Here is a 72,089-nt window from a genome sequence, read left to right on the forward strand (position 1 = left end):
AAAGTGTCTATATCCTAAAGAGTTGCAGAATGAGGCAACTGAGACTCTGTCAGTGAACTCATTCAACTCTGTCTTATCTTGTTGATCTGTTTATCTCAACTGTAATCACTAATCAACTGATAGTAGCTCAGTAAAATACACAAAAGAGTTCTAACCTATTATAAGAAGCTCACTGACAGATTCTCAGTTAACTCATTCTGTAGCCAACAATACACAATGCTACAAAGATGAAACTTAATTACCAAAATCATTTTTAGACCAAAAAATAAAAAAAAAAGTGCCCCTGAAAGTGTCTATATCCTTTAAAGCTGAGTTGCAGGATGAGGCAACAGAGAATCTGTCAGTGAACTCATTCAACTCTGTCTTATCTTGTTGATCTGTTTTTCTCAACTGTAACCACAAATCAGCTGATAGTTTAGAACTCTTTTGTGTCTTTTACTGAGCTACTATCAGCTGATCAGATGGGTCCTTCCTCTATGAATGTCCCTGTGTTGTATATTCAATTTACGCTACCAAAATTAACCTAAAATGGCTGTTAAAGGGGACTTGTCACCTGGTCAAAAGTGACCTGTTTTTGCACTTATCTTATTCCCCCTGCTCCCATGAGTATTACGTTTTTTGTTTCTTTAAAATCTTCCATATGGTTCCAGAGATATGAGCCTTTCAATTTAGTGCTCATTTTTATAGTCTTTACTAAAGGGGTGTGGCTCACACAGAGCAGCCTAAAGACACGCCCCCGAGGATCCTGTGAGCACTGCTTTGTCAAAAACAAAATTAAATGGCCCGTATCTCTGGAACCGTATGGCAGATTTTAATCAAACGAAAAGCGAAATGTTCAGGAGAACAGCGAGAATAAAATACAAGCAAAAACAGGGCACTTCACCTGGTGACCGGTTTTCTTTAATGTATGTTTTTAAGTTGACATGTTCTTGCTTTGTTCATTTTTCTAAGCTCTGATGGTCGGGGACGTGAATATTTTTGTTTCTTTCTCCTATAGGGTAAGGGTTGCGATATTTATTTATTTATTTGTAGTATTGCAGACAAGGTCGTAGCTTTTATTTATAGATATTTATGATGCGTTTCACTAAGACGATGCTTCTCTTCTGTGCAAATAAAATACTTCATCACAAAAATGATGTCTCTCAGTATTTATTTACGGATATAAATGATCACAGGCATGACATGAAGTTTTTCGGTCTTGTGCAAAAATCTGTAACACGTCCTGCTGTGAAGAATGGAAGACGGCACCCTAGTGAGAGGCACTAAAGTCTCCAAATGGCTCTCACAGGGGGTAAAATTACAGTGTTCAGTGGCCAAAACACCACCCACCCAAACGAAATCCCACACACCTACCGGTTTCATTGGCTGGCAGCAGGAAGGCGGAGTGTCAAACAAGAGTGGGCAGGGTATCAGGTGCGGTAACTTCATCTTAAATGTATGTACACGGAACTAGTGATGAGCGGGCACTACCATGCTCAGGTGCTCAGTACTTGTAACTAGTGATGAGTGGGCACTACCATGCTCAGGTGCTCAGTACTTGTAACTAGTGATGAGTGGGCACTACCATGCTCAGGTGCTCAGTACTTGTAATTAATGATGAGTGGGCACTACCATGCTCGGGTGCTCTGTTCTCGTAACTAATGATGAGCGGGCACTACCATGCTCGGGTGCTCAGTACTCGTAACTAGTGATGAGCGGGCACTACCATGCTCGGGTGCTCGATACTCATAACTAGTGATGAGCGGGCACTACCATGCTCAGGTGCTTGGTATTCATAACTAGTGATGAGCGGCCACTACCATGCTCGGGTGCTCAGTACTCGTAACTAGTGATGAGTGCCCGCTCATCGCTAGTTACGAATACTGAGCACCCAAGCATGGTAGTGCCCGCTCATCACTAGTTACGAATACTGAGCACCTGAGCATGGTAGTGCCCGCTCATCACTAGTTACCAGTACTGAGCACCCGAGCATGGTAGTGCCCGCTCATCACTATTTACGATTACTGAGCACCCGAGCATGGTAATGCCCGCTCATCACTAGTTACCAGTACTGAGCACACGAGCATGGTAGTGCCCGCTCATCACTAGTTACCAGTACTGAGCACACAAGCATGGTAGTGCCCGCTCATCACTAGTTACGAATACTGAGCACCCGAGCATGGTAGTGCCCGCTCATCACTAGTTACGAATACTGAGCACCCGAGCATGGTAGTGCCCGCTCATCACTAGTTATGAGTACCGAGCACCTGAGCATGGTAGTGCCCGCTCATCACTAGTTACGAATACTGAGCACCCGAGCATGGTAGTACCCGCTCATCACTAGTTACGAGTACTGAGCACCCGAGCATGGTAGTGCCCGCTCATCACTAGTTACGAATACTGAGCACCTGAGCATGGTAGTGCCCGCTCATCACTAGTTACGAATACTGAGCACCCGAGCATGGTAGTGCCCGCTCATCACTAGTTACGAGTACTGAGCACCCGAGCATGGTAGTGCCCGCTCATCATTAGTTACGAATACTGAGCACCCGAGCATGGTAATGCCCGCTCATCATCACTAATGAGTGATCTATTACAGATTGTTTTAATAAGCAAACCAAAATAAACTGACATTTAAATGACTGTCGATCAATCACTGATCGTATATGCCGCACCTGGGAGGTGGATTATCTCCTCATAGGAGAAGTGATCAGTAAAACACAGATTTGAAAACAATATTTGAGATAAAAAGACCTTTGTGTCCATAGAAAAAGTCTTAGATCTTTGAGTTCAGGTTAACAAATGTTGCGTTTACATTTCTGCTCACTGTAGATAGATTTCCCTTTAGCAGGTGCTATCGCTGCGGATATTTTGCCCTCTTGTGGAAAATGACAGAATTACATTAAATTAATCAGATGAAACATATTGAAGTTAACTACACCGGTTTCATTCTGCACAAGATAATCGATGGAACTCCATTACAGCCATTATAACGATGATTTGTCTGATCTGAAGATATACAGATGATGCCATGTGGCATAAACAGCACCATTTAGTAAGGTTCTCATCCTTTGGACATAAAAAGTATATCACGAAAGTGAGTACACCCCTCACATTGGTGTAAATATTTTATATCTGTTGATCTGACCCTGTGATACAATGTGCAGTGTCAGTGTGCAGCTTGTATAACAGGGTAAATTTGGTGACCTTTAAATAACTCAACACACAGCCATTAATGTCTAAACCAATGGCAACAAAAGTGAGTACACCCCTAAGTGAAAATGGCTAAATTTTGCCCAAATTGTAAATATTTTGTTTGGCCGCCATTTTTTTTTTACAGCACGGCCTTTAATGGTCTTGGGTATGAAGGTCATTGGATCTTCACAGGAGCCGCTGGATCCTCTTCCATCCTCCATGACGACATCACGGAGCTGGTGGATGTTAGATACCTTGTGTTCCTCCACCTTCAGTTTGAGGAGGCCCCACAGGGTTTAGGTCTGGAGATGCTTGGCCAGTCCACCATCTCTACCCTCAGTTTCGTCTTGGAGGTGTGTTTGGGGTTGTTATGTTGGAATATGATCCGATGTGAGGGGTGTACTCACTTTTGCAATATATTGCATATACACTAGAGATCAGAATTAGAGAACAGTGTAAGATTACATTATTGTGAAAAAAGCAAGTGATCTACATCTACGTAGCACCATGCTACGAAACCAGTGTTTTTTAAAAGATCTAGCGTTTATCAGCATAAAACCTTTATGTCACGGGGTTCTTCTCCCATATCACACAATCAACAGAGCGAGAGATGGGTGAACAATCGAAAGATCCTTTATCCCATGCAAATCAGAAGATCCATAAAATAATCCACCACGCAGAGGGTAAAATAGTCCAGTAAGTGAAAAATGTCCAGGTCTCTCTGGGGAGCCTCAACTTCTCCCACAGAGGATAAACCTTCCTGCTTCTCTCTTATCCTTCTCAGACAGAGCAGTGAGTTTGGGTGGATTCCAGGCTCTCCCCCCTCCCCCACACCTAGGGACAGAAGCACTGCAGGGGGTTATTAACCTGCAGACAGGACAAATAATACATAGAATGGACAAAGCAAAAATCTAAAATACAAACCTACACAAAATTATACACAACCCACAATATCACACCATCACACTTTATTTTGCCCAAAATGTGATGATCATAATTATAGAACAGAAATGACTGTAGCACAGAGAGAGATTATCAGTAAATTTTCTGGAGGTAACACCAGTCACCAATCAGTAGGACGTGTCCCGGCCGTCGCTGTGAATGACTTCAGCACATCTGCGGCCACAGGACATCACTAGTCCCTCACACTGCTCTGGTGGGATTTTGGTCCACTCTTCTTCCAGTCTCTCCTACAGTTCTTTGACTGTTGTGGCTTTCTTGGCCATAACTTTGTCATCATCCAGAGGTTTTCTATAAGTTTTAGATCAGGCTGGCCATTAGTATTTCTTTAAGCTTTACAAACCTTACTCCTTTAAGAGGTAATAGATGTCACCGGTAGCTGCTGCGCATAAAGATAACATTTTACGCTAAGCTTTCTCAGAAGTCAGCAATCTCATTTATTCCTAGCTTCCTATTTTAATTTTTATTTTATTCCCGCCAATATAGTCCCTGCTCATGTTACCCGCTGTGTGCCATGTGCACCGCCCGGCCTTAGAAGAGGAACCCGTCATATAATCCAGTTATACCAAATATACTTCCTGTGAATATGTGCCAGGGACAAGGGCTTATTAATACTATGTCCATAATTATAGACGGCATCCAGGACACCCAGCTCTAATAGGCAGTATAGGGAACCACAACTATGTACAGCCTATAACAATAAATCAAGGAAAAAAACACTTTTGTGTCAGAGGCGGCCCAAAATTAAAGCGGTCCAACCACCAGGATTTTGCGATATGAAGGAAAGACACTGCCATACAGGCACTAACATGCTGAATCCGGGCATTCCTGCTGTAGAAATATCCAATGCTTGGTTGATGAAATATGTTTAATCAAAGTTGAAAAAATGCCATGTACGTCGATATTAGACGCGTTTCGAGTCTGACTAAATCTACAATAGGCATGGAAAGCCATGTGACGCCTTTGAGTCTGGCTGACAATCCACAATAGGAAAAATGTGACGGGTTTCGAGTCTGAATCTACAATAGACATGTAAAAATAACTGACGCGTTTTGAGTCTCGCTGACAATCTACAATAGACATGGAAAAATGTGACACATTACGAGTCTGGCTGACAATATACGAGATTTATCAATCCATTATAGAGCATTAAAAACAAAAAATGCTTTATTATGACCAGTAAAATAGTAGTATATGCATAGAAAAATAAGTTACGCATTTCGAGTCTGGCTAATTATCTTTAATGGGCATAAAACAATCTGAAGTGGTTCGAGTCTGACTGACAACGATAACTACGATAGGCATGGAAAACTGACGCGTTTCGAGTCTGGTTGATAATCAACGATGGGCATGGAAAAAGATAATGCATTTCGAATCTGACACTACGATAGGCATGGAAATGTGATGCTATTTGAGTCTGACTAAATCTACAATAGGCATGGAAAACCATGTGAGACGTTTCGAGTCTGGCTGTCAATCTATAATAGGCATGGAAAAATAATCGACACGTTTTGATTCAGACTGAATCTATGATAGGTTTGGAAAACCATGTGGTAAGTTTGGAGTCTGGCTGACAATCTACGATGGGCATGGAAAAATGTGCCGCGTTTCGAGTCTGACTGAATCTACGATAGGCATGGAAAACCATGCGACATGTTTTGAGTCTGACTGAATCTACAATAGGTTTGGAAAATCATGTGACAAGTTTCGAGTCTGGCTGACCATCTACAATAGGCATGTAAAATTATGTGATGCGTTTCGAGTCTGGCTGACAATCTACAGTACCATGGAAAAATAACTGATGAGCTTCAAGTCCAGTTGACTCTTAATTAACAATTCAGAGACAGCTAGACTCAAAACGCATCATGCCTATCGCAAACTAAGAGTCAACTAGACTCAAAACGCGTCAGTTTTTTCCATGCCTACACTACTATTTTAATAAAGTCAGAATAAAGAATTTTTTGCTTTAAATTGCCTCTATCCTTACTTTGAAAAACACTGCCTCCTGTCTGCCAAACTGCATGCAGCCATAACAGAGAGGAGAGCGGACAGGCAAACTATTGGACAATAGACAGGAACAAACCATGCTGTTATCTGAGGGAAAAGGAAGTTCCAGCACCTAGCGTGCTAGCAGAACACTGATGAAGAAGAACCATAGAAAAGAATGGATGGCAAGTAGAGCAGGAGAATCAGGAGAGATCCTATATATATTAGACTGGTATGTGCATTAAAAGCAGGTTTATATCTTCATATTTTGTGTGGAAAAAAAACAGGTACACTTTAAAGAAGGTTTCAAAGTTTTTATTAATTTTAATAAATTAATGATAATAAAAAAAAATGACTGAAAACCATGCAGTACAGTAAAATCAAAATCTCCATGAGAACTTTGGAAGTTGTGGTTATAGTCAATGACAGATTTCAGGTGGAGCCAATAGCCCGATACCACACACCAAGGCCCATCGGTCTAATCTACAGTATTCTGCATACAGGCTGCATACTAAGAACGACCAGTACTGACTAATACAATTCTACATATTCTTGGAATAGAATAAATAAGACAAACCCAATGATCAATCTCTATCAATTTCAGAACTGAAAGACTGACAACCAGAGGAGGTAATATGTTCACGTGTACAGTACCCTGACAACCCAAATCAGCATTACATAGGAAACCAACTCCATACATCTAAGAGGATGGAACAATTTATGCAACAAATCTGCGGCATGTATATGAAAATTAAAGGGGCCTTCTTCAGGGCAAAAAATCTGGCAAATGAGACTGAAACCTCAATACTGATTTTTAAACCATGTGCGGCATAATTTCTCAGTACTATATACATATATAATTTTGGCACAATGTGGTGCCTTTTTAGCCATACCCCTTTCTAATTATTTTTTCAAAATTGTCTAGTGAAGTCCCAAAACTGGCTGAAGTGCATAATAAATCTGAAGCAAATCGTGTATGCCAGATTATTTTTTTAACCAAATTAGCACTTTTAACTAAAAGAGGACCTGGAAATCAAAAGTGCCCAGGTTTCATTATTTTTCTATTCATTCTGCTCCCGAGTATTCGTTTTCTTTTAAATCTGACATATAGTTCCAGGAGATATGGGTCTTTATATTTAGTGACACTTTTTACAGTCTTTAAAAGGGAGAAAAGCTCACAGGATCCTCGGGGGCATGACTTTAGGCTGTTCTGTATTATTAACCAGTGAGACACACTCCCTTTGAAAAGGCTACGACTGCATAAAAATGGTCCATATTTCACAAGATCTTTGGGAGCCTGTCTTTAGGCTGCTCTGTACTATTAACACTAGAAGTCCCAGAAAGGGGTCATTTAACATTTCTACCATTGGAACCCTATGGAGCTCGAAATTCCTGGGATTTCTAGTGTTAACTCGTGAGACATGACCCCTTGGAAAAGACTACCACTGAATAAAAAGGTTCATATATCACAGGATCCTCGGGGGCGTGTATTTAGGCTGCTCTGTAGTATGCCATGTGTCACGCCCACATGGAAAAGACTAGCACTGAATAAAAAAAAAAAAAAAAAAAAAAGACCAAATTTCACAGGAGTCTCAGTGGCGTGTATTTAGGCTGCTCTGTATTATTAATCCGTGAGACACGCCCCCTTGTAAAAGACTAGCACTGAATAAAAAGGTCCATATATCACAGGATCCTCGGGGGTATGTCTTTAGGCTGCTCTGTATTATTATCCCATGAGTGTCCCCCACTTGGAAAAGACTAGCACTGAATAAAAAGGTCCATATATCACAGGATCCTCGGGGGTGTGTATTTAGGCCGCTCTGTATTATTATCCCATGAGTCACCCCCACTTGGAAAAGACTAGCACTGAATAAAAAGGTCCATATCTCTGAAAGTGTATGGCAGATTTAAAAAAAAATTAATTAAGGGAGCAGCAGGAATTAAATAAGTGCCTCTTTGACCTGGTGACAGGTCTTGTTCAATCTCCCGCTATGTCTATATTCAAGCACTCCAAATCCAGCTTTCCCTACTGTAAAAGCAAAGGTTCCATGGAATCAGAGTGCCATATTTTTTTCCCCTCACTGATTCACACATGGAAAATTAGTTCCCGCTGGTCAGTTTAGGGCATTTCTTATCAGCTCGTTTTCTGAAAACACATTAGGGTAGACGAAGACGACCCCTTTAAACAATTACTGGGCCAGGTATGACATGAGAAAAGTCGGTATAACATCAAGATACGTAAATTGAGGTACTGTAATCTTATCCTTGCTTATTGGGGACCGTTTTTGTGAATTTTGCCGTATTCTGTGCTGAGGTAACTGAAGGGACAGGAATAACCATCCAATATCCACCACATAGATAATGTTAAAGGGGTATTACGACAACTAAAATTTACAGCATATCCACAGATTAGGTCACTGAAATCTAATGAGTCCCTAAATTTTCGGTTTGGGTAAACCTACCCAGAATTTGATGTTCTGAGGGTGGAACTTAAAGGGGCTGACCACTACCATACTGTCACCGTTAAATCACAGTGGTATTCACTAGTGGTCATGTGACATAAACAATGTCAAGTGATCGATTCAGTCGGTGGGCTGTAGCCTTCTTTATTATGGCAAGTAAGCATTGAGCCCACCATGGGAATGACAACTTATTGTATTGTCTTCATATAGTTCACCAACCAGACATGTATGTAATACCCTATGGATAAGCCAATAAATATAATATGGGACGGAAGAAACATCCCTTATTATCCCTTTTAAGAAAAATGATAATCTTAATTAACTTATGACTTTGACAACAAATAAATGAGAGAAACGGTCTAAAAGAAAATCACTGTGTTGTCCATAGCAACCAATCACAGTGCAGCTCTCATTGTTCAAGAGCACAATTCAAAATGAAAGCTGAGTTGTGATTGGTTGCTATGGGCAACAGAGGCCTCTATACTCTCTTACATCCTCCACTAATTTGACGTAAAAAATGAGCCACAAATAGGGTGAAAATATTCCTTAAAAATAAATTATGTACATCTTTAGATTCTTACTGAGTCTAAATGGTAGAGGAAAAGGGTAATTTTTTGCTTTTTCCTCCCTTTAATCCAAGTCTCATGAGTTTGAAATTTTTTCCATCCCCACACCCATAAGAGGGCTACTTTTTTGAGGGGCAAGTAGTATTTTGTCATGTAATGTACTGGAAAAAAATGGCATGTGCAGTGAAATGTTAAATAAAAAAAAAAAAGAAATTTTGCCTTAGCTTTTGGGCTTTGTTTACATGGCGTACATTATGAGGTAAAAATGGCGCGATAACACCATTCTCTAGGTTGGTACGACTGCGGCGATACCAAACCTGTACAGTTTCTGTTAACTGATCTATATATAAATATATATATATATATATATATATATACACACTAACCGTAATAATAATGTATATATAAGGTAAATATTAATTTTACACACACCCACGCATTATTTTACTTTCAGCCAATCCACAAAAAAATGACAACACAAAAACTTTTTTCTTACAAAAAAAATCTATAGTAATAATAATAATAATAATAATAATAATAATAATAATAAAAACCTAATAAATAAATATATATATATATATATATATATATATAAAAATATATATACACATACATACATTATATATATATATATATATATATATATATATATATATGTAAGAAAAAAAAAAGACGTTTTTGTGTCGTCAATTTTTCTTTTTTTTTTATCAATATAGCTGTGCGAGGGCTTGTATTTTTTTGAGCTGTAGTTTTTCTGGTAGCATTTTGGGTTATATATAATGTTTTTATAACTTTTTATTGTTGTTTTTTTTTTTGTTTTTTTTTTTTTAAAGTGTGAGGGGGCGCAGTGCAGCAACCGATAAACAACTTTGGAGATTAAAGTTTTTGTTTTCTTTATAGTAAATTTATATTTTCAAAGATTCTGACTTTTACAGACATGGGCGATATCAAATATGATTTTTTAAATATTTTTATCTGGGGAAAATTGAGGGGATTCAATTTTAAATTTTTATTTTATTTTTTTATTTTTTAAAGGGAATCAGTCATTAGATTTTGGTCTTCTAAACTAAAGCTAGCACCTAAAGCAGCGCCTGTGCTGCATACCATGAAGGTGCACGTTTATCCATTGACCCCCTCTGTAGCCCCTAAAAATACCTTTACAAAATCTAATACCTGGTATGTAAATTATTCGGTCCAATGAGTGTCCTAACCTGCGCCTCCTGTCCTTCTTTTCACCGTCCACCTATGCTAATTGACATGGATGACAACTCGGACGTCATCCATGTAGGCAGGCAAAATCTCCATATTCCCGGCTCGTGCAGGTGCACAGAGCCAAAAAATAGGTGCGCCTGCGCAAACTTGCGAGTTCTCTGCACAAGAGCAAGATTTTGCCTGGCGATGTGAATGAAGAAAGTGACGTCATTCACATTGCCAAGCAAAATCTCGCGCCTGCACAGAGAACTCGCCACTTCACGCACCTATGTTTTGGACTCTGCCAGCAACAGGGCAGAGCAAAGTGCGCCTGCGCGAGCTCGGAATATGTTTGCTCAGGCGAGAGATTTTGACCGCCTACGTGGATGGCATCCGAGGCGTCATCCACGTAACTCAGTACAGAAGGATGATAAAAAGAGGGACAGGAGGCGCAGATTAGGACGCCCATCGGATCGGACCGGACATAATTTACATACTGGGTGGGAGATTTTATAAAGGTATTTTTGGGGTCTACAGGGGGGTCATGCACCTTTATAGAATGCAGCACAGGCGCTGCTTAATGTGCTAGTTTCAGTTTAGAAGGCCAAAATCTGGTGACAGGTTCCCTTTAAGGGAGCGTGAACCTGTGATCATTTATATTATATACTGAAATACCCAGTTGCTGGGCTTCACAGGAGTACCAAGATGGCAGTGACGAGGGACTTCTGCAGTCACCCAGATATCATAGGAACCCATTGGTACCTTGCAATCACAGCCAGGGGACGGCGATGGGCGCCCAAACAGACATGCCATGGGTATAACATGATTTAAATAACGCTCGTAGTGATTTACAGCAACGTTAAAGGGGTTAAATGGCATTTCTGATCACGGCTGTGTTATACAGCTGGTAACTCTCCTCCTGCACCACCATCCCCTCCATGACACATAAATATACGTCATGGCGCATGAAGGGGTTAAGCAAGATTTTCAACTTACAGCTCTACTTAAGACTCGAGAAATACTGTCAGGGTACTGTGCAAGATCTGAAGAAGGTGGAAATATCCTACTGTCCGTAAAGGACACTCTACAGCAAGGAAAAGCATAACGAAGATACCCATCTGGTGGCGGACTACAACTCCCAGCATGCCCCTACCAGCCTGGCACAAGGAGGAGAAGCGTTGGCAAATGTCATACAACATAATGGCTGGTGTCCGCATTGAGGTCCGCTAAGTGATCGTGGCGATTGATGCAGATGCAACGGATGGCGGGTTTCTTTATTTCTCCTGGAGTGAGGTTAATAATAAAATGGCTGATGCCCGTGTTGGGGCTGACGGACAGTTCTCGGGATTTCTTCAGGTCGGGCGGAAAGGTGAAGTGAAGATCTTCTACAAAGTACTTGATCCAGTTCCTCATGTAAGCTCCGTGGCTGACCAGCAGGATATTGGCGTCCAAGGTGAAGTCGCTGCTGTCCTGGAGGGCGCCTTGGTTTTCACTGCTGTGATTTATGAATGGGGAGAGGTCGACGGCCGTCACCTGCTCGCGCCCCGCAGCACCAAGGGAAGCCTGGTCATTGGCACTTGTTTCATCCATTACCAGCTGGCAAAGGAACTCAAAGAAGTCCTTGGCCCGAGCTCGAACCTTAAATACAAATTGTAATAAAAAAGAATGTAATGATCGTAATACCTGCCTCAGCTGCTGCAGAACTTCATAACAGACACCTCAAGAGTGCAGATCATCATAATACTCACCTCAGGTGCTGCAGAACCTCATAATACACACATCAGAAGCTGCAGAACCTCATAATACACACATCAGAAGCTGCAGAACCTCATAATACAAGCCTGAGCAAAACATCAGAATACTCATCACAGCTGCTGCAGAACCTCATAACATACAAATCAACAGCTGCAGATCATAATACACCTCAGCTGCTGCAGAACATCATAATACACACCTCAGCTGCTGCAGAACATTATAATACACACCTCAGCTGCTGCAGAACATCATAATACTCACCTCAGGTGCTGCAGAACCTCATAATACACACATCAGAAGCTGCAGAACCTCATAATACAAGCCTGAGCAAAACATCAGAATACTCATCACAGCTGCTGCAGAACCTCATAACATACAAATCAACAGCTGCAGATCATAATACACCTCAGCTGCTGCAGAACATCATAATACACACCTCAGCTGCTGCAGAACATTATAATACACACCTCAGCTGCTGCAGAACATTATAATACACACCTCAGCTGCTGCAGAACATCATAATACACACCTCAGCTGCTGCAGAACATCATAATACACACCTCAGCTGCTGCAGAACATCATAATACACACCTCAGCTGCTGCAGAACATCATAATACACACCTCAGCTGCTGCAGAACATCATAATACACACCTCAGCTGCTGCAGAACATCATAATACACCTCAGCTGCTGCAGAACATCATAATACACACCTCAGCTCCTTCATGATACACACCTCAGCTCCTTCAGAACCTTATAATACAAACCTCAGAGAATATCATAATACACACCTCCGCTGCTGCAGAACCTCATAACATACAATTCAACAGCTGCAGATCATAATACACCTCAGCTCCTGCAGAACCTTGTAATACTCACCTCAGCTGCTGCAGAACAACATAATACACACCTCAGCTCCCTCATAATACACACCTCAGCTCCTTCATAATACACACCCCAGCTCCTTCAGAACCTCATAATACAAGCCTCAGAATATTATAATACACACTTCAGCTGCTGCAGAACATCATAATACAAGCCTCAGAATGTCATAAAACTGTCAGCTGCTGCAGAACCTTATAATAACCAAGCTGCTGCAGAACATCAAAATACAAGCCTCAGCAGAACATCCTAAAACACACCTCAGCTGCTGCAGAACCTCACAATACACATCTCAGCTGTTGCAAAATATGATAATGCACACCTCAGCTGGTGCAGATCATCATAATATACACCTCAGCTACTGCAGAACATCATATTACACAACTCAGCTGCTGCCGAATCTCATAATACACAGTTCAGCTGCTGCAGAACCTCATAACACACACCTCAGCTGCTGCAGACCCAAATAATACACCTCAACTGCAGCAGAACATCATAATATACTGTTCAGCTGCTGCAGAACCTCACAATATACTGTTCAGCTGCTGCAGAACCTCACAATATACTGTTCAGCTGCTGCAGAACCTCACAATACACACCTCAGCTGTTGCGGAACATGATAATACACACCTCAGCTGCTATAAAACCTCATAATCCATATACATTACACAAACATATATATTACACATATACATATACACACATTATAATATATATATATATATATATATATATATATACACACATACACATATATATATATATATACACATACATACATACATACATACATATATATATATATATATAAATACACACATACATACATACATACATACATACATACATACATACATACACATATACACACACACACACACACACACACACGCATACAGTGCCTACAAGTAGTATTCAACCCCCTGCAGATTTAGCAGGTTTACACATTCGGAATTAACTTGGCATTGTGACATTTGGACTGTAGATCAGCCTGGAAGTGTGAAATGCACTGCAGCAAAAAAGAATGTTATTTCTTTTTTTTTTTTTAAATTGTGAAAAGTTTATTCAGAGGGTCATTTATTATTCAACCCCTCAATCTACCAGAATTCTGTTTGGTTCCCCTAAAGTATTAAGAAGTATTTCAGGCACAAAGAACAATGAGCTTCACATGTTTGGATTAATTATCTCTTTTTCCAGCCTTTTCTGACTAATTAAGACCCTCCCCAAATTTGTGAACAGCACTCATACTTTGTCAACATGGGAAAGACAAAAGGAGCATTCCAAGGCCATCAGAGACAAGATCGTGGAGGGTCACAAGGCTGGCAAGGGGTACAAAACCCTTTCCAAGGAGTTGGGCCTACCTGTCTCCACTGTTGGGAGCATCATCCGGAAGTGGAAGGCTTATGGAACTACTGTAAGCCTTCCACGGCCTGGACAGCCTTTGAAAGTTTCCACCCGTGCCGAGGCCAGGCTTGTCCGAAGAGTCAAGGCTAACCCAAGGACAACAAGGAAGGAGCTCCGGGAAGATCTCATGGCAGTGGGGACATTGGTTTCAGTCAATACCATAAGTAACGTACTCCACCGCAATGGTCTCCGTTTCAGACGAGCCCGTAAGGTACCTTTACTTTCAAAGCGTCATGTCAAGGCTCGTCTACAGTTTGCTCATGATCACTTGGAGGACTCTGAGACAGACTGGTTCAAGGTTCTCTGGTCTGATGAGACCAAGATCGAGATCTTTGGTGCCAACCACACACGTGACGTTTGGAGACTGGATGGCACTGCATACGACCCCAAGAATACCATCCCTACAGTCAAGCATGGTGGTGGCAGCATCATGCTGTGGGGCTGTTTCTCAGCCAAGGGGCCTGGCCATCTGGTCCGCATCCATGGGAAGATGGATAGCACGGCCTACCTGGAGATTTTGGCCAAGAACCTCCGCTCCTCCATCAAGGATCTTAAGATGGGTCGTCATTTCATCTTCCAACAAGACAACGACCCAAAGCACACAGCCAAGAAAACCAAGGCCTGGTTCAAGAGGGAAAAAATCAAGGTGCTGCAGTGGCCTAGTCAGTCTCCTGACCTTAACCCAATTGAAAACTTGTGGAAGGAGCTCAAGATTAAAGTCCACATGAGACACCCAAAGAACCTAGATAACTTGGAGAAGATCTGCATGGAGGAGTGGGCCAAGATAACTGCAGAGACCTGTGCCGGCCTGATCAGGTCTTATAAAAGACGATTATTAGCTGTAATTGCAAACAAGGGTTATTCCACAAAATATTAAGCCTAGGGGTTGAATAATAATTGGCCCACACTTTTATGTTGAAAATTTATTAAAATTTAACTGAGCAACAAAACTTGTTGGTTTGTAAGATTCATGCATCTGTTAATAAATCCTGCTCTTGTTTGAAGTTTGCAGGCTCTAACTTATTTGCATCTTATCAAACCTGCTAAATCTGCAGGGGGTTGAAGACTACTTTGTAGGCACTGTAGCCCCTCACACATTGTACCTGATCCAGGGTTTCTCCTCCAGGCGGAGTGTATGATGGACACTGCTCTCCTGATTTCTTGGCCATGATCTTCAGCTCGCTGAGCGGCTGCCCTTCCGCAACGCCATATTTCTACAAAATATCATTTTAATTGTTACAGTAAAATGCAATTCCAGTACACATAAATAAACCTGTAATACATTGTCAAGGAGAACTGATAGATGCCAAATTATCCAATGTTCTAGATTACTGGACAGTAATAGAAAAGACACAAAACCTGATCTATCACTGACACATAGATTTCTTAGAGACTGGCGCTCCCTCTGGTGACCAAACTGTGTTACTGCACCTCTATCAGTCCTGATCTGATCATATTTCTTTTGCAAATCTTCATATATTAACCCCATAATAACAAGCCAAATAGTTTCAGTATTAGGTTATGTGCGCACGTTGCGTACAGTCACTGCAGAAATTTCTGCAGCGATCTGAAGAGCACACGTGTGCTTCAAATCGCTGCAGAAAATGTCCGTAGTGAAAAAAAAAAAAAGCCGATTCCATGCGCTCTGCCTGCAGCTCCTGCCATAGACAGAGCGGGGGCTGCCGGCAAAGCGCACGGAAGAAGTGACATGTCACTTCTTAGAAAGCGCGCTCCGGGCAGCAGCCGAAGCGCTCCGCTCTAAGACGCCATGTGCGCACGGCCCCTGCACAATCTCCATAGATTGTGCAGGGGACGCAGGACGCATGCAGTTACGCTGCGCTGCAGAGCGCAGCGTAACTGCATGAATTACGCACACGTGCGCACATAGCCTTAGCCTCTTTGAATTTTAAAAACTATATCTTTTTTTGATCGATTTGATTGGTATTGCATCAGAAATGCTGATGATCTATGAATGGCGGCGCTCTACCAGCATTCACAGGAAGTAATTCAAGACAGCAATAGGGGGTCATCATCTGACCCCCCGCTTTTAAGATAAGTCATTTGGCGCCCCGTGATTGTGTTAAGGTGGCCCCCGATGGATGCGGGGAAGAGCCCGATCTCCACCGGAGCGCGTAAGATCACGCTGTTAGAGTTTGACTGCGAGATCTAAGGGGTTAAGAGGTGCGGGTGGATCGGTGCTTATAAGATTCTATGGAGGGGGAGGAGCTAGAAGGATGACACAGATATTACTGAGATAGGAGAGGACAGTTGGTGCTTATAAGGTTCTATGGAGAGGGGGAGGAGCTAGAGGCCGACACTGACATTACTGAGATAGGAGAGGACAGTTGGTGCTTATAAGATTCTATGGAGAGGGGGAGGAGCTAGAGGCCGACACTGACATTACTGAGATAGATGACAGATGGTGCTTATAAGATTCTATGGAGGAGGAGGAGGAGCTAGAGGCAGACACAGACATTACTGAGATAGATGACAGATGGTGCTTATAAGGTTCTATGGAGGAGGGAGGAGGTAGAGGAGGACACAGACATCACTGAGGTATGAGATGACAGTTGGTGCTTATAAGATTCTATGGAGAGGGGGAGGAGCTAGAGGCCGACACTGACATTACTGAGATAGGAGATGATAGTTGGTGCTTATAAGATTCTATGGAGAGGGGAGGAGAATGAGGCTGAAACATTCTGCTGAAAATTCTTCCAAAACGAAAGCTATACTTCACTCCTCTACTACAGATGCACCAAAAGACACCAACCATTGAGCCACGAAGCTGCCCAGTTACCACCAGTCTCGTCCCACAGCACTTACCCTCTCTCGCAGCCTGGCGTCATAGTTTATTTTAATCTCCTCACTGGGTTTGTTGTTCTTCATGATAGTACAAGCAGTCTACAGGGAAAGAGGAGAGTTGTTAACCTTTCTATTCAATTAACCAATCAACATTTACACATATATTGTAAGCCCTTGATAGAAATTGGCTAATTATTATTGTAAGGCTATACTTAACATCATTGGTTTTTCAAAGCCTGCAAAAATATGGCTTTGTTTCCACATGTGACAACTTTTTTTGGTGCACAAACCAGTCAAATTTATTCAGAAACCGTCCCAATTTTCTATAGCTCTATATTGGCATCCACTCTTCTTCAGTGGGTGGTTTCTCTTCATTTGCATTCTGCCAGCACTATAGGTGCTGGAATTAGCTCCATCCCCTGATTCTCAGCATTAGGGTTCGCTCACACCGGCGTATAACCCAGATGAGTGCAAGGTGAGAGAAAAAAAAGGTATGGCACTTGGACCAATGTTATTCAATGAGGCAGTGCAGATCTGCGCAATTTGCCGAGGGTTTTTTCCCCGCAATTTGCCGAAGTTTATAGATGCATTTTTTTTCAATGGTGCAAACAAAGGAAAAAAAAATGCAGAAAGAAAAAAAATGCAGGAAGAATTGACATGCTGCAAATTTTTCCGCAACTAAATCTGCAAGGAAAAAATCTTGAACACGTGCACAACACATCAGAGTTAGTATACTATGCAGAGGCGGTTTCTGCACCAAACTGTGCAATACCTTATAGCCGGGTTTATAGGTCAGCTTTAGTCCTCCTTATGGAAACAAATGGTCATCGGTGCACATAGACAGGGAAAAGAAAATGCAAAACAATGTCCAGGAAGCAGAAATCCACGGCAGACACGATCCAATTTTCCAAAGTGCTTTATTCCATCATCATGTGCAGTTAAAAGCAGCGGGGAGCGAACCGAGTGCAGGCCCCCTAATGGTCGATGGCCGTTTCGCATGTCCTTGTGCTGCTACGAGTCCCCCGATGGCCGTTTTGCACGTCCTTGTGCTTCTACGGGTCCCTGAGGGACCCGTAGAAGCACAAGGACATGTGAAACGGCAATCGTCCATTAGGGGGCCTGCACTCGGCTCTTTCCCAGCTACTTTTAACTGCACATGATGATGGAATAAAGCACTTTGGAAAATTAGATGGTGCCTGCCATGGATTTCTGCTTCCTGAACACTTCCGAATTCTCTTAGACCTTGCTCGCCTAAGAATATCCTTGCGGATTTGTGAAAATGTGCAAGAAAAAAAATGCGGCAAAAACGCACTTTGTGCACACAGCCTACATGTTCCAATAAATGACTGTTGAATAATAGCTGCTTAGAAAAAAACCAACACATTGCATACAGATGCCATACGGATATTAGGCGAAATAAAAAAAAACGCACACACTCGCATGACGTATGGCATACCAAATGGATTTGCCTAGTGCCACTTTTCTGGATGAATGGGACAGATATTTTATACGCCAGTGTGAGCGAAGCATTAGATTGCGCAACTATCGTCTAATAGCCTGCCTGCCCTGAATTGAAAATTCACTCCTTTGTTATACCTATATTCAATTTTACCAGTGGGAGAGCAGGAATAGAGACAAAGACTTGCCTCTACTTACTGTAGATACAAAGACCCACTCAAACTTCTTGAAGAAAATCAAAGACCATCCCTCCCTTCCTGTAGAACAACAAAGACCCACTCCAACTGCCAATACAGAGACAGATGCGTCTCCCCTTCCTATTGAAAGACATATTGCTCTCAGTTCCTGTAAAGACAAAGACCCTCCTCCACTTCCTGTAGGGACAAAGACCCTCCTCCACTTCCTGTAGGGACAAAGACCCTCCTCCACTTCCTGTAGGGACAAAGACCCTCCTCCACTTCCTGTAGGGACAAAGACCCTCCTCCACTTCCTGTAGGGACAAAGACCCTCCTCCACTTCCTGTAGGGACAAAGACCCTCCTCCACTTCCTGTAGGGACAAAGACCCTCCTCCACTTCCTGTAGGGACAAATCCTCTTCACTTCCTGTAGGGACAAAGACCCTCCTCCACTTCCTGTAGGGACAAAGACCCTCCTCCACTTCCTGTAGGGACAAAGACCCTCCTCCACTTCCTGTAGGGACAAAGACCCTCCTCCACTTCCTGTAGGGACAAAGACCCTCCTCCACTTCCTGTAGGGACAAAGACCCTCCTCCACTTCCTGTAGGGACAAAGACCCTCCTCCACTTCCTGTAGGGACAAAGACCCTCCTCCACTTCCTGTAGGGACAAAGACCCTCCTCCACTTCCTGTAGGGACAAAGACCCTACTCCACTTCCTGTAGGGACAAAGACCCTACTCCACTTCCTGTAGGGACAAAGACCTGCCCCACTTCCTGTAAAGACAAAAACCCTCCTTCACTTCCTGTAGGGACAAAGACCCTCCTCCACTTCCTGTAGGGACCAAGACCTGTCCCCACTTCCTGCAGAAAGACAAAAATCCGCCATACTTCCTGTAAAGACACAGACCTCCCCCACGTAATTAACCTTGGTGTCTTTACTGCTAGAGATGGAATACACTTGAGAGCAATATGGCACCACACTTACCTGTTTTGCGCGGATCAGGTCACTGGAGAACACATGGGTGAATCGGACATCGCTGAGGAACCTGCCGGCAGCTTCTGCCTGCATGAATCCTATTTCAGAAAGGGGTTCATCTATGCCTTGTCCTGTGGACAAATGATGCACTTGAGTCAGACAAACAGCAGAACACAGTACATTTTAGAAAGTTGCAATTGTGAGAGTCCATGCAAATTCAACAAAATTTCACATAACTCCCCCCACCCCCCCCTTAAATGGGCAGGACAAAATTGTTGGCACCTTTCCAAAACTATGGGTAAACAACTTTGTTTAAAGCATGTGATGCTCCTTTATAAACTCACCTGTGGCAAGTAACAAGTGTGGGCAATATGAAAACTATACCTGAAACCAGATAAAAAGGGAGAAGTCTCAATCTTTGCATTGTGTGTCTGTGTGTGCTACACTAAGCATGGAGAACAGAAAGAGGAGAAGAGAACTGTCTGAGGACTTGAGAACCAAAATTATTGAAAAATATTAACTATTTCAAGGTTATAAGTCTATGTCCAGAGATCTTGATGTTCTTTTGTCCACGACAACATAATTAATAAGTTTACAACCCATGGCACTGTAGATAATCTCACTGGATGTGGACTGGAGAGAAAAAATTGATGGAAGGTTACAACACAGGATAGTCTGGATGGTGGATAAGCAATCTCAATCAAATTCCAAACAATGTTAAGCTGTCCTGCAGGCTCAAGGGGCATCAGTGTCAGTGCGAACTATCCGTCCATATTTTGAATGAAGTGATATAGATTGGGGAAAGAAAAGGGCGCAGATAGGGTCTTACCAGATATATAAAAGGGCAATGTGTAGTGATATACACTCACCTATGTGGTTGTGAGGGTCACAACCACCAGAGATAGCATACAGATAATGGCGGCTGCCGCAGCTCCACGTGGATGAGTCTTCAAAGCAGGAGAGAAGGGGTTAAACGCCGCGCAGTTGCCAAAAAAGAATGTAGAATTGTTGATTAATAATTATTTTATTCCACAGGTCTACGCGTTTCGAGGTATAGGACCTCTTCCTCAGGACCACGAAATCAACAATACAATGCAACAATATAATTCTACATTTTTTTTGCGACTGCGTGGCGTTTAACCCCTTTTCCTCTCCTGCTTTGAAGACACAATTGAATGAAACGCTATGGAGGAGACACAGGAGGACCCCACTGCTGACACAGGGACATAAAAAAGCTAGACTGCAGTGTGCCAATGCACACGAGTAACCAAAATCCTTCTGAGAAAATATCTCACGGACAGATGAGACCAAGATAGAGCTTTTTGGTAAAACACATCATTCTACGGTTTACAGAAAATGGAATGAGGCCTACAGAGAAACGAACACAGGACCTACAGTCAAAGATGGTGGAGGTTGAATGTTTTGGAGTTATTTTCTTGTCTCTTGCACTGGGGGGCCTTGAGTGTGTGCAAGGCATAATGAAATCTGGAGATTATCAAAGGTGTTTGGGTGGCAATGTAGTGCTCAGTGTCAGAAAGCTGGGTTTGTGTCCTAGGTCATGGGTCTTCCAGCAGGAGAATGACCCCAAACATTCTTCAAGAAGCCCCAGAAATGGATGAAAACAAAGTGCTAGAGAGGAGGAGAAGAAGAGAGGAGGAGAAGAAGAGAGGAGGAGAAGAAGAGAGGAGGAGAAGAAGAGAGGAGGAGGAGAAGAAGAGAGGAGGAGGAGAAGAAGAGAGGAGGAGGAGAAGAAGAGAGGAGGAGGAGAAGAGAGGAGGAGGAGAAGAAGAGAGGAGGAGGACAAGAGAGGAGGAGGAGAAGAGAGGAGGAGGAGAAGAGAGGAGGAGAAGAAGAGAGGAGGAGAAGAAGAGAGGAGGAGAAGAAGAGAGGAGGAGAAGAAGAGAGGAGGAGAAGAAGAGAGGAGGAGAAGAAGAGAGGAGGAGAAGAAGAGAGGAGGAGAAGAAGAGAGGAGGAGAAGAAGAGAGGAGGAGAAGAAGAGAGGAGGAGAAGAAGAGAGGAGGAGAAGAAGAGAGGAGGAGAAGAAGAGAGGAGGAGAAGAGGAGGAGAAGAGGAGAAGAGGAGAAGAGGAGAAGAGGAGAAGAGGAGAAGAGGAGAAGAGGAGAAGAGGAGAAGAGGAGAAGAGGAGAAGAGGAGAAGAAGAAGAAGAAGAGAAGAAGAGGAGAAGAGGAAGAGAAGAAGAGAAGAAGAAGAGAAGAAGAGGAGAAGAAGAGAGGAGGAGAAGAGGAGAAGAAGAAGAACAGAAGAAGAGGAGAAGAAGAGGAGAAGAAGAGGAGAAGAAGAGGAGAAGAAGAGGAGAAGAAGAGGAGAAGAAGAGGAGAAGAAGAGGAGAAGAAGAGGAGAAGAAGAGGAGAAGAAGAGGAGAAGAAGAGGAGAAGAAGAGGAGAAGAAGAGGAGAAGAAGAGGAGAAGAAGAGGAGAAGAAGAGGAGAAGAAGAAGAGGAGAAGAAGAAGAGGAGAAGAAGAGGAGAAGAAGAGGAGAAGAAGAGGAGAAGAAGAGAGAAGAAGAGAGAAGAAGAGAGAAGAAGAGAAGAGACGAAGAGAAGAGACGAAGAGAAGAGACGAAGAGAAGGGGAGAAGAGAAGGAGAGAAGAGAAGGAGAGAAGAGAAGAGAAGAAGGAGAGAAGAGAAGGAGAGAAGAGAAGGAGAGAAGAGAAGAAGGAAAGAAGACGAGAGAAGAGAAGAGGAGAAAAGAAAAAGAAGAGAAGAGAAGAGGCCTTCAGATATGAGAGACCTGGAGCTGATTATAAAGAAGTGTCTGAAATTCCAGGGGAGAGGAGTAAGAAGCTTGTTGCTGGTTATAGGGAGCGACTGATTGCAGTTATTTATTCCTAAGGGTGTGCAACCAAATATTAAGTTGAGGGGACAACAATTGTGTCCGGCCCATTTTTGGGGTTTTGTGTGAAATTCTGTCCAATTTGTATTTTTCTCCTCAGTTTTTTTGTGTTGTTTCAATACCCACAAAGGAAATAAGCATGTGTATAACAAACACGTGTGTAACTGCAATGATTTTCTGGGAGAAACACTTAGTTCTCTGGAACAATTTCAAGGGTGCCGACACTGTATATGGGACCGGCTGATGGGAAATAGGGACACACGAGTTCCTTTTCCAGGGTTCTGTAGTTATTTTAGGGCACATTTTAGAATGAGAAGGGAAATGTAACTAATATATGGGGTGATGTATCTTTAAGACCATTTAACACCATTAGTCACAATCTCGTTGGGTCACTGACAGCCGATTGCAATGACGCTTGTATATCAGGAGGCAAAAACGCTGGCGCCGCACGGCTCTGACCTTTCCATGAGCCATCTCTGGCCGAGAGATCAGACTCCGCATGATGGGAATAACCTTACACCGCTCCTTATACACTCAGCAGAGAGAAATACATCAGAAACAACTATACTAATACAATTTATATACCATAAGGAGATATAAGGAGCTCGTCTGCCGCGTGATTGGATGCTCTGCGGTCATTTAGTCTAGGTCTGGATAGATGATGACAGTGGATACATGGGAGTAATCATCCACAGACATAAATTACACAAAGCCAAAAAAGCATCGTTTTTATTTATAGACTTGTCTGTTATCAGTCATTGTACAGGAGAAGGAGGAGGTGAGCTGTGACATCACCTATTGTGAATGGTGGATTCTGTGTTATTTACTGTATATACAGGTGTTATCAGTCATTGTACAGGAGGAGGTGAGCTGACATTTACTATTGTGAATGTGGATCCTATGTTATCTACTGTATATAGAAGTTATACCGGTCATTGTACAGGAGGAGGAGAAGGAGAGCTGTGACATCACTCATTGTAAGTAGGTAAATAGTGGATACTGTGTCATCTACAGTATATACAAGTAATAACTGTCATTGTATATGAGGAAGGGGAGTTGAGCTGTGATATCACCTATTATGAATGGTAGATCCAGTGTTATATACTGTATATAGAGATGTGATCAGTCATTGTGCAGGATTAGGAGGAGGTGAGCTGTGACATCACCTATTGTGAATGGTGGATCTTGTGTTATCTACTGTATACAGAGGTATTATCAGTCATTGTACAGGAGGAGGTGAGCTGTGACATCAACAATTATGGATCCTGTGTTATCTACTATATATAGAGATATTATGTTATCACTTATTGTATAGGAGGAGGAGGAGGTGAGCTGTGACATCACCTGTTGTGAATGGTGGATCTTGTGTTACCTACTGTATATAAAGATGTTATCAGTAATTGTACAGGAAGAGGAGGAGGTGAGCTGTGACATCTATAGTGAATGGTGGATCCTGTATTATCTACTGTATATAGAGGTGTTATCAGACATTGTACAGGAGGAGGCGAAGGAGAGCTGTGACATCACCTATTATGAATGGTGCATCCTGTCTTATCTAATGTATATAGAGGTGATACCTGTCATTTTACAGGAGGAGGAGGTGAGCTGTGACATCACCTATTATGAATGATGAATCCTGTGTTATCTACTGAATATAGAGGTGTTATCAGTCATTGTACAGGAAGTGGAGGAGGTGAGCTGTGACATCTATTGTGAATGATGCATCTTGTGTTATCTACTGTATATAGAGATATTATCATTCATTGTACAGGAGGAGGTGAGCTGTGACATTAACAATTGTGGATCCTGTGTTATCTACTGTATATAGAGATATTATGTTATCACTCATTGTATAGGAGGAGAAGGAGTTGAGCTGTGACATCACCTGTTGTGAATGGTGGATCTTGTGTTACCTACTGTATATAGAGATGTTATCAGTAATTGTACAGAAGGAGTGGGAGATGAGCTGTGACATCTATAGTGAATGGTGGATCCTGTATTATCTACTGTATATAGAGGTGTTATCAGACATTTGACAGGAGGAGGAGAGCTTTGACATCACCTATTATGAATGGTGCATCCTGTCTTATCTAATGTATATAGAGGTGATACCTGTCATTGTACAGGAGGAGGTGAGCTGTGACATCACCTATTATGAATGGTGAATCCTGTGTTATCTATTGTATATATATATATCAGTCATTGTACTGTATATAGTGGTGTTACCTGTCATTGTACAAGAGGTGGAGGAAGTGAGCTGTGACATCACCTATTATGAATGGTGAATCCTGTGTTATCTATTGTATATATAGATATCAGTCATTGTACTGTATATAGTGGTGTTACCTGTCATTGTACAAGAGGTGGAGGAAGTGAGCTGTGACATCACTTATTGTGAATGGTGCATCCGGTGTTATCTACTGTATATAGAGGTAGTACCTGTCATTGTACAAGAGGTGGAGGAAGTGAGCTGTGACATCACTTATTGTGAATGATGCATCCGGTGTTATCTACTGTATATAGAGGTAGTACCTGTCATTGTAGTGCTGCCCATGGTGACAACGAGAATGAATAGTCTTACAAACAAAACAGAGAATATAAGGGTGAGGCTCTGTATCCAGTGTCAATACAGAGATTTCAGTTTTTTTATTTTTAATTTTTATTGAATGGAAAAAAAAAAAAAAAAAAAAGAGTAAAGAAAAAATGCTTAATATCAAACTTGATTTAAATAATCATTCATTGTAAGACCAGGTAACTTTTAGCCATGAGAATGGACACGACATTTGGATTTTTTTACCTCCACATATCGAAAATAATGACTATTTTATCTTTGCAGGAGCGGGCGTACTGTCCTCATTTATTATTTGGGGATTCATATGTTTAATTTTAAAAATATTGGTTTTCTTAAACTTTTTATTATTTTTTTACAACACTTAATTTTATTCTTACAAAAAGATTTAAGATTTATTTTTTTTATATTACAATACACTGGCATAGAGCTGGTATGACAGCGTATAGTGCCTAATAAACCGGCTGTTGACATACTTCACGTCAGGATGTAGGAAAAGGTGTAAAGGCGGCCACTCACTTGTCATAAATACAGGGGGTGAGATAAGTATTGAACACATCGATTTTCTAAGTAAATGTGTTTCTAGAGGTTCTATTAAGATGAATTTATCACCAGATGTCGGTAACAATCCATCCAATCCACTCAGACAAAGAAATCAAACCATAGGTGTCCATAAAATTAGTATGTAATAATGAGAAATGTCACAGGATAAAAGTATTGAACACACTGAAATTTATTTAATACTTCGTACAGAAAGCCATTGATGCCTGCATTGCTCATGTGTGATTTTGGCCCATTCTTCCACACAAACACTCTTCATATCCTGAAGGTCCCGTCTCTTTCTATGAATTCTGAGCATTGGTTCCTTCCATACATTTTCTATAGGATTCAGGTCCGGTGATCGGCCCAGCCAGTCTAGCAGCTTTATTTTCTCTCTCTGAAACCAATTAAAGGGAACCTGTCACCTAAAATATGCGTTCTGAGCTATCAGCAGACGCATGTGTGCCCTAATTACACCTCCCTATCCATCCCTGTGTTATAAAATTGTATAATATTAAAGTAATAAAAAACGTTTTATTACCTTCATATTTCCTATGTAAATAGCAGGGAATATGGTCACAGGGGCGGTGCCTTGCCCTGCATCCTTTCCGTGGTATCACGCCCCTGTGGGCGTGATACCATGGAGTCACATGAGCAACGTCACTGTCGCTCATTCTATCCTGCGTGCATTGTGGCAGGCTTCGTTTCTGGGTGTTCACGCACCGGCTTCAGACGCGCACTGTGCATGCGCAGTGCGCATCTGAACCTGACAAGGAGAACCCGGAGGAGAAGCCTGCCGCAATAGTAAGTGTATGCGCGCGCAGGATAGAATGAGTGACGGGGACGTCGCTCATGTGACTCCACGGTATCACGCCCACAGGGGCGTGATACCACAGAAAGTATGCAGGGCAAGGTGCCACCCCAGTGACCATATTCCCTGCTATTTACGTAGGAAATATGAAGGTAATAAAACTTTTTATATTACTTTCATATTGTACAATTTTATAACACAGGGATGGATAGGGAGGTGTAATTAGGGCACACATGCGTCTGCTGATAGCACAGAACGCATATTTTAGGTGACAGGTTCCCTTTAAACATTTCCGCTTGGGACCATTGTCTTGCTGAAATGTCCGCCCTCGTTTCATCTTCATCATCCTGGTAGATGGCAGCAGATTTTCTCAATAACGTCTCTAGCCATTTGTCCATTCTTCCTTCTGTAAACTATATGAAGTTTGCCAGTGCCGTCTGCTGAAAAACAGCCCCACACCACGATGTTCCCACCTCCAAACTTCACTGTTCTTGGTGTTTTGGGGGTGATTTGCCTTTTGGCCTCCAAACAATGTGTGTATTATGGCCTCCAAAGAGTTCAATTTTGGTCTCACCTGACCGATTATATTCTTCCAGTATTTCACAGACTTGTCTAAATGTTGTTGAGAGAACTTTAAACGTTCTTGAACCTGCTTTTTGTTGAGCAATAGAGTATTGCATGATGAGTGTACATACAGGAGCGTGCATACAGGAGCGTGCATATAGGAGCGTGCATACAAGCCATGGAGCGGGAGTGCATTACTTATTGTTTTCTATGAAACAATTGTACCTGCTGATTCCAGGTCTTTCTGTAGCTCTCTACAGGTGGTTCTTGGCTCTTGGACAACTCTTATGATAATTGTTTTCACTCTCTCTCTGAAATCTTGAGAGGAGCACCTGGTTGTGGCCGGTTTATGGTGAAATTATGTTCTTTCCACTTCCAGATTATGGCCCCAACAGTGCTAACTAGATCCTTCAGTAGTTTAGAAATTCTTCTGAAACCAATGCCATCAGTATGTTTTGCAACAATAAAGTTTTGAAGGTCTTGAGACAGCTCACTGGTTTTACCCATCATGTGATGTTTCTTGTGTGCCACCTTGGTAATGAGACACCTTTTTATAGGCTATTAATTGATATTATTCTTCACTATGGGCAGGATTGTTTTCTAATTAGTTGGTGTCATAACTTTTCAGGACTTTTTGCACCTCTCTTTCTTCATGTGTTCAATACTTTATCCTGGGTCATTTCTCATTATTACACATAACTTCATTTATGGACAGCTATGGTTTAATTTGTTTGCCTTTATGGATTGGATGGGAAATTACCAACATCTAGTGAGAAATTCATGTCAATAGCACCTTTACAAATTTGGTGATGTGTTCAACACTTATTTCACCTACCCCACATATTTTTCTCATGTTATACATGCTGTTGTTCTCCTAAATCCGGCGTTGTATTTATTCCTGCCCCTCTCCATTCCTGAGATATGACTTCCATGCTTCCATGTATATAGGGTTAGCATTTTATAGCCAAGTGGGCATGGCATCCATGAAAACACCCACAGATAAGAGTTGGAGGCCACACCCCCTTGACTTAAGAGTAATGAAAAACACAACAAGGCTGGTCAGGAGCAGAGGATATTACTCTGCCAGTGTGAACACTGGGTATACAGTAACAGGATTGTGTAAGGACAGGCATTGGGGACCTCATTGTTATATGCCACCAATGTCCAATCTGATTGGTAGAACCAAATGATACCGGCTAAATTGGCAGCTTTGAACTGTAACGAGCCGATAGCCCCCGGCGGGCACCATAGGGAGTTTGTGTTCCCCTCCCCCACTGCTATTTTGCTCTAAATCGGATCAGTACTATTAATCTAGGGAGTGATAGTATGACAGGTGTGTGATAAAGAACTACTGATGATGCCAAAGAAGGAGGAGGTTACTGTCCCTTTAAATCCTAGATTTTATTACATTTATTGCTTACCTTGAAGTAATTTTTCTTTGTTGTATCGGGTCTCCCCACTGGACAGGAAAACAAAATGACAAAAGATATCATTAGGTGACAACTTGTAGCATGGTGGGGTCCCAGACAAGGGGGGGAGCAGGGCCTCCTGACCATGTGTGCCCGACCATGCGTGTCCATTTAACCTATATGGGAATCCCAGAAAAGGACAGCCCCATAAGGGAATCTGTCAGGTGATTTTGTAGTACAATACTAATGCTATCTTTAAATAGGGCTTAAGGAGACCTTTCAGGATCAGTAAGTTTTATTGCTCTACCTTATCCTGTTATCTTGTTGTAAACTCTGTAGAATTCAGTGTCTCTAAAGGCCCCGTCACACTAAGCAACATCGCTAGCAACATCGCTGGTAACGAACAACTTTTGTGACGTTGCTAGCGATGTTGCTGTGTGTGACATCCAGCAACAACCTGGCCCCTGCTGTGAGGTCGTTGGTTGTTGCTGAATGTCCTGGGCCATTTTTTAGTTGTTGCTGTCCCGCTGTGAAGTGCACATCGCTGTGTGTGACAGCGACAGAGCAACAACTAATGTGCAGTGAGCAGGGAGCCGGCTTCTGCTGAGGCTGGTAACTAATGTAAACATCGGGTAACCAAGAAGCCCTGTCCTTGGTTACCCGATATTTACCTTTGATACCAGCCTCCTCCGCTCTCACTGCCTGTGCTGCCGGCTCCTGCTCTGTGCACATGTAGCTGCAGCACACATCAGGTAATTAACCCGATGTGTGCTGTAACTAGGAGAGCAGGGAGCCAGCACTAAGCAGTGTGCGCTGCTCCCTGCTCTGTGCACATTTAGCTGCAGCACACATCGGGTTAATTAACCTGATGTGTGCTGTAACTAGGAGGCTGGGGGCTGGTCACTGGTTGCTGGTGAGCTCACCAGCAACTCGTGTAGCCACGCTCCAGCGATCCCTGCCAGGTCAGGTTGCTGGTGGGATCGCTGGAGCGTCGCAGTGTGACAGCTCACCAGCAACCTCCTAGCAACTTACCAGCGATCCCTATCGTTGTTGGGATCGCTGGTAAGGCTAAGTTCACATTTCCGCTAAAATCTATCAGTCACAATCCGCTGCTCTTGTAAACAGCGGAATCCGTTTAGCGGATTCCGCTGCTCCCATAGACTTGTATGAGCAGCGGATTGTGACTGATGATGCTGCGTTGCACCCTCCGCCCGACTGATCAGTCGTGGAACGACTGACCGCCGGGCGGGAGGAACGCAGCATGTAACGTTTTTTGAGCAGCGAGATCCGTCGGATTTCGCTGCGCATGCTCTCTGGCTCCCTGCACACGTCACCAGCTTTGGTTGGTTACCCGATATTTACCCTGGTTACGGTGCAAGGAGCCAGCGCTAAGCGGTGTAGGCCCGTAACCAAGGTAAATATCGGGTAACCAAGGTAAACATCGGGTGCTTTTCTGTTACCCGATATTTAGGCTGGTTACGTGTGCAGGGAGGCCGACACTTCCCCGCTCGGCCCCGCCCCCTCCCGCACTCCGCACATGTATGTACACACACACACCTGTCCCCAGCCATGCAGACAAGCACTGCCACTGACACCCTCGTCTGGCCCCGCCCCCTGCTCGGCTCCGCCCCCTCCCGCACTTTGCATGTGCACACACACACATACATACATACATACATGCACATACACACACTCACTCACACATACACTCACCTGTCCCCAGCCATGCAGACCGCAGCACTTCTACTGACATCCTCAGCGCCTGGCCCCGCCCCCGCTCGGCTCTGCCCCCTCCCGCACTTTGCATGTGCACACACATACATATATACATACATACATACATACATGCACATACACACACTCACTCACTCACAGATACACTCACCTGTCCCCAGCCATGCAGACCGCAGCACTTCCACTGACATCCTAAGCGCCTGGCCCCGCCCCCCGCTCGGCTCTGCCCCAGAACTCCGCCCCCCGCACACAACGGAATCCGACAAAGAATTCTGTTCTTTGTCATCCGTTGTACAGCGTTGAACAGCGCATCAGTCACATGCGTCAAGCGACGCATGTGACTGATACAAATCAACGGAAATGTGAACTTAGCCTTAGTTGCTTAATGTGACTGGACCTTTACACAATAGCCAAGTGTATGTAGATACAATTTGGATATTCACTGCTCCCCCCACCCACCTCCCAGTACATTCACTATCACTGCTGAGAGGTGGGAGGGAGTATGGGTGGAGGCAGCAGTGTAAATTCAGTTCAGATTTACTATCACTGATGCCAGCACTGAGCGGTGGGATGAGGGAGCAGGGCATATGCAGTTTGTATTTACATACACTTCACTAGTTACTACCTTGTGTTTCCATAAATAAGACCTCCCCCAAAAATAAGCCCTAAGAGGAATTTTCAACATTTTCGGAGCAAAGCCTTAATATAAGCCCTCCCCCGAAAATAAGCCCTAGCCACGGTTCAATAATGAAGTGTCCGTGCAGATAAAAAAAGTTACAGGCACCCCGCAATCACACTCATCAGACGCCGAGCAGGGGACCTGCAGTGGGATCGCACACCCACACACATCTGATCTCACACACACACAATCAGATCTCACACACATAGGATCACACACACAAACATCGGATAGCACACGCAATCAGATCACACACACAATCAGATTGCACACACAAACATTGAATCACACACACATCGGATCGCACACATACTCACCACATCCAGCGACACCGATTTCTTCTCGCTGGCAGAATCCTGAGAGGCTGCGCAGTGGAGCGCAAGGACCTGCCACAATGCTTGCTTACAGGACCTGCGGACACACGACTTCCTCCCATCTTTTAACGCTGGATGTGATGTGTGTGTGTGTGTGTGTGTGTGTGTGTGTGTGTGTGTGTGTGTGTGTGTGTGAGATCTGCGATCTGCTGTGTGTGAGTGTGTCAGTGATCGGCTGTGTGTTTGATCTGCTGTGTGTGAGTATGTCAGTCAGAAGCAGGGGAGGACAGCGTGCAGCACCCAGCGGAAATTACAGGGAGGACCTGGGAGCCACGGAGACATCCGGGTCTGGTAAGTATAAGTCTCCTGAGAAGTGTGTGTGTGTGTGTGTGTGTGTGTGTGTGTGTGTGTGTGTGTGTGTGTGGGGAGGGGTTACTTTTTTGGAGAGGTAAACTAATGTATTTCTTTCTTATGTATTTCTCCAAGAATACAACCTCCTCCAAAAATAAGCCCTAGTGCTTTTTTGGGGGGCAAAAAATATATAAGACATTGTCTTATTTTTGGAAAAACACGGTATGTCACATGGAATTCGATGGAGCTTACAACAAGATAACAGGATAACGTAGAGCAATAAAACTTACTGATCCTGAAAGGTCTCCTTAAGCCCTATTTGAAGATAACATTAGTATTGTACTAGAAAATCACCTGACAGATTCCCTTTAATGAATGGAGCTGCGGCTTCCGCCCTCCATACCGATGTTGTAGTTCAGAGCCCCATTCTTGGGATTAATGAGGTTCCCCCTTCCGATTCTAGCTTTTGTATAGTTGATAAATTTTCATTATGGAAATAACCATTTGCATTAAAGGGGTTGTCCGGTCTGATAAAAAGTCTGCAGTTTGTGTATGTAACTGCAAACTTCTCAATCCTGACAGTGTGTGGTGTGCACACTGTCAGGAGTGGTCGGAATTTACAATGAGAGCGGGCAGTCACCTGACTGCAAATATGCGATTTGCATAATTCTGGCAACAATTAATCATCATTTTCATATATGCAGTCTTGTGACAGCCCACTCTCCTTATCAATACGGACAAATCCTGACAGCGTGCACGCTGCGCACCGTCAGTATTCAGACTTATCAGAAGACCAAACAACCCCTTTACAATCAGCTGACCATGTCAATTTAGGCAGAATCATCTCTTCTACATGTATTGAGGGCCTCATCCTCCCCCCTCCTGACAAGTTGGGTAAAAGTAAGATTGGGCATGCTGAATATCTATGTCCCATCTTTTTGCTCTGGATATCTGGGATTGAAAACACCTGAATGCTCAACTAAACGAAGTATACCGTCATGTATTGTAGGATTGAAGGGCTAATGTAGCCAATAACTGGCCTCGAGGTGTGACCACTGAAACCAATGATTGGCGGCAGCGGTCAGTTGTCCATATGATGTCATTACTGACGTAAAGAGATATCAATGAGGAACACTGCAGTTTCAGATGTTTTAAAAGGAGTAGCCCCCAAAAATAAAGTAATTCCCTACCCACAGGGCAGGGGATTACTGGATGATTGCTGGGGGACCCCCAATGGCTCCGCTCCATTCATTGTCTATGGGGTGCCATTCACTGCGTTCAGCTATGTCCGGAACCCATAGAGAATCCTATAGGTCGCACCATAACCGTTCAGGGCTGTAGGGTGCTGCTCTCAGAATAGATGAGGACCCCAGCAGATGGACCCCCACTCTGGGGGGGTACGTATATATATATATATATATATATATATATATATATATATATATATATATATAATCTATGCCCAAAATGTAAAATTATCAGGTGTATTAACCCTATCTTTTTTGTTAATTTCATTATATATATTACACACATACATATTCCTTTTTATATCCCCCCCCCCCCTTCCTGGGCTCATATTCTGCCCATAATAGAGCAGACCCTGCTCTGCAGCCCCCCCTGTGTCGCCTGTGACCTTTCCCTGCAGATGGTATCAGCAGACCTCAGCCAGCAAACGGTTAAACCCTGCACTTACTGTCTGACGATGGTCAACGCGAACCCGGCCATGTCTAGAGGTCGGCGCCGGCCGCCGCTCAGCTCCGCATTGCAGGGCGACTCCGGCTCTGATACAATGTATCACCGGTTTCCAGAGCGCAGCCAATCACTGCGCCGCTCACAACAAACTGGCTGCAGCACACACGTAACGCGGATTCTGATTGGCTGGCGCACACAACGTGCACGGTGATTGGCGTCGGCGCCCCGCCTGCTATGGAAACTGAAGAGGCTGAATAGTTCTGTGCGGCGGAGACACGATGTCATGTGAGAGGTGAGGAGGGAGAAAGTGCTGCAGAGGAGAGGAGAAGGGACAAGTGCTGCAGAGGAGAGGAGAAGGGACAAGTGCTGCAGAGGAGAGGAGAAGGGACAAGTGCTGCAGAGGAGAGAGGAGAAGGGACAAGTGCTGCAGAGGAGAGGAGAGAAGGGACAAGTGCTGCAGAGGAGAGGAGAAGGGACAAGTGCTGCAGAGGAGAGAGGAGAAGGGACAAGTGCTGCAGAGGAGAGGAGAAGGGACAAGTGCTGCAGAGGAGAGGAGAAGGGACAAGTGCTGCAGAGGAGAGGAGAAGGGACAAGTGCTGCAGAGGAGAGGAGAAGGGACAAGTGCTGCAGATGAGAGAGGAGAAGGGACAAGTGCTGCAGAGGAGAGGAGAAGGGACAAGTGCTGCAGAGGAGAGGAGAGAAGGGACAAGTGCTGCAGAGGAGAGGAGAAGGGACAAGTGCTGCAGAGGAGAGGAGAGAAGGGACAAGTGCTGCAGAGGAGAGGAGAAGGGACAAGTGCTGCAGAGGAGAGGAGAGAAGGGACAAGTGCTGCAGAGGAGAGGAGAGAAGGGACAAGTGCTGCAGAGGAGAGGAGAGAAGGGACAAGTGCTGCAGAGGAGAAGGGACAAGTGCTGCAGAGGAGAGGAGAGAAGGGGCAAGTGCTGCAGAGGAGAGGAGAGAAGGGGCAAGTGCTGCAGAGGAGAGGAGAGAAGGGACAAGTGCTGCAGAGGAGAGAAGGGACAAGTGCTGCAGAGGAGAGGAGAGAAGGGGCAAGTGCTGCAGAGGAGAGGAGAGAAGGGACAAGTGCTGCAGAGGAGAGGAGAGAAGGGACAAGTGCTGCAGAGGAGAGGAGAGAAGGGGCAAGTGCTGCAGAGGAGAGGAGAGAAGGGACAAGTGCTACAGAGGAGAGGAGAGAAGGGACAAGTGCTGCAGAGGAGAGGAGAGAAGGGACAAGTGCTGCAGAGGAAAGGAGAGAAGGGACAAGTGCTGCAGAGGAGAGGAGAGAAGGGACAAGTGCTACAGAGGAGAGGAAAGAAGGGGCAAGTGCTGCAGAGGAGAGGAGAGAAGGGACAAGTGCTGCAGAGGAGAGGAGAGAAGGGGCAAGTGCTGCAGAGGAGAGGAGAGAAGGGACAAGTGCTACAGAGGAGAGGAGAGAAGGGACAAGTGCTGCAGAGGAGAGGAGAGAAGGGGCAAGTGCTGCAGAGGAGAGGAGAGAAGGGACAAGTGCTGCAGAGGAGAGGAGAGAAGGGACAAGTGCTGCAGAGGAGAGGAGAAGGGACAAGTGCTGCAGAGGAGAGGAGAGAAGGGGCAAGTGCTGCAGAGGAGAGGAGAGAAGGGACAAGTGCTACAGAGGAGAGGAGAGAAGGGACAAGTGCTGCAGAGGAGAGGAGAGAAGGGGCAAGTGCTGCAGAGGAGAGGAGAGAAGGGACAAGTGCTGCAGAGGAGAGGAGAGAAGGGACAAGTGCTGCAGAGGAGAGGAGAGAAGGGACAAGTGCTGCAGAGGAGAGGAGAGAAGGGGCAAGTGCTGCAGAGGAGAGGAGAAGGGACAAGTGCTGCAGAGGAGAGGAGAGAAGGGACAAGTGCTGCAGAGGAGAGGAGAGAAGGGACAAGTACTGCAGAGGAGAGGAGAGAAGTGCTGCAGAGGAGAGGAGAGAAGGGACAAGTACTGCAGAGGAGAGGAGAGAAGTGCTGCAGAGGAGAGGAGAGAAGGGACAAGTGCTGCAGAGGAGAGGAGAGAAGGGACAAGTGCTGCAGAGGAGAGGAGAGAAGGGACAAGTGCTGCAGAGGAGAGGAGAGAAGGGACAAGTGCTGCAGAGGAGAGGAGAGAAGGGACAAGTGCTGCAGAGGAGAGGAGAGAAGGGACAAGTACTGCAGAGGAGAGGAGAGAAGTGCTGCAGAGGAGAGGAGAGGAGAGAAGGGACAAGTGCTGCAGAGGAGAGGAGAGAAGGGACAAGTGCTGCAGAGGAGAGAAGGGACAAGTGCTGCAGAGGAGAGGAGAGAAGGGACAAGTGCTGGAGAGGAGAGAGGAGAAGAGGGACAAGTGCTGCAGAGGAGAGGAGAGAAGGGACAAGTGCTGCAGAGGAGAGGAGAGAAGGGACAAGTGCTGGAGAGGAGAGAAGGGACAAGTGCTGCAGAGGAGAGGAGAGAAGGGACAAGTGCTGGAGAGGAGAGAGGAGAAGAGGGACAAGTGCTGCAGAGGAGAGCAGAGAAGGGACAAGTGCTGGAGAGGAGAGAAGAACAAGTGCTGCAGAGGACAGGAGAGAAGGGACAAGTACTGCAGAGGAGAGAGGAGAAGGGACAAGTGCTGCAGAGGAGAGGAGAGAAGGGACAAGTGCTGCAGAGGAGAGGAGAGAAGGGACAAGTGCTGCAGAGGAGAGGAGAGAAGAGACAAGTGCTGGAGAGGAGAGAAGGGACAAGTGCTGCAGAGGAGAGAAGGGACAAGTGCTGGAGAGGAGAGAGTAGAAGAGGGACAAGTGCTGCAGAGGAGAGCAGAGAAGGGACAAGTGCTGGAGAGGAGAGAAGAACAAGTGCTGCAGAGGAGAGGAGAGAAGGGACAAGTACTGCAGAGTAGAGAGGAGAAGGGACAAGTGCTGCAGAGGAGAGGAGAGAAGGGACAAGTGCTGCAGAGGAGAGGCGAGAAGGGACAAGTGCTGCAGAGGAGAGGAGAGAAGGGACAAGTGCTGCAGAGGAGAGGAGAGAAGGGACAAGTGCTGGAGAGGAGAAGGGACACGTGCTGCAGAGGAGAGGAGAGAAGGGACAAGTGCTACAGAGGAGAGGAGAGAAGGGACAAGTGCTGCAGAGGAGAGTAGAGAAGGGACAAGTACTGCAGAGGAGAGAGGAGAAGGGACAAGTGCTGCAGAGGAGAGGAGAGAAGGGACAAGTGCTGCAGAGGAGAGGTGAGAAGGGACAAGTGCTGCAGAGGAGAGGAGAGAAGGGACAAGTGCTGGAGAGGAGAGAAGGGACAAGTGCTGCAGAGGAGAGAAGGGACAAGTGCTGGAGAGGAGAGAGGAGAAGAGGGACAAGTGCTGCAGAGGAGAGCAGAGAAGGGACAAGTGCTGGAGAGGAGAGAAGAACAAGTGCTGCAGAGGAGAGGAGAGAAGGGACAAGTACTGCAGAGTAGAGAGGAGAAGGGACAAGTGCTGCAGAGGAGAGGAGAGAAGGGACAAGTGCTGCAGAGGAGAGGAGAGAAGGGACAAGTGCTGCAGAGGAGAGGAGAGAAGGGACAAGTGCTGCAGAGGAGAGGAGAGAAGGGACAAGTGCTGGAGAGGAGAGAGGAGAAGGGACAAGTGCTGCAGAGGAGAGGAGAGAAGGGACAAGTGCTACAGAGGAGAGGAGAGAAGGGACAAGTTCTGCAGAGGAGAGGAGAGAAGGGACAAGTGCTGGAGAGGAGAGAAGGGACAAGTGCTGCAGAGGAGAGGAGAGAAGGGACAAGTGCTGCAGAGGAGAGGAGAGAAGGGACAAGTGCTGCAGAGGAGAGGAGAGAAGGGACAAGTGCTGCAGAGGAGAAGGGACAAGTGCTGCAGAGGAGAGGAGAGAAGGGACAAGTGCTGGAGAGGAGAGGAGAGAAGGGACAAGTGCTGGAGAGGAGAGGAGAGAAGGGGCAAGTGCTACAGAGGAGAGGAGAGAAGGGGCAAGTGCTGCAGAGGAGAGGAGAGAAGGAGCAAGTGCTGCAGAGGAGAGGAGAGAAGGGGCAAGTGCTGGAGAGGAGAGGAGAGAAGGGGCAAGTGCTACAGAGGAGAGAGGAGAAGGGGCAAGTGCTGGAGAGGAGAGAGGAGAAGGGATAAGTGCTGCAGAGGAGAGAAGGGGGGGTGGACACGTGCTGCAGAGGTGAGGGGACAAGTGCTGCAGAGGAGAGGAGAGAAGGGACAAGTGCTGCAGAGGAGAGGAGAGAAGGGGCAAGTGCTACAGAGGAGAGAGGAGAAGGGGCAAGTGCTGGAGAGGAGAGAGGAGAAGGGATAAGTGCTGCAGAGGAGAGAAGGGAGGGTGGACACGTGCTGCAGAGGTGAGGGGACAAGTGCTGCAGAGGAGAGGAGAAGGGGCAAGTGCTGCAGAGGAGAGAGGAGAAGGGGCAAGTGCTGCAGAGGAGAGAGGAGAAGGGACAAGTACTGCAAATGGGAGGGGGAAGAAGGGGAAAGTACTACAGACAGGAGGAAAGGAGAAATTACAAGTATTGCAGAGGAAGTGAAGGGACAAGTGCTGCAGACGGGGAGAGGAGAAGGGGAAAATAATTCAGATGGGAGGAGAAGGGGAAAGTAATGCAAAGGGAGGAGAGGAGAAGGGGAACATAATGCAGACAGGAGGAGAAGGGTAAAGTACTGCAGAGGGAGGAGAGGTGAAGGGACAAGTGCTGGAGAGGAGAAGGGAAAAGTAATGCAGAGGGGAGGAGAAAAGAAGGGGAAAGTAAGGAGAGGGGAGGAGATGTACTGCAGTCTGTATGGAAGAGAAGTTTAAAGTACTGAAACAGTATATAAGGTGAGGAGAGAAACGTACTGGAGAAAATATGTGAGGAGAGGAAATTAACTTTTGACAGTATGTAAGCAGATGAAACTGTCCTATGTGATATGTGTACAGCGCTTTGTATATCGTATGTGATGTATAAACAGCAGTCTCACTGTCTCTTATATGATGTATACAGTAGAGTTTCAGTGTAGAGCAGTCTGTGCATCCTATTTGACATATATACAGCAGTCTGTGTCTCCTATGGGATGTATATACAACAGTTGCTGTGTCTCCTATGGGATGTATTTAGCACATTCACTGTCTCGTATGTGATATATATATGTCGCGGGCGGGGAGGACGCCGCCGCTGCTGGTCGCTCGCTAACGCTCGGGTCCGGCGCTGCTGCTGCGGCTGCTCGGTGGCTCGAGCGGTGGGCCGGATCCGGGGACTTGAGCGGCTCTCCTCGCCCGTGAGTGAAAAGGGTGGTTGGTTTGGGGGATTTAGTCCGTGACGCCACCCACGGGTTGTGGTGAAGATGGGCACCACCGCTGCTGGTGACGGGGATCCCGGGAGCGATGACAGGGAGCAGCTGGGATGTTGTTTTCCCCCTCCGTGGGTAGGGGTCGGTGGTCCCGGGGCCCGGTGGTGTGACGGGGAGGCAGGGTTGGTGAGGTGCAGGGTTGCAGGGACAGCGCGGCGCGGTGCCGGATGGCACGGGTGTACTCACTCAGTAAGAAATGCACAAAGTCCTCGGTAAACCAAATGGCTGCATGGACGGGTCCCGCAACCGGCTGCAGTGTCTCTCCCCGGACAGGTGATGGCGGCTGTCTTTCCCTGCACCTTGATGTACTTGTTTGACTACTATGGATCCCCAACGGTAGTCCGCTCCCCGGTGTATGGATGCCGGAGGAGCCCGTTTGCCCGCAGGCGCTGGCCCTTGGGTCTCTAGCCTTAGGCGGTAGCTGTATACCCTCACGGTGTGGGCGGTTGCCTTCTATCGGGTCTTTGGCTGTTAGGAAACCCCTGGGGTTCCGGTCACACTCGGATTTGACTATTGTCGGCGGCTCCAAGCCTGGTCGGGGTCCGATGGCCCTGCCTGTGTGTGCTGGCTTCACTTCGCTCCCCGGTCGGTACCGGCGGGCCAACGCCCGACCCCGGTCCTATGGTTCCGCGTTGCTTCACCACACCTGCAGACGGCCACCACCGTCTGCCAAGCTGTCAGTGCCTGGGCCACAAACCCAGACACTCAAGTGTTTACTCCTCACTCTTCAAACTCCAACACTCCTCTCTCACTTTTCCCGCCTCCAGGCCTGTGAACTCCTCGGTGGGTGGGGCCAACCGCTTGGCTCCGCCCCACCTGGTGTGGACATCAGACCCTGGAGGGAGGTAACAAGGGTTTTGTTTGGCTAATGTTACTGTCTAGTGGGGGTGGGGGTGTTTGAGTGTTATCTGTGACGACCTGGCTAGTCCAGGGTGCCACATATATAGCTGTTGCTTTGTTTCCTATGGGATGTGTATACAGCAGTCGCTGTGTCTCCTATTTTTCTATGACTATCCGGTAAAAATATTTCATAATCCGGATACCATAAGGATATATGTGTAAATATATAGATCACCATACTTGCCAACTTTACCAAAAGATTTATGAGAAAAACTCCTGGTGATGTTGGCAAATCGTCCGGGTGCTAGTGTGACGCCCTGGGCAAGCCAGGGGTCACAGGTAATGACATCACCACACCCTACACCCCGGTTAGGTACACCTAAGCTAGACCAGAAATCCTTGTTGCCTTCCCCAGGGACTGATGTCCACACCAGGGGGTGGGCCAGGCGGTTGGTCTCCGCCCACCGAGGAGTTCACAGTCCTGGAGGCGGGAAAAACAAGGCAGATTAAGTTTGGAGGAGGAAGTGAGAGGAGATTAGGTTTGAAGTAGAAGGAGGGAAAGTAGTGAAAGAGAAAAGTGACAGTTTGAAAGCCTGAAGTTGGTCCGGGTGTGTGCCCCGGACTGAGACAGCAAGGTTAGCAGACGGCGGTGACCGTCTGCAGTGGAGGCTGATCGGAGGTGCCGTAAGGACCGTGGACGGGTGGTGGCCCGGCGGTACCGGACCGGTACACAAGGAGAAGCCAGCACCATTGGCAGGGGCCTTTCGGATCCCGGCAAGGCTTGGAGTCGCCGTGAATTTGCCAACTCCGTCAGTAAAGGGGACCTCCTGGGTTTCCAAACAACTAAGTCCCGATTGAAGGCAACAGTCCAGCCGTATGAAAGAGACACCGCCACCGCCAAGGCACCAGTTTCTCAGCGCCAGCGCCTGCGGGCAAAGAGGGGCTCCTCCGGCCCATATCCAAGTCGGGGAGCGGGTTACCAGTGGGAACCCATCGCTACCAACATTACACAAGGTGCAGGGAAAGAGACAGTCACCGTTAACTACCGGGGAAAAGCAACAGCAGCCGTCCGTGGGAACCGTCCTTCCAGCCGAGTGTTTTACCGAGAACTGTGTCACCGTCTCAGGCTAAGTGAGTACCACCGTGCCGTGAGGCACAGCGCTGCCCCCGCGACCCTGCACCCCACCAGGCCCCGCGGCCTGCCATCCACCCCTACCCCATCACCGGGCCCCGGGACAACCAACCCCCTACCCACGGAGGGGAGAAATAACAACAAAGCTGCTCCCTGTCACCGCTCCCAGGATCCCCATACAGAGCAGCGGTGGTGTCCATACAATCACCACAACCGTGGGTGGCGTCACGGACAATAAATCCCCAAAACCAAACCCCCTTTTCACTCACGGGCGAGGAGCGCCGCTCGAGTCCCCGGGATCCGGCCCATCGCTCGAGCCACCGAGCTGCAGCGGCAGCCGGACCCGAGCAGAGGGAGAGCGCAGCGTCCCCTCCTCCGCCCGCGACACTAGTGCCTCCCAAAAGAGGGGCATTTTGGTGGCTTAATTGGATGTAGCCCTGTGTCCAAATGCTCATGTAGACTCCAATTAAAACAGTGACCACAACTTAATTCTTACCAAGTAGTGCCCATGCAGTGTGTGCCAGTCTGCCTCTCTGCGGCCAAGGGCTGCCTCAGTCTGACTCTCTGCGGCCAAGGGCTGCATCAGTCTGCCTCTCTGCGGCCAAGGGCTGCCTCATTCTGCCTCTCTGTGGCCAAGGGCTGCATCAGTCTGCTTCTCTGTGGCCAAGGGCTGCCTCATTCTGCCTCTCTGTGGCCAAGGGCTGCCTCAGTCTGCCTCTCTGTGGCCAAGGGCTGCCTCAGTCTGCCTCTCTGTGGCCAAGGGCCACACCAGTCTGCCGCTCTGTGGTCAAGGGCCGCGTCAGTCTGCCTCTCCGTGGTCAAGGGCTGCGTCAGTCTGCCTCTCCGTGGTCAAGGGCTGCGTCAGTCTGCCTCTCCGTGGTCAAGGGCTGCCTCATTCTGCCTCTCTGTGGCCAAGGGCTGCCTCAGTCTGCCTCTCCGTGGCCAAGGGCTGTCCCAGTCTGCCTCTCTGTGGCCAAGGGCTGTCCCAGTCTGCCTCTCTGTGGCCAAGGACTGTGCCAGTCTGCCTCTCCGTGTACAAGGGCTGTCCCAGTCTGCCTCTTCGTGTACAAGGGCTGTCCCAGTCTGCCTCTCCGTGGCCAAGGGCTGTCCCAGTCTGCCTCTCCGTGGCCAAGGGCTGTCCCAGTCTGCCTCTCCGTGGCCAAGGGCTGTGCCAGTCTGCCTCTCAGTGTACAAGGGCTGTCCCAGTCTGCCTCTCCGTGGCCAAGGGCTGTCCCAGTCTGCCTTTCCGTGGCCAAGGGCTGTGCCAGTCTGCCTCTCCGTGGCCACGGGTTGCTATTTATGGGCTGTTAATCATTAAGCGGGATTTATAGAGGCTGGCATTTTCTATGCAGTCTATATGATTATCAACAATTGCACAAATTTTGTAAATTTTTATTCTCTGAACCTTTAATGGTTAAAATTGCAAAGTGCTCGGAAGAAGAAAAAAAAACAATTTTGGAATTTACCTGTTATTAAAAATCTATTTTCAAGAATGTAGGGATTATTAGGGATTATCAGTCAAGGCTCCAGTCTAGCAGCAGAGGAGCGTGCGCAGTGCTTACAATCTCTTTCCGGTAGAGCTTGTACGAGCTTCTCCCAAGCTGTCCGGATTGCCGGAGCACACTATCAGCTCCCTATCCTCCTCAGCTTTGGTGCCCATTTGCTCCTCTAAGGCTGCAGACGGCCAAAACGTCTCATATAGCAGCATCAGACAGTGCACAGTTTAGGCCTGCGGAGCAACACTGCTTCTGATCTGAACTGTCAATCAAACAGGAGTGCCCCGCCCCTTCTAGCAAGTAGGAGGCTGAGGAGCGGTGTGCTCCTGTTCAAGAAGACAAGGCATAGATCTGCTTATTAAAAATGCCATTTCTGGTTTTAACACTAGAAGTCCCAGAGAGGGGTCATTTAACATTTCTACTTTTGGAATCTATAGAGCTCGAAATTCCTGGGACTTCTAGTGTTAATGGGAACATTCAACCATATGACCTCTTTTTGGTATTCATGTGTCACGGGTGACAGACAATCATGTGGTTTCTGGCCATAGAAGGTCACAGCATTTGGCTGCACAGAATGCTCCCTGACTTTCTATTGTTCCCTCTGTCATTATTCATTGGTATAGGTAGCTTTCCTGCTGGACTAATCTCTCCCCTTTTGGACCCAAGAGGAGCTCACCTTCCACCCAGCTGCTGATCATCAGTATTCTCTTGTTGCTTAAATACTTCTTCCTTCTTTGGACTGGTGCTTGTGATATTTTCAGTTCTTTCAAGCTCTGGTTGCAAGCAGGTGGCTTGTACTCCTCTGTGGTATAATTGCTGAAAACTTTGCTGAATTTCTACCTGAGTCATCTGTGGATGAGTAGTTCATGCATTTTCCCCCTGTGTGTCCCCCTTGTGTCTTCTCTAGTGTTTAGTGGGGTTGATGAAGAGCTCATCCCATCCATTCCCTATTTAGACCCCAGCACTAGGGATAACTAGGGTCAGGTATCCGGCTTGGCGCATAGTTGCGGAACCTATCTAGGATGGTGAGGGACCCCAGGGACCAGCAGTAGGTTCAGTCAGGGGTCACCATCTTCCCCTTCGCTAGACACAGGGTTTCCCTTCCTTTTCGCCGTGCGCTTGGTATTTCCCCGTACCTAGGATGACATCATGGCAGAGCGCTATTCACTGTATAGTGGTCATTGTTGAAAACTGATCAGAGCCGTGCGGTTTCTGCTCCTTTCATGGTTTACAGCTCGTTAGGGATATCCTACAGATCTAATATCAATGATCAATCCTAAGGATGGATCAATATCATAAGATACAGAAGAGAAACTGAAAAATGTAACATGGATTTCCAAAAGAATCAATGGCAGAAATTGAAGAGTGACCCCTCCGATTTTTGTCCTGAGGTGCAGACAAATTATCCCAAATTAAAGGGGCTAATCCAAATGTCCACATGAAATCCCACCACTAATTAGTCTAAAAACGTTTTTCTTGTGAATATATATTTTTTGTATCATTTACTTTGCATTAAAGTTTTTGGGAAAAAAAAAAAACAAGTTATAAAGGACCAGAAAAACCCCCTATAAAAATGCATGATCAAGGCGACCCCAACAGTCTGCTCATTCAGGGCTTCAGCATTTTTTTTGTATTTGACTGCCCTCTAGTGGCTACATGTGGGAAATGCAATATGAAAAGAAATGAGGACATTAAAAGGGGTATTCCCGAATTGTATTGTGAATTGTAACCTACAATTACATTTTGGAGGTTCTTGAACAGAAATAAGTCATCTGATCACAATTCCATATTTCGAATGTACTAAAAAGCCCAAGATGTGAGTGTTTCTTCCTGGTGTCCCCCGGGTGTTTCCTTCAGAAGTTGTCAGCAGTAGGTATATTGGTGCCAACTGACCTGGATTTCCTAGGACTCCTGTCTAGTGTTGAGCGGACCCGGATCCGCAAAATCCGGATCCGCACGGTTTGAGAGCCCAATCCGAGTCCGACCAGTCCCCGGGATTCGGGGTGTACGATCCGGATCCTTTTTTTTTTTTTTTCTTTTTTCTCTCTCTCGGCTCCCCATTGATTTACATGGACACGGATTCCGGATCGGATCCGGACTTCTGCGGCAACCCGATCCGGATCCGCCGGACCCGGATTATAACAGATCCGCTCAACTCTACTCCCGTCCCAAAAAGTGTTGGGGTTTATGTAAACCCCATGTGGGCCAGGATCGTTCCTATGAGGGGTAAAGGACAGAGTCTCACGGGCCCCAGTCAGGCCGGCGTCAGCACCCGGCACACCCGGGCAAATGCCGGGGCCCCCTCGTAGTCGGCAGGAGCAGATCGTCACTAGCTTTCTTGCGGCCCCCGTCCAGATTTCCGTGGACCGCAGACCGTGCTCCAGCAGGCACCCTCACTTTGCTGTCTGCCGGCACTTTAAACCGGCTGAGGGCCCCAGGGCAAATTTTGGACCTGTTTTCCCCTCTCTCCCCGATATAGTAATGATATTCCCCTATGTGGCCCCATACATTAAAATCTTCCCCAGGTGGCCACTATATAGTAATAATGTCCCCCTTCGTGTTCCTCATATAGTAATAATATCCACCAATTCTGGCCCCATTAATTAATGCTAATGCTAATGCAAGACCATGGTTGTTAGGAACACCAGTAAAGACAGACCCACTTAAATAAATCACATACCCATGAGGGTGACAAAATGGGCTTGGGAAGCAGCAGAGAGGACCCCCTGGGAAAAGAGCCCCGACGCAGCGTTTCACGATCCAGCAGGTAAGATCATTTCATCAGGGGGGAGAGAAAAGGAATGGAACAGCATCCAGCAGCCATATGCATTTAAATATGGCGCTCGGTCGCTCCAGCTGCTCCGCCCCCCACTGCGTCACGCGAGTGAACCAATCGTGGCCGGTCCCGACGCCGTCAGCTGTCAACGCCCCTGATCGGTAGCGCGCATGCACGGTACACGGGGACGCGTCACCCGGAGACCGCGCATGCGCGCAGGCGATAGTGACGCCGACAGAGCCGGGCCAGCAAGCCACTGATGCACGCGCGCGACAGGGGGAGGAGGAGCGGGAGCGAGCATATGAAACCACACTAAAGCGGGCTTTACACGCTATGACATCGCTAATGCAGAGTCGTTGGGGGTCACGGAATTGGTGACGCACATCCGGCCGCATTAGCGATGCCGTTGCGTGTGACACCGATAAGCGATTTTGCATCGTTGCAAAAACGTGCAAAATCGCTAATCGGTGACATGGGGGGTTCATTCTTAAAAATCGTTACTGCAGCAGTAACGAAGTTGTTCCTCGTTCCTGCGGCAGCACACATCGCTCCGTGTGACACCGCAGGAACGAGGAGGCTCCCCTTACCTGCATCCCGGCCGCTATGCAGAAGGAGGGAGGTGGGCGGGATGTTACGTCCCGCTCATCTCCACCCCTCCGCTGCTATTGGGCGGCGGTTCAGTGACGCTTCAGTGACGTCGCTGTGACGCCGCACGGACCGCCCCCTTAGAAAGGAGGCGGTTCGCCCGTCACAGCGACGTCGCCGGACAGGTAAGTATGTGTGACGGCTGTTGTGCGGCACGGGCAGCAATTTGCCCGTGTCGCGCAACAGATGGGGGCGGGTACCCACGCTAGCGATATCGGGACCGATATCGCAGTGTGTAAAGTACCAGGTGGGAGACACATCAGGATTAAAGCAAAACAAGGAATCCTTTTCAGTATCGCTTCCAGGCATCCCAGATGGGGCGCACAGAAGGAATGGTAAGTAGATAAAGCGTCCATGTCCATTATCCGTCAAAGGATGTCAATTCCATGGGTGCCAGCAAAAAGAAAAAATAGGTGTATCTAAAAAGTAAAAATGAACAAAAATGAAATTAAAAACAAGGCACAAAAACCAGGGGGATACAAGGAGAAGGCAATCATCGCAAAAAGGGTGCAAAACTAAAATATTCATTAAGGCCCCCTGGGGATAACGTTCCCAAAGTATAAATCCAGCATGTTTCACGCTGGGCAAGTATTTTGCGCACATTCCCACCCCTCGCCCCCCCCATGTATGACATCAATGCCCCTGATTTTCAGGGACGTTGGGTCACAGTCATGGAAGGCATGGAAATGGCGGGGCAAAGTTTTTAAGGTGGAAATGTCAACCACTGTCCGGGCCGCAGCAATGTCCCTCACGTGTTCCCTCACACGTCTGCGCAGTTCCCTACTAGTGAGACCCACATATATCATGCGGCACCCGCATGTGGCATAATATACCACATTGCTGGTACCGCACGATACATAATGGCGAATATCAAAACTGCGCAGACCATCAAATTTATAATACCACCCTATGTGGCCTATAAATTAATAATGCCCCCCTATGTAGGAATAATGCCCCAATTATAGCCCCATTAATTATCCCCTATGTGGACCCATACATTAAAAACTTCCCCAGGTGGCCCTTTATATAGTCACTAGAAGGTGGCCCGATTCTACGCATCGGGTATTCTAGAATTTACGTATTGTGTAGTTAATGTATGATTTTTGTTATATATATATATAGATGTTGTTGTGTGTAGTTACCAAGTGTTTGTGTAGGGCGCTGTACATGTTCTGAGTGTCGCGGGGGGTGAGAGCGGTGTTGTATGTGTGTTGCGTGTGTTGCGTTGTTTGTGGAGCGCTGTGTGTCTGTAGCGTTGTGTGTGTGTGTGTGTTGTGCGGTTTGTGTGGGTGTGGTGTGTTTTGGGGGGAGGTATGTTTTGAGCAATGTGTGTGTTGTGCAGTATGTGCGTATATTTGTGTGTGCAGCGTTGTCTGTGTGTGTGGGTGTCTGTGTAGGGCGTTGTTTGTGATTCCTAGTGTGTGTGTGTTGTGCAGTGCGCGTGTGTGTGTGTGTTGGGGGGAGGTGTGCACGTCCTATCGTGCTCCACCCGCTATGCTGCGCACTCCCAAACGTGCTCCATCCGCTATGCTGCGCACTCTCAAACGTGCTCCATCCGCCATGCTGCGCACTCTCAAACGTGGTCCATCCGCCATGCTGCGCACTCCCAAACGTGCTCCATCCGCCATGCTGCGCACTCCCAAACGTGCTCCATCCGCCATGCTGCGCACTCCCCATCGTGCACCATCCGGCATGCTGCGCACTCCGAAACGTGCTCCATCCGCCATGCTGCGCACTCCGAAACGTGCTCCATCCGCCATGCTGCGCAGTCCGAAACGTGCTCCATCCGCCATGCTGCGTACTCTCAAACGTGCTCCATCCGCCATGCTGCGCACTCCTAAACGTGCTCCATCCGCCATGCTGCGCACTGCCAAACGTGCTCCATCCGCCATGCTGCGCACTCCCAAACGTGCTCCATCCGCCATACTGCGCACTCCTAAACGTGCTCCATCCGCCATACTGCGCACTCCCCATCGTGCACCATCCGGCATGCTGCGCACTCCCAAACGTGCTCCATCCGTCATGCTGCGCACTCCCAAACGTGCTCCATCCGTCATGCTGCGCACTCCCAAACGTGCTCCATCCGCCATGCTGCGCACTCCGAAACGTGCTCCATCCGCCATGCTGCGCACCCCCCATCATGCTCCATCCGCTTGGGAGTGCGCAGCATGCCGGATGGTGCACGATGGGGAGTGCGCAGTATGGCGGATGGAGCACGTTTGGGAGTGCGCAGTATGGCGGATGGAGCACGTTTGGGAGTGCGCAGCATGGCGGATGGAGCACGTTTGGGAGTGCGCAGCATGGCGGATGGACCACGTTTGGGAGTGCGCAGTATGGCGGATGGACCACGTTTGCTCAGCGTCTGTCTTTCCAGCCTCCCTCAGCATCAGCCTCCGGTCCCCAGCCTTCCTCAGGATCAGCCTCTCTCGTCCCAGCCTCCTTCCTCCCAGCCTTCCTATCCCAGCCTCCTTCAGCATCAGCATTCCCCTCTTCCCCATGATCAGCCTCTCTGTTCCCAGCCTCCTCCAGCACGGCCTGGTCCTCTGCCGACACTCACACACCCGATCGCATCCACTCACACACACACCCGATGGCATCCACTCACACACACACCCGATCGCATCCACTCACACACACACCCGATCGCATCCACTCACACACACACCCGATCGCATCCACTCACACACACACCCGATCGCATCCACTCACACACACACACCTGATCGCATCCACTCACACACACACCGGATCGCATCCACTCACACACACAGACACTGACGATATCGCACTTACGCGCTCATACTCACAACATCCGGGGATATCACATGCTTCTGGCCATGTGATCCTCCGTCAGGTCCTGGAAGATCACAACAGCACATTTTCGCCGCCGAGAAGCAAGCGATATCCCAGGATGTTGTGAGTATGTGGATGCGATGTGAGGTGTGTGTGAGGTATGTGTGAGGTGTGTGTAAGAGTGAGTGTGAGTGTGATCTGATGTGTGTGTATGTTTGTGTGTGGATCTTCTGGCGCAGCAGGACCTTGATGGGCTTGATACGAACGTATCCACACCACTCCCACCACTGCCGTGCGAGCGGGGGCCGGGGGGGGGGGGGGGGGGGGAGGGAGTACAGTACTCACCTCCGTGACAGCGCTTGTAACCATGCGAGCATGGTTAGCAACGTATCCACACCAGTCCTGTGCGAGCGGGGGCGGGGGGGGGGGGGGGGTGGGCAGGGAGTACCGTACTCACCTCCGTGACAGCGGTGTCAGTTCGAGAAATGCGCGGGAGGAGGGAGGGGGTGGGGCCAGAGCTAACGTGCATTGCGTGACGGGGGCGGGGCGTGGCGGAATTGCCAATGCCTGCAGGGTGTCGGGGCGAGAGGCCAATCTGTGGGGGGGGCGGAGCCTGGGCGAGCGGCTGGCCAATCCGTGTGGGGGCGCAGCCTGGGCGAGCGGCCAATCGGTGTGGGGGGGCGGGGCCATGGCGAGCCCAGCGGCCAATCAGCTTTGTGTCACCGTAAGGACATGTCACGGTGACACTGTCACGGTGACACAATTTTGGAGCATGACAGACAGACAGACAGACAGAATAAGGCAATTATATATATAGATAATGTCCCCCTTCAAGGTCCACATATAGTAAATATATCCACCAATTCTGGCCCCATTAATTAATAATGTCCCCCTATGTGGCTACATAAATAAATAATAACACCCTATGGGGCCCCTATAAATTAATAATGCCCCCATAATGAAATAATGCCCCCCAATTCTAGCCCCCATTAATATGCCACTTATGTGGCTTCCAAGTTTTAATAATGTCCCCCCAATTCTGGCCCCCACACATTAATATTGTTGCCTCCCACCTGGAGCCCCCATTATTCTGCTGCGGTCTGCCCCCACAGTGCACTACACACCTCCAGTTGAAAAGTACTGACCCCCGAGCCACTCACCCCTTTTTCACAGGCCTGGTCACAGTCCCACCTATGACCGTGATCTTTATGATAGGGAAAATTCCCAGTAAGGGTGGTGTAGGGGGGCACGCTTTCAGCGTCCCAAATAATGCTGGCAACTATGTAGATACGCCATTGCTTGATAGTGAGTATAATCTCCTGTGTGGGCAATGAGACCGCCTATGCGTGGTGGTGTTGTCCTCTCTGCACTAGCTAGACATGTGGACGTGCTGCTTTCAGTAAAGGGTTATGAGTGTGTCATGTCTGCATGTTATCTCTAGGAAATCAGGGATTAAGGGGTCTCAATGCTTAATTGATTGCAGATCCTCTGTGGGGTCCACTTGACTATTATCTTGTTTTGGAGTGGATTTACTTTCATTTGATGCTAAAGGGGTGTGGCTGAGATTACTTGTAGCCTTAATCACAGCTGCAGCATCTTCTCATCACTTCGCTACATTTACCCCCTCCTGGCTTCACTCCATGCTGGTTATAGATCTTGTATACTGACCACTTTGTAGGAGCCTGGCTCTGGAGAAGCTGAGGTGTTTGTTTCCAATGCAGCTGTGAAGTTTCCTACTGTGGAAGCCGAGGAGTGCTATTTCTTGTATCCCCCCCTCCACCCTTTTGTATTACCTTCCCTATGTTCTTTTATTGGAGTAGCAAGACTTGTGTCTCACTGGCCTACATCCTAGTCAGGGTGAGTTCAGGGCCAGCGAGAGCCTAGGCAAGTGAGGGCACATGGGGGAAAGGACCCATCCAGGGATATTAGGGGGTGCAGAGATCAGACTCAGGTGAGAGTTAGGAGGTGACCCCGCTTCCCTCTCCCAACCGCTGGGGCCTTCCGTTGTACATCTTCCCTTATTTTCCCTTTGTGTTGAACTGCTCATTGGGTGTCCTCTCTCACCTGGCATGATAAGGAGTAGATCTTCCCTCTCTCCTTTCTATATGCACTGTTCATTTATACTTGAAACCAGAAGTTTCCCTCTGCTCTCTACACAAACACATCTGCAGGTTTTTCCCTCCCTCTCTATACAGACACATCTGCCGGTTTTTCCCTCCACTGTCTATACAGCCATATCTGCAGGTTTTTCCCTCTGCTCTCTATACAGACACGTCTGCAGGTTTTTCCCTCCCTCTCTATACAGACACATCTGCCGGTTTTTCCCTCCACTGTCTATGCAGCCATATCTGCAGGTTTTTCCCTCTGCTCTCTATACAAACACATGTGCAGGTTTTTCCCTCCACTCTCTATACAGACACATCTGCAGGGTTTTCCCTCTGCTCTCTATACAGACACGTCTGCAGGTTTTTCCCTCCACTCTCTATACAGACATATCTGCAGGTTTTTCCCTCCGCTCTCTATACAGACCCGTCTGCAGGTTTTTCCCTCCCTCTCTATACAGAGACATCTGCAGGTTTTCCCTCCACTCTCTATACAGACACATCTGCAGTTTTTTCCCTCTGCTCTCTATACAGACACGTCTGCAGGTTTTTCCCTCTGCTCTCAATACAGACACGTCTGCAGGTTTTTCCCTCCCTCTCTATACAGAGACATCTGCCGGTTTTCCCTCCCTCTCTATACAGACACGTCTGCAGGTTTTTCCCTCCCTCTCTATACAAAGACATCCGCAGGTTTTCCCTCCACTCTCTATACAGACACATCTGCAGGTTTTCCCTCTGCTCTCTATACAGACATCTGCAGGTTTTTCCCTACACTCTCTATACAGACACATCTGCAGGCTTTTCCCTACACTCTCTATACAGACACATCTGCAGGCTTTTCCCTCCACTCTCTATACAGACACATCTGCAGGTTTTCCCTCCACTCTCTATACAGACACATCTGCAGGTTTTCCCTCTGCTCTCTATACAGACATCTGCAGGTTTTTCCCTCCGCTCTCTATACAGACACATCTGCAGGTTTTCCCTCTGCTCTCTATACAGACATCTGCAGGTTTTTCCCTACACTCTCTATACAGACACATCTGCAGGCTTTTCCCTCCACTCTCTATACAGACACATCTGCAGGCTTTTCCCTCCACTCTCTATACAGACACATCTGCAGGTTTTCCCTCCACTCTCTATACAGACACATCTGCAGGCTTTTGCCTCCACTCTCTATACAGACACATCTGCAGGTTTTCCCTCCACTCTCTATACAGACACATCTGCAGGTTTTTCCCTCCTCTATACAGACACATCTGCAGGTTTTTCCCTCCGCTCTCTATACAGACACATCTGCAGGTTTTCCTCACTATCTGATATATTAGAATAAACCTCTCCCGTTTTAGGTCAATTAGGAACCAAAATTATTTATATTTGCCGAATGACAGAATAATGAGAGAGAGAATGTTTTAAGGAATTTGTATTACTTTCTGCAAAATCAAATGTTTACCTACACTAAAGGGGGCTTTACACGCTGCAATATCGTTAATGAATTATCGTTGGGGTCACGGAGTTTGTGACGCACATCCGGCGTCATTAACGATATCACAGCGTGTGACATGTACGAGCGACCTTAAACGATCGCAAAAGCGGTAAAAATCGTTTTCCGCGGAGAGGTCGTCCTGAAAAAAAAAATCGTTTTCAGGATGTTAGCGATGTTGTTCCTCGTTCCTGCGGCACCAGACATCGCTGTGTGTGAAGCCGCAGGAGCGAGGAACATCTCCTTACTTGCCTCCACCGGCTATGCGGAAGGAAGGAGGTGGGCGGGATGTTACGTCCCGCTCATCTCCGCCCCTCCGCTTCTATTGGACGGCTGCCGTGTGACGTCGCTGTGACGCCGCATGAACCGCCCCTTTAGAAAGGAGGCGGATCGCCGGCCAGAGCGACGTCGCAGGGCAGGTAAGTCCGTGTGACGGGGGTAAGCGAGGTTGTGCGGCACGGGCAGCGATTTGCCAGTGTTGCACAACCGACGGGGGCGGGTATGCTTGCTTGCGATCTCGCTAGCAAGATCGCGTGTAAACCCTGCTTGAGTACTCTGCCTTTAAACGATATGGGACAGCCCACATGATGGTGCTATGTCTCACCTCCTGTACAATCACAGGTAATACCTCTATATAAAGTAGATAACACAAGATCCCCCGTTCACAATAGGTGATATCACAGCTCACCTCCTCCCCCTCCTGAACAATGACAGGTAACACTTCCATATACAGTAGATAACACAGGATCCAACATTCATAATATATCACAGCTCACCTCCTCCCCCTCCTGAACAATGACAGGTAACACTTCCATATACAGTAGATAACACAGGATCCAACATTCATAATATATCACAGCTCACCTCCTTCCCCTCCTGTACAATGACAGGTAACACCTCTATATACAGTAGATAACACAGCGATCCACCATTCACAATAGGTGATATCACAGCTCACCTCCTCATCCTGTGATTCAATATAATAATAATAATAATAAAAAATATTATTATATTATTATTATATTACAGCTCCCCTCCTCCCCCTTCCTGTACACTGACCAATATCACTTCTATATACAGTATATAACACAAGATCAGCGTTTCAGACTGTACAGATCCCATGCTGCTCCTGTTCTAGCGTTTGCTGATCCCCAGATTGTCTCTGTTTCCACTTCCATGTGACATGCAACCGCTGCAGTCAGTCACTGGCTGCTGTAATCGCATATCCAGCAAGAGAAAGCATCAGACTCTGGCGGGGGACTGGAGCGGCGCTGGATAAGTGCAGTAATACAAATGCCCACCAGAGGTCGCTAGCGCAAGGGTAAGAGTAGTCAAACCGGGATGTCACGTCAATACAGGGGAGTGAGCAAGCCAAAGTCAAATGGAAGCAAGGCGGTCAGAAGCCAAGAAGTCACGTAAGGAGCTCAGGAGGAGCAGAGTCGTAGTCATGGGACACTACCAAGATCAGAGGCCGGGAGAGCAAGTAAGTACAAAGGTGGAGGTGGAGGCAGAGACATGGGACGGGACCAGGGTCAGGTAGACAGGGTGGACAGACAGTATGGGGGGAACGGAGATCAGGGAGAGGTAAGCTGGGTAGCGGGCTAGATCAGAGCTAACTCACAGGAACCAGTGCAGAGCAGGAACTATTACTGGCGGCGTCCCGGAGGAGTCCACACCACAATAACGAGGCACGACCAAACAGACCCCTCCCACTTTACTTAACCCCGTCAGAACCAATCAATAATCATGATATCCTGCTTTGTACTGAGGAGTGGCAACACCCCGAAACACGTTTCGGCAAATTGAGTTTTCCGATTTTGCTTTTTACCTTGACAAGGCTCCTAAAAGGGTCAATATTGGCTCTTAGGATTGTTCAACCAATAGATGGCGCCAGAGATGTAATCCTCTTCTATTTACACATTGAATAAGCTGTGATTCGGGAAGTCACATGTTTTTGGTTTGTCACCGGTAAAGTCGATTTTGCTGGTAAAAAACTACAGCAATATTAATAAAATACTGCCCCCTATTGATAGGGAAGAGGATCTGACCTTGAAGGAGAATTCTCATATCTCTCTGGAATATCCCTTTAAGACGCTCGCCGGTGATATTACAGATGCCGGTCACTGGGGGGGTGTCATGTTTTTTTTCTTTCCGCAGCCAAGTTCTGTGCAATTACTGTAACAAGATCAAAAACTAGCCTTTACACCAAGTCTATAACTTCAAGACTTATAAAATCTTATCACAACACGCCCGCGCTTTACAATGGCCTGGCAGGGGATGAAAGCAAAAACACCTTTATTGACCGCAATATCTCGCCAGCGATAATGCCGCATGGACTATAACTGGCATAAAAGAGGAAGGGAAATACTTGAAATAGTTTTATCTTCACATGGATAATGCTTTCAAGATTGCAGCAGTTTACTGCACTCTCTACATATGTCTTGGAGATGTTGCTAAGGAGAAACATCGACGGTATTTTTTTTTCGAGAGTCTTATTTGAGAGGGCAAAGGTAGCATTTCTGGAGAAATTAAGGTGCATACTATAAAGCTGTCATTAAAACTTTAAACTTACAGAGGACCAATCACCAGGATTTTCTCATACAGTGTGTCCACCCATATCCTGTCCACCGCCATTAACTTGAGAACGGCGGCAGCTATAGGCATAGAAGTGGTGTCTAGGTATAGTAAAGAAGCCATGCGTATGCAAGGTGTCGATTTGTATTGAATTGATGACGCCCTACAACTTTGTAATTCACTTTTTTTCTCTTATCTCGTTCCGTTTTCAAGATAAAAATGCTAACTCCGTTATTTTCCACCAGGTGGCGCTATAGGTGGTTTCATTGCATAGCGCATTGCTACTTTACTATACCTAGACACCACTTCTATGCCTATAGCTACCGGCGTTCTCAAGGTAATGGTGGTGGACAGGATATGTATGGACACACTGTATAATCTAAAGCCAGTGCTATACTGGCACTATCAGGCTGATTCTATACATACCTTTAGTTGTCAGCTCGGATGTATAGGTTTTGAAACACAAGCAAGTAAAGTTTGTAAAATCAGCAGCTTTTTGACTGACAGCAGCTGATAGCTGGGGTATCATAGTTATCCCCTCCCCCTGTTATTTATGCTCATTTTATTATAGAAAATATAACAAAAATACCACAATATTTAATATAATTTATTATATTTATTGGGATATTTTTGTTATATTTACTGTCCTAGACCCCTAAGCTAATCTGGTTATATCATTTTATTATAGAATTGTTTTACTTTGTGACTAGAAGGACCTGTGCTTATGTCATACCCATGTGACCAGAAGGGGCGGGGCCTCAGCCAACATAGCTGATACCAGGAAGCAACATTTTTCTGTTGTCTTAGGCCCCGCCCCTTCTGGTCCCATGTGTATGACATCAGCACAGGTCCTTCTAGTCACAAAGTAAAACGATTCTATAATAAAATTAGCATAAATAACGGGGGAGGGGATAACTATGAATACCGCCGCAGATATTATCTGCTCCTCAGCTGCTGTCATTCAAAAAGCTGCTCATTTTACAAACTTTACTTGCTTGTGTTTCAAAACCTATACCTCCGAGCTGACAACTAAAGGTATGTATAGAATCAGCCTGATAGTGCCAGTATAGCATATGTGGCGCCCTGGACAAAGCCAGGTCGTCACAGGTACTGTAACAACACCCCCCCACCCCCAGCAGTTCACAGCAGACATCCCCAGTGAGACCTGATTTCCTCCCTCGGGTTCAGACAGACACACCAGGTGGGCGGAGTCAGGCAGATGGAGACGCCCACCCAGGAGTCTAGCTGGTCTGAGGCAGGAAACAACGCAGTGAAGTCCAGGCAGAGGAAGAGAGAGGAGGTCTGCAGAGAGGCAGACGCAGACTGGGGCCTAGGTTGGAGCCTAGGGTCCTCGTGTAGAGAGTCAGGCAGACGGTAGTGGCCGTCTGCGGGAGCCGGGAAGACAGTCTTGGTGGAACCGTAGGTAGCCGGGGCTGGGCGGTGGCCCACCGGTACCGAACCGGGGAGCCAGCTGGAAACCGGAGTGCAGGAGGAGCGTACACGAAGGTGAAGGAAAGGACTCACACTACCAACCTGGGGTCAGGGGAAAAACACCACAGCCGTCTGTTGGACCCGTCCATCCAGCCGTTTGTTTTACCGGAGACTTTGTGTTCATCATTGGCTGAGTGAGTACCACTGTGCCGTGCGGCACCGCGCTGCCCCAGCGACCCTGCACCTCATCAGGCCCTGTAACCCGCCTGCCATCCCTCCCTTCACCGGGCCCCGGGACAACCAACCCCCTACCCACGGAGGGGAAAAACAACATCCAAGCTGCTCCCTGTCATCGCTCCCGGGATCCCCGTCCAGAGCAGCGGTGGTGTCACAACCTCACCACAACCGTGGGTGGCGTCACGGACAATAAACCCCCAAAACTATCACCCTTTTCACTCACGGGCGAGGAGCGCTGCTCGAGTCCCCAGGATCCGGCCCACCGCTCGAGCCACCACCGAGCAGCAGCCGGACCCGAGCAGTGGGTGAGCGCAGCGTCCCCTCCCCGCCCGCGACACATATATAGGAAATGCTGATGATTGGTCCGCTTTAAAGGGAAACTTTGGTTTCTCTGTAATCCTTGTGCGTATGGATCGCCTCCTGGCTTCTTTCCATTGCCTTTTTATACCAAAAGGATGTTTCCAACCACCCCTCTCTGCCTTTCCATGCAGTGAACTAGAATTTGCACACTGCCTGTGACACGCATGCTGCTGCGCCTAGCACAGCCCAAAGCCTCTCCTGTGCCTTTTACAGTTAGGTCCAGAAATATTTGGACAGTGACACAAGTTTTGTTATTTTAGCTGTTTACAAAAACATGTTCAGAAATACAATTATATATATAATATGGGCTGAAAGTGCACACTCCCAGCTGCAATATGAGAGTTTTCACATCCAAATCGGAGAAAGGGTTTAGGAATCATAGCTCTGTAATGCATAGCCTCCTCTTTTTCAAGGGACCAAAAGTAATTGGACAAGGGACTCTAAGGGCTGCAATTAACTCTGAAGGCGTCTCCCTCGTTAACCTGTAATCAATGAAGTAGTTAAAAGGTCTGGGGTTGATTACAGGTGTGTGGTTTTGCATTTGGAAGCTGTTGCTGTGACCAGACAACATGCGGTCTAAGGAACTCTCAATTAAGGTGAAGCTGGACATCCTGAGGCTGAAAAAAAAGAAAAAATCCATCAGAGAGATAGCAGACATGCTTGGAGTAGCAAAATCAACAGTCGGGTACATTCTGAGAAAAAAGGAATTGACTGGTGAGCTTGGGAACTCAAAAAGGCCTGGGCGTCCATGGATGACAACAGTGGTGGATGATCGCCGCATACTTTCTTTGGTGAAGAAGAACTCGTTCACAACATCAACTGAAGTCCAGAACACTCTCAGTGAAGTAGGTGTATCTGTGTCTAAGTCAACAGTAAAGAGAAGACTCCATGAAAGTAAATACAAAGGGTTCACATCTAGATACAAACCATTCATCAATTCCAAAAATAGACAGGCCAGAGTTACATTTGCTGAAAAACACCTCATGAAGCCATCTCAGTTCTGGAAAAGTATTCTATGGACAGATGAGACAAAGATCCACCTGTACCAGACTAATGGGAAGAAAAAAGAAGAAAAAAGTTTGGAGAAGAAAGGGAACGGCACATGATCCAAGGCACACCACATCCTCTGTAAAACATGGTGGAGGCAACGTGATGGCATGGGCATGCATGGCTTTCAATGGCACTGGGTCACTTGTGTTTATTGATGACATAACAGCAGACAAGAGTAGCCGGATGAATTCTGAAGTGTACCGGCATATACTTTCAGCCCAGATTCAGCCAAATGCTGCAAAGTTGATGGGACCGCGCTTCATAGTACAGATGGACAATGACCCCAAGCATACAGCCAAAGCTACCCAGGAGTTCATGAGTGCAAAAAAGTGGATCATTCTGCAATGGCCAAGTCAATCACCAGATCTTAACCCAATTGAGCATGCATTTCACTTGCTCAAATCCAGACTTAAGACGGAAAGACCCACAAACAAGCAAGACCTGAAGGCTGCGGCTGTAAAGGCCTGGCAAAGCATTAAGAAGGAGGAAACCCAGCGTTTGGTGATGTCCATGGGTTCCAGACTTAAGGCAGTGATTGCCTCCAAAGGATTCGCAACAAAATATTGAAAATAAAAATATTTTGTTTGGGTTTGGTTTATTTGTCCAATTACTTTTGACCTCCTAAAATGTGGAGTGTTTGTAAAGAAATGTGACAATTCCTACAATTTCTATCAGATATTTTTGTTCAAACCTTCAAATTAAACGTTACAATCTGCACTTGAATTCTGTTGTGGAGATTTCATTTCAAATCCAATGTGGTGGCATGCAGAGCCCAACTCGCCAAAATTGTGTCACTGTCCAAATATTTCTGGACCTAACTGTACATCTTCGGCTCTCAATCAAGTTGCTCACATTGGGCGTTGATCTACATTGTTATGCTTGCGGGGCGAGCACTGTATTAGTGGGTCCACTAAATTGAAGGTACCGTTCACTTGACTGGGGAAGCAAACTTAGCCAGCCGCTGAGTCTTCACTACTGCCACTGGAGATTGTAAGTTGCTGGCATAGGGCAGCCCCAGAGGATCTGCAGTTCCCTGGCAGTCTCTGATAGTAATGACAGGAACACCAGGTAGAGTCATGGAGCTATCCTTGATAGATGGAGCAGTGACCGGCGTGGATACTTGCAGAGGCGGATATCATGGTAGCTGCTGTCATTGATGGTAGTGGTGCCAGCTGCTCAGCAAACTGTCACAGCACTGAAATATAGATAAGTGTCAGCAGCAGAACTCAGCACAACAGCAGCACAATGGGACTTGAGAACTATCAACATTGCCTAGGCACCTCCCTTAAGGGGAAGATGCCTGAACATTAGAACTACTGGACTCGTGACAGCTATATAGAAATACATAGTGCAAAGTAGTCAAAATGACTACCTCAGTAGTTCTAGTGTTAAATACCTGAAAACTGTCAGCTGACCCGAGAGGCACTTCCGGGTCAAGACGCGCTGACCCTTTAAGAAAAGGGGTGTGGCAGCACACACCCTACCGGCATTCCTAGGAGGCCTGTAAGGTGTATGCAGGCCCCAGGAGACGGCAGCATGAACCGAGGATGGAGCAGACACCTCACCGATGTCACTGAGGGGGGTAGGACAGCGCCGGGACACCGGTATAGACGTTACATATATGACTGTAGCTTATCGTTAACCTGACTGGGCCTCATGATATTAGAGAATCATGAGATTAATAACTAAATCACAATAATATCTATGGAATCTGGATAATTTTCTTGTAAAACATAAGTAAGAAGTGGCGTGAGGTGAAAACCGATGATGACTTTTAGAATTTTGGATGAATTACGGTTGGTCGTATAATTTTGTATGACTTTTAGGCTTCTTAGATGGTCTGATATTTCTTAGAGGAAATTGGCTGTGAGTTTACCCCAATGTTTACATTTTGCTTAAAAGGGTTGACCACCATTTTCACATTGATGGCCTGTCCTTAGGAAAGGTCATCAATGTCTGATCAGCCGGGATCTCACACCCAGCGCCCCTGCCGATCAACTATTCTCGGTGCCGCAAGCCGGAAATGCTCAGTTCCGGAGCTGCTCCGTCTTCTGATAGCGGCTGCAGCAGGGTACTGGACATCCCCTTATTGATTAGAATGGGAGGTGGATGTGCAGTTCCCGGCCGCGGCCGCTATTGGAAGACTGGGCAGCTCTGGAACTGAGCATTTGCTGCCGCCACCGGCACTGAAAACAGCTGATTGGCGGGGGTGCCACGTGTCGGACCCAGCCAATCAGACATTGATGACCAATCCTAAGGCTAGGCCATAAGTGTTAAACTAGTGGACGACCGCCTTTAAGGAAATACTCCTATTTTGGGATAGTTTTTTTTTTCCTGAAGCTGATTTTAATAGTTTTGGAAGAACTTTGTTTCTTAAAGAGGTTTTTTTTTCGCCTTTTGATTGGACAGTGCCTAGTTTTTAGAGGTTTCCTTCATGATCCACTCCAAATAGGAGACATTAACTTCCTCCCCATTACCCTTCAGGAGTTCTTTAAATGTTTCTTCAAGGAAGAAAAAGCTTTTAAGAAAAAACAAACTTTAAAAAAACTCATATGAACAGAAAGGTGCATTTGCCATTGAAAATAATTGGAAGTGTTTTTCCTAGAGTTTTTAAGGAGGTTTTGAGGAGGATTTTAGAAAGTTTCTACAAAAAAAACCCTCAGTGACTATGTGCACATGGTGTCTTTTTGCTGATTTATTTGGGGAGTTTTTGAGGTGGCTTTGGAGCAGTTATGCTCCGTTTCTGCTCTAAAATCTCCTAAAAAACTAAGTGTGGACTGTCACAGGGTCCTTCTCCGATATCACACAATCAACAGAGCAAGAGATGAGTAATCCAAAGAACATTTATTCCATGAAATCCATAAAATAATCCACCACACAGAGGGTAAAATAGTCCAGGAATACGGATATAGTCCAGTAAGGGATAAATGCCCTCAGGATCAGTCACAATCCTCTAGCAGTCCTTTTCCAGGCAAATCGGGGTTTCTCAACGGCTCTCCAGGGTGCTGCCTGTAGCCACAGCTTCTCCCACAGAGGATAAATCTTCCTACTTCAGCCAGACTGAATAGTCCCCCAGGTAAGCAGAGAATTTTTGTGGATTCCAGGCCCCCTTCCCCTACAGATAGGGACAGAAGCATTGCAGGGGGTTATTAACCTGCAGACAGGACAAATAATACATAGAATGGACAGAGCACCACGCCTAAAATACGAACCTACACAAAATGATACACAACCCACAATATCATCACATGGACATAGTCTTTTTGCTGAGTTTTTGGAGCGGAAACTCAGTTTTGAGTACGATTTTGGAGAGTTTTCCATTCATTTTCTGCTCCAAACTACCAGACTCAGTGTGAACGTACCTTTAGAATGAAGCTGTTAGGTCACCTCTCGGTGTAGAGATAAAGCTTCTGTCCAAGGCTAGTCAATCTGATTTTGAGACAAATTCTGGATAAAAATAAAGAAAAGTGTTATGCGGGCGTGACACGGGACGATAAATCGTGCGATCGCATAAGCGATCGCACCCGCCCCCGTCGTTTGTGCGTCATGGGCAATTAATTGCCCGTGGCGCACAAAGTCATTAACCCCCTGTCACACGTACTTACCTCCCGGGCGACGTCGCTGTGGGCGGCGAACATCCTCTTCCTGAAGGGGGAGGGACGTTCGGCGTCACAGCAATGTCACACGGCAGCCGGACAATAGAAGCGGAGGGGCGGATATGAGCAGGACATAACATCCCACCCACTTCCTTCCTTCCGCATTGCCGGCGGGACGCAGGTAAGCTGTGTTCGTCGTTCCCGGGGTGTCACACGGAGCGATGTGTGCTGCCTCGGGAACAATGAACAACCGGAGCACAGAAGGAGGGCCGAGATTATGAAAATGAACGATGTGTCAACGAGCAACGATAAGGTGAGTATTTTTGCTCGTTCACAGTCGTTCGGAGGTGTCACACGCTACGATATGTCTAACGATGCCGGATGTTAGTCACTAACGACGTGACCCCGACGACATATCGCCAGATATATCGTACCGTGTGACGCCGGCATTATTAAAAATGAAAAATGTTACAAAAACAAAAATTTTTGAAAATAGATATTACACTTCTTAGGCTATTTCCAACCGTGTTTTGGGCTAAAAGCTATATTGTATGGTCAGATCTCGTTGGAAAGATCTTCCAGGGTTCCTAATTTTCAAAGGGAAGAATGTGAAGCATTCCACCATCGGTAACGTCCCGCCGACAGCGGACTACTGTCATGGAAGCCGTAAAGTTATGTTGACTAAAGCCAACATTTAACAAGACGCGCAGCTTTTCACATCCAAGCAACCGCTCTGAAGACCACCAACGTGTGTATCGCACTAGGTGGCGTTGACGGGGTCCCGATGATAGGCAAAGGGTTAACGCCGATCAAAGTCTTGTCCTCAAAGGACCCCCAGTTTTATGTGAATCCAATGCACAATTTGACAAAGCGGCAAATTAAGCGTCTTAACGTTTGTGTCACATAGTTGGCAACACCCTGGTTTGGCTCTAAGCAACTGGGAATGTCGTTATTAAAAGTTTTGCCCTTTGTGCACGGGGAGGAAACAACAAGAAACATTTATAGAAGCCCCGGTTATGCCGGCAGAAACAGGCCTAAGAGGTTATTCCTCCTCCCCCCTAAAAAAGTTAAGACACAAAAATAAACAATGATATAAAAAGAAGAGATATTCAACCCCAAGATTCTAGAATGGAACCCATCAAAGATAATGTGTCCTTACTGGCCAATTATAGTCAATTTTTCGAGTGTGATTTCGATCAGAAAAGCCTTTTTAGCCTTTTTTTTAATATTATGTTTATTTCTTACTATACCCATGTTTTTTTATATACATAATGCCCATTTTTTTCACAGGGAAATGCTCCACAAAATAGTTAGAGGCCTTCAGACCCTAATCAAGATCTAATCATTATGACGACCCCTTAATTTGCAATCTGTTAAAGAGGATCTATCACCAGGTCAAAAGTGTCCGGTTTTGGCTTTTATTTTATTCCTCGTTCTCCTACTTATTCAGGGTTTGTTTTTTTTAAATCCAGCATGTGGTTCCAGAGATCTGGTGTCATGTGCTGTCCAGATACGCATTCATGGACTACAGCAACGGCGTCGGACCCTGTTGCCATTACAGAGTCCGGCAGGCTGCTCAGCTTTGCCGGACGTCGGCTGAGTTGTTTCCACTGCTCCCAGCCGTGCAGGAGTTATTTCTTTTGGAGAAGTGTGCAACTTGTCAGGTTGCTGATTACCATCCACCGCTGGTCTCTCCCTATTTAAGGGGGGTGTCACACATCCGGCATTTCGCCGGTTTGCCGCATCTGTCACACTCCAGTACAGTGTAATACAGTACAATGGCATTGCGGCAAGCTTCGGTCAAATGCAAAAGGATTAACTCCTGCACAGCTGGGAGCACTGGAAACAACTCAGCCGACGTCCGGCAAACCGGCAAAATGCCGGATGTGTGAAACCACCCTAAGGCTGGGGAGTTTGTAAGGAGATCCCCGAAGATAGCATCTGCTCGTACTCTTGCAAAATGCCAGTGTCCTTAGCGATCCTCTTTTAGTGACCTACCATCTGCTCCTTGTGTGATGTGGAACTGTTTCTTCGTGTGTCTTACGTCCTCCCTTTTATTATATCTCCTCTTGTGCCCTTGAGTGAGTGAGTTCCTGTTTTACCCAGTCTGTGTCTTTTAAGAGGGGGGGTTATTTCGAGGAGTCCTGCCCTCCCCAGGTCAAGGCTTACAGGGAACCTATGTCAGGGACTGGTGAAAAGACAGGGACTTGCAGGGGGTCCAGACCTCACTACCGTTAACTGTACCTCTGGGATAAGGGTTAGCACTGGATCCCAGTATAAGAGCCAGTTCAGGTCCCCCCTTCAATCCAGCCCACCCGTGACATATAAATCACTGGATGTGGCTAAAAGGATCTTCTGAAGCGTGTCTTTAGGCTGCTTTGCATTATTACCCTGTCCTTTGTCCCTACTTTTTTCACAATTTAGGAAGGGAGTATGGATAGAGTTATTAACCCGCTCTTCTACCCTCCCCTATTAAAGGATGGTGCAGTACTCTAGACCACCATATATTCAAATATTAGCCCAATTGCTGTGGAATCAATTAGTTTCCACTAGTGTTGAGCGGACCCGGATCGGCAAAATCCGGATCCGCACGGTTCAAGAGTCCGATCCGAGTCCGACCAGTACCCGGGATTCGGGGTGCACGATCCGGATCCGGGAAATTTAATTTTTATTTTTTTTATTCTCTCTCTCGATCCGGCTCCCCATTCATTTACATAGCCGCGGGTGTCATTGAGGAGAAGGAGTGGGAGATAGCCAAGCGCTCTGCTTGCCTTTGAAACTCCCATAATAATGAATGTGCCCATGAACAGCCATTCGCTCCCAGCCCCCAGCAATTGAGAATTTATCCCACATCCATAAGATTTGGGGTAACTTCCAAGCTTGAGAATACTCCTTTAATAATTCTGAATTTCTTTTTTGTTCCCCTGGAATTTAAGGTGAAACATTTCTCCTCGTGGAGAGTGCCGAGCCAGCGTAAGGAGACTTATAGGTTTTACAATGCTTCTCTGTGAATTTATATATGCAAACTCGCCTCTTCAGAGAGGAAGAGGGCTTATTCTCTGACACAACCCATTGGATGTAGCAATCCTAAAGGTCAATATGGACCCTTGCCACATGACTTGAAATAAGAAGCCAAACCAGAAACTCTATTTTCAGACACGTGTTTCAGGGTGTTTGCCTCTCCGCAGTGCAAAGCAGTAGAGTCGATTTAGCTCAGTGAGAGGCCTCCCCCTTAAGGCCACTTTACACACAGAGATAAATCTTTGGCAGATCTGTGGTTGCAGTGAAATCATGGACATATTGTTCATTTGTACACAGCCACAAACCTGGCACGGATTGTCCACAATTTCACTACAACCACAGATCTGCCGCAGATTTATCTCTGTGTGTAAAGTGGCCTTTAGACCCTTTGTCTCCTCTCGCCTCAGCCAAATCAGCCTCCTGCTTTGCACTGATCAGGGGAAAACACCCTGAAACACGTGTCTGCAAAAAAAGTTTCTGGTTTGGTTTCTTTTCTTAAGTCATGTGGCAAGACGACTTATAGGGTTGATATTGACTTTTAGGATTGCTACATTTAACAAGTGGCATCAGAGGCCTCCTCCTTAGACCCTTAGTCAGACGCCTCTCATCTCACCCAAATCAAACCTCCTGCTTTGCACTGATGAGGGGGAAAACAACCTGAAACATGTCTGAAAAAAGATGACTTTTAGGGTTGATATTAACTTTTAGGATTGCTACATCCAATAGGTGGCATGATAGGCCTCCCCGTTAGACTGTTTGTCGCTTCTCATCTAAGCCAAATCAAACCTTCTGCTTTGCACTGAGGAGAGGCAAACACCCTGAAACACGTGTCTGCAAAAAAAAGTATCTGGTTTTGTTTTTTTTTCTATTTGCAGACATGTGTTTCAGGGTGTTTGCCCCTCATTCGTGCAAAGCAGTAGATTTGATTTAGCTCCCCCTTAGATTCTTTGCTGCCTCTCGCCTCAGCCAAATTAAAACTCCTACTTTGCAATGAGGAGGGGGCAAACACTCTGAAACATGTGTCTGAAAAAAATATGACTTATAGGTTTGATATTAACTTTTAGGATTGCTACATCCAATAAGTGGCATGATAGGCCTCTCCGTTAGACCGTTTGTCGCTTTTCGTCTAAGCCAAATCAAACCTTCTGCTTTGCACTGAGGAGAGGCAAACAACCTGAAACATGTGTCTGCAAAAAAGTATCTGGTTTGGTTTTTTTTTCTATTTGCAGACACGTGTTTCAGGGTGTTTGCCCCTCATCAGTGCAAAGCAGTAGACTTGATTTAGCTCCCCCTTAGATTCTTTTCTGCCTCTCGCCTCAGCCAAATTAAAACTCCTACTTTGCAATGAGGAGGGGGCAAACACCCTGAAACATGTGTCTGCAAAAAAAGTTTGTGGTTTAATTTCTTTTCTTAAGTCATATGGCAAGACTTTTAGGATTGCTACATCCAATAGGTGGCATGAGAGGCTTCCTGCTTAGACCCTTTGTTGCCTCTCACCCAGGAGCGTAACAATAGCGGTCGCAGAGATTGCAACTGGGCCCGGCAGGATTAGGGGCCCCGCGCCCACCCTGCAGAGAAGCAGCCGGCTCCTCTCAGTTCAGTTGCAGACCACACAACCACTAAGGGGCCCGTGAGTCAGGGGGGCCCGGTGCCAGCGGTGGCACTGGGCCCCCCTCACCCGCGAGCCCTTGCCCGCTCTTGTCTCAGCCAAATCAAACCTCCTGCTTTGCACTGAGGAGGGGCAAACACCCTGAAACACGTGTCTGCAAAAAAGGTTTCCCTAAGTCACCTGGCAAGACGACTTATAGGGCCAATATTTGGCAGTAGAGTTCAAGTCTTCTTCCTCATCTTTTCGTTTTCTTTATTTTTGAAACTTTGATGCAATTAATAGGCCACAAAAACAACATTATCTGTGACCAGCAATAGAAGGTGCGTTACTGTTATGTAATTTTAGTATCTGGTATCGTCTTCCATGGAAGTTTCCTATGAATTCCAGATACAGATGAGGTTAAATGCGTTTTTCAGACTGAAGGGGTCGTTGTTCTTTAAAGAATGATTTTATTTTATTTTTTTGTGTGCTTATTTCCAGTATATTCGTCTGCTTTCTGCCAGCTGAAACAATACCAACTGCTTGATTTTCCTCGACAGTTTGGAACGCTTTCCTGTTTTGCTGGGAGAATTGGCAATGTCCCTTAATTTGCAAACCATATTTTGCCTGGAGACTCAGCAAAAGGATTAGTACAAAGAAGCGGCGCTCTGATATAATAAAATTGATAGAGAATCTCTGGAAAAATGTAAGAGTGACGCTGAGAGAGGAACAATCGGAGCCAGGAACGGCCCCGCTCTGAGGTTTTTTTTTTCTTCTGATGACATAAGCAGTAAAAGCAATGATATCTTAGGAGGAATGTGGAGGAGCTCCATTGTAAAGCCTGTTCACGAGATGTTACCGGGATGCCGCAAGGTTCTCATCTAATTGGAGACATTAGTTATTCCTTTTTTCGGAATGTACACGCGCTTGATGACTTCAACAGTCGCTATGAAAAATACTGAGAGAGTCTGAACTTCTGGGCCGTGAGGGCATCTTCTCGCCATGGAGAGCCGGTGTTTGTAGGCCACTTCGGGGGTGGTGTGCAGCACTTACTGTACTCTTCAGGATAGCGTCCATCACCCCGCAGCCGGTCACCAGAGAGAGCTGGTGTTTGTAGACCACTTCGGGTACTAACTGTACTCTTCAGGGTAGTGTCCATCACCCTGCAGCCGGTCGCCAGAAAGAGCTGATGTTTGTAGACCACGTCAGGTACTAACTGTACTCTTCAGGGTTGCGTTCATCACCCCTCAGCCAGTCGCCAGAGCGAGCTGGTGTTTGTAGACCAATTTGGGTACTAACTGTACTCTTCAGGGTAGCATCCATCACCCCTCAGCCGGTCACCAGAGAGAGCTGATGTTTGTAGACCAATTTGGGTACTAACTGTACTCTTCAGGGTAGCATCCATCACCCCTCAGCCGGTCACCAGAGAGAGCTGATGTTTGTAGACCTCTTTGGGTACTAACTGTACTCTTCAGGGTAGCATCCATCACCCCTCAGTCGGTCACCAGAGAGAGCTGATGTTTGTAGACCAATTTGGGTACTAACTGTACTCTTCAGGGTAGCATCCATCACCCCTCAGCCGGTCACCAGAGAGAGCTGATGTTTGTAGACCTCTTTGGGTACTAACTGTACTCTTCAGGGTAGCGTCCATCACCCCGCAGCCGGTTGCCATCTCAGATGGTTCAGTTAAACACAAGACACTGGAGAGCTCTGGGCAAAACACCACCTTAACCGTTTCACCTTAAAGTCAGATGTGGCCAATAACATCCAGTTTTGCGGCTGCGGTTTCCTGGGTACTTCATCTTGCCTGGAACCTAGTCTTCCAGCTGCCGGGCCTAAGCCTCCGTTTTCCCCCTGTTCTGCTCTCCGCGGCTACTCATGTCCAATCACTGCCTCAGATGGCTTCTAGCTTCTCAACTGCCGTAGGCCCATCCCAAGGAACTCTCTCTCCCAGGCATGTCCGTCTAGTCCCTGGCCTCTCTTAAGCCCGTACCGAGGTGAGCCGTAGGCTCCGGACACTTGGAGGATACGTCCTGGTTCCCCGATGAGCCCAAGTTACAAAAGCCCTATCTTCACACTAGGAACCCTACTGTAGAACTGACTCTTTCCAGGTTTGTCTCTGCAGCCATCACCCCTGGCCATTTGTCACTCCTCCCACTTTTGCGCTTAGTATCCAGGAAACACCGAGCACAAATATACTTGGTTATTATACATTATACGACCAATTACTACAAAAATACACATTAGACCCTTGGTCGCCAGGTGGCACCGACTGCTGCACTACTCCGGCTCTGTTACATTTCTGGCCCATATTATTGGCAACACTTAGACATTCACTTTAAAACACGACTATATTACAGTGCATTCAGCATAACATTCATCAGACATTATATAAACACCTTAGGAGTGGGGGTAAGTTGACCAACTCCTACAGTAATTTCACCAAACCCACATATTTCATGGAGAACCATCAACCATCTGACATATATAGAGGTCTCATGACTCTCCCCTTCAGGTACTGTCAGGTGGAGAAAATAATTAGACTGGTGGGAGTTCAACACCTCTGGCCATGGCTTTCTCTTCTCTCCCCATTGAAAACACAACCGCATGGCCGTGCCGACGGCTCACATTTATGAAGATACCGGTCAGCCGAATGAATAGTTGACCAACAGCTATCTCATGTGTATGGCCAAGTAAAGAAAATGAAGACATTTTTGTGGCACCTAATAGTTGTACCTAAAATGTAGTTGACTCTTCCCTCAGCTAGGCATTGGAGGACGTCTCTTGCGTTGATTAAATTAAGCATGGGTGGGGTTTACCAAAATGTACTATCTGAGCAAAATTGGGTCATAGCTTACAACGGTAATAGGTCAATTTAAGAAATTGTCTCCAGAAGACAGACTCGCATTCCTTAGTCCTCACTGGACGTCGTGGAGTGGGATCTCTACTTTATGGCTACCCTGTATAACTCAATGTAGACTTAAAGGAGTTGTCCACCACTTAAACATTGATGGCCATATCCTTAGGATAAATCATCAACGTCCGACACCCGGCACCTTCACCGATCAACTGTTCTTGGTGTCGACGGTGGCCGGAACTGCACAATTACGGAAATGCACGGAATAGCTCCATCGACGGAATAGTGGCAGCAGTCACATCTTCACCCTATTGCTTTGAATAGAGGGCACATGTGCAGTACCGAGCTGCGGCCACTATACAGTGCTGTGCAGCTCCGTAGTTGTGCAGTTCCGGCCGGTGTCGACACCACCAAGAACAGCTGATCAGCGGACGAGTTGGGTGTCGGACCACAGCCGATCAGACCTTGATGACGTATTCAAAGAATAAGCCATCAATGTTAAAGAAGTGGACAACCTCTTTAAAGGGAACCTGTCATCAGAATTGGTGACTATAAGCTGTGGCCACCACCAGTGAGCTCTTATCTACAGAATTCTAGAATACTGTATGTAAGAGGCCAGGCCGCTCTGTGTAACTTAAAAACACCTAGGGGGGGGGCGGTCAGGTCCAATGTGTGTCGCTGCTCTCGGTCCGGCGCCTCCTCTCTGCTACAATGGCTGTCCTCGTTCTTTGCAGGCCCGTGTGCATGACGCATCCTACGTTATCCACAGTGGCAGGCATTGCGGTCCTGCGCAGGCACACTGCTGAGGGCAGATCAAATTACTGTAGTGCGCATGCACAGGCACTCTTTGACCTTACGTTTGCACACGACCACAATGCAGGCCTGGGTGAATGACGTAGGACGCGTCATGCCCATGGGCCTGCTAAGGAGGAAAATGGCCATCACAGCAGAGAGGAGGCGCCAAATCGGAGAGAAGAGGAGCTGGACCTGAGAGCAGCGACACCCATCGGACTGTACTGGGCCCTAGATGAGTATTATAAAAGTGTTTTTTACATTACACAGAGCGGCCTGGGCTCTTATATACAGTATTCTGGAATGTCGTATATAAGAGCTCAGTGATGGTGGCTGTGATGCCCCTGGACTATCAGGTTGTCACAGGGTACTGCACAAACTATCCTCCGTGCAGTATTCCAAGTCCCTCATGGTTCTGGGTCCCCATCTTACAGTGCTGCCTCCAACAGCAAATCAAATCCTAGATACACCCTGCACCACACCCACCAGGCACACCAGTGGACGGCTTAAGCGGAATAGGGTCGCCCACCTAGGGGTCAGGAAGGGGAAGTGAGGAGTGTAGAAGTGAAGTGGAAGAGGAGAAGTGAGGTAGTCCTCGAGCTGAGAGGAGCTCAGAGGAAGCTGGGAGTAATGGTTCCCAGGAGAAGCAGACGGTGGAAGAGTCGGACCACCGGTCGCAGGGGGATTGAGGCTAGGTGCCTTGACCTGTCAAAGAGGATGGTCAGCAGCCTGGTTCTATCATTAGTCCGGGACCAAAGGCACGGCGGGGTACACGGACCCCAGGTCGGGGAGAAGCTTCAGGCAACCCGGCAATTAACCTGCGGAGAACGGAGCCTTTATGGTCTCTTCCCGCTAGCTCCAGAATCAGGGCACTAGCGCAACGAGGGGGATAGGGCCTTCCACACAAGCAGCCCACAAGATCCCAAGCGTGAGCCCTGAGAGCATGCTCCTTCACTTAGCCACAGTGTGGAGCGGGGCACGGCAAGTTCCAGACTACTGGGCCACTAGGGTGAATTTAAACTTTGTGCCAGGAGGCAGGTCACGTATCACCAGGCAGCACTGCAGAGGACAGGACCCGGATGAGCTCCTCTTTGAGAGGCAACGGCACCCAGAGACTTAGTTTACTCGGTTGTCAGCGTCTGCTTGTTTGCTGAGCAAGTACCTGAGTGATTTTCCCCCTTCACGGCACCCAGTGTCATCATCCAGAGTCCCGGGGCCTACCCCTACCTGTGGAGGGCAAGGACACCTTGCTGCCCCACTCCATCACCCCGGGTACTCCCAACGGCAGCAGCAGTACTCCCAGTTACCGCACACCACGGGTGGCATCACGAACTATACAGTAACTCCCCTGTAAATACCTTCCTTTTACTTTAGACTGTGGCCCCTAAGCCCCCGGGTTCGGAGACCCTCGAGCCTCGAACGGACACTGCCCATGGATCCGAGTGGTTCGATCCGCTGCTGGGGCGGCACAGTGGCCACAGCTTATAGGGGCCAAATTTGATGACAAGTTCCCTTTAAGTAAAAAAAAAATCTGATATTGAATTGGTAGACTGGCCAAATCTTATCTGGTAACTAATCCTGGAGGATAAATGCCCAATAGGATATTTCCATTGTGGTATGTGCCAACCACCCAGGATGGCCACTTCTGGCTCAAAAATCCAACTTTTAGGTTCTGTTTTCTCATCTTGCTCTATTTTAGTGTGTTATTCTGTCCATTGATATTTTTGCATCTGACGTTTTTCCCCCCCATTTTTTAGCTCAAAATGTTGGAAAATTCAGCAGCCATTGAGCTGTGGAACCATCGTTTGTGTCACGGAGTCACCCAGGTCTTCATAGAAGTACATCGTATTTGCTCCTTTCTCCCTCACCAATCTCAAAGCTCAAGACAGATGTCAGGTTAGTAGTAAAACAAAAGCTAAAAACATTACGTAACATCATAATTTAATTACTTTTTTAATATAATAACATTTTCTACAAAGTGGAAAAGTAACAAGTGTCTTTGGTTTTAAAGGGACTCTGTCAGCAGATTTTTGCTATGTAATCTGAAAGCAGCATAATGTAGGAACAGAGAGCGTGATTCCAGGGATGTGTCACTTATTGGACTGCTTAATGCAGTTTTGATAAAATCCCTGTTTTTTTGTAGGAGTACGATGAATGCTGAGCTGTCTATAACCCCACCCACACCCCTGATTGGCAGCTTCCTGCACATTGTCAACAAGTTGCCCAATCAGTGGTGGGGGCATAGTTACAAAGATTAGCTGGACTGGTTTGCATGTGATATCTAGTCCAGCCATGATAATCTCTTGCTGATAAAACACTGATTGTATTTAAACTACAGAAAACTACTGAGCAAGTGACATCGCTGGAATCAGGGTCTCGTCCCCTTAGTTAAATAGCCAAAACCTGCTGACAGATTCCCTTCATATTGCTGTCTGAATTAATATAACAACACATGTGCTTCCGATACTGGATATCTACTACTAAAATGTCAGCCACGACTGTTCCGGTAGAGAGGCAAAATCTCTGCTGGAGGTTAGCAATGTTGATTTTCGGCTCTGGGGTCCTTGGTTCGAATCCAACCATCTGCATGGAGTTTTGTATGTTTTCGCCATATTTGCACTTTCTCGAGGTTCATTCCACACTCCATAAAAGAAGGTTAATAATGGTTTTATTGGCTTTTTAAGAAATTGGATATCTTGAAGATTGTAAAATACCTTTGTACAGCGCTGTGTAATATGTTGGTGCCA

General features: G+C 46.8%; 2 protein-coding genes across 5 annotated transcripts in view; both read right to left on the reverse strand.

The window, feature by feature from the left end:
• Positions 1–9,817: 9,817 nt before the first annotated feature.
• Positions 9,818–43,324, reverse strand: TIGAR (TP53 induced glycolysis regulatory phosphatase). 2 transcript variants are annotated; one of them, XM_075344254.1, is made up of 6 exons: positions 42,714–43,324; positions 28,551–28,588; positions 19,802–19,923; positions 17,204–17,281; positions 15,484–15,594; positions 9,818–11,977 (listed from the first exon to the last, which is right to left on the reverse strand). In XM_075344254.1, the coding sequence occupies exons 1-6, from the start codon at positions 42,884–42,886 to the stop codon at positions 11,528–11,530; spliced, it is 972 nt and encodes a 323-aa protein (XP_075200369.1). In that variant the 5' UTR covers positions 42,887–43,324; the 3' UTR covers positions 9,818–11,527. The 2 variants fall into 2 exon arrangements, with proteins under 2 accessions (XP_075200369.1, XP_075200371.1); XM_075344256.1 differs by lacking the exon at positions 42,714–43,324 and adding an exon at positions 33,310–33,419.
• Positions 43,325–60,366: 17,042 nt separating this feature from the next.
• Positions 60,367–72,089, reverse strand: part of CCND2 (cyclin D2) — a 379,364-nt gene continuing 367,641 nt past the window's right edge. For all 3 annotated transcript variants that reach the window (XR_012752995.1, XM_075344258.1, XM_075344257.1), the window contains 2 exons: positions 60,851–60,935; positions 60,367–60,603 (listed from right to left, as the gene is read on the reverse strand). Coding sequence is in view for 2 of the 3 variants with exons in the window: in XM_075344258.1 (XP_075200373.1) it covers positions 60,872–60,935 (64 nt within the window). In the remaining variant the exon portion in view is untranslated. The remainder of the gene's footprint in view (positions 60,604–60,850; positions 60,936–72,089) is intronic.

The sequence above is a fragment of the Anomaloglossus baeobatrachus genome, chromosome 4 (assembly GCF_048569485.1).
Source record: "Anomaloglossus baeobatrachus isolate aAnoBae1 chromosome 4, aAnoBae1.hap1, whole genome shotgun sequence".
NCBI lineage: Eukaryota > Metazoa > Chordata > Amphibia > Anura > Aromobatidae > Anomaloglossus > Anomaloglossus baeobatrachus.

What these genes read in the sequence shown, in the direction of transcription:
- TIGAR (XM_075344254.1), bottom strand. Translation starts at nt 42,886, where the DNA reads ATGACTCAGGTAGAAATTCAGCAAAGTTTTCAGCAATTATACCACAGA. An exon ending in GATCAGCAGCTGGGTGGAAG is followed by an intron (nt 28,589 to 42,713) that starts GTGAGCTCCTCT and finishes TTTCCTGTCCAG; the next exon opens with TGGGGAGACCCGATACAACA. An exon ending in CAAAGAAAAATTACTTCAAG is followed by an intron (nt 19,924 to 28,550) that starts GTAAGCAATAAA and finishes ATTTGTCCACAG; the next exon opens with GACAAGGCATAGATGAACCC.